Source organism: Anser anser, assembly GCF_964211835.1.
Source record: "Anser anser genome assembly, chromosome: 3".
NCBI lineage: Eukaryota > Metazoa > Chordata > Aves > Anseriformes > Anatidae > Anser > Anser anser.
In genome coordinates, this window is record NC_139722.1 from 6,533,611 (window position 1) to 6,604,285 (window position 70,675).

At 51.7% G+C, this 70,675-nt stretch overlaps 1 protein-coding gene across 3 annotated transcripts; it reads right to left on the reverse strand.

Annotated features, from left to right (window-relative positions):
* Positions 1 to 11,079: 11,079 nt before the first annotated feature.
* Positions 11,080 to 42,264, reverse strand: TNFRSF21 (TNF receptor superfamily member 21). 3 transcript variants are annotated; one of them, XM_083830404.1, is made up of 7 exons: positions 41,972 to 42,259; positions 37,150 to 37,804; positions 34,709 to 35,206; positions 22,024 to 22,289; positions 15,828 to 15,881; positions 13,413 to 13,632; positions 11,080 to 12,534 (listed from the first exon to the last, which is right to left on the reverse strand). In XM_083830404.1, the coding sequence occupies exons 1-7, from the start codon at positions 42,029 to 42,031 to the stop codon at positions 12,305 to 12,307; spliced, it is 1,983 nt and encodes a 660-aa protein (XP_083686530.1). In that variant the 5' UTR covers positions 42,032 to 42,259; the 3' UTR covers positions 11,080 to 12,304. The 3 variants fall into 3 exon arrangements, with proteins under 3 accessions (XP_083686530.1, XP_083686529.1, XP_083686528.1); XM_083830403.1 differs by lacking the exon at positions 41,972 to 42,259 and adding an exon at positions 41,373 to 41,393; XM_083830402.1 differs by lacking the exon at positions 15,828 to 15,881 and having other exon boundaries at positions 41,972 to 42,264.
* Positions 42,265 to 70,675: the final 28,411 nt, after the last annotated feature.

The window sequence follows — 70,675 nt, forward strand, 5'->3', positions numbered from 1 at the left end:
GAGAGCCTTGTGGGGCCTGAAGGTGTTTCTCCCCTGCTGAAAACAAACAGCAGTGTGGGGGACTTGAGCATCTTCATCCAGAGAAGAGATGCTGAAAGTCCTGCTGAGCCCGTCCAGGGTTGTTTGGATGTTTCATTCAGTGTCCATTTCATGGAAAAAAATCACCTGGGAGGCTGCTGCACTGGGGCATGAGGACTGGTCCTGAACTTTAATGGGGAATTTCCAGTGGTGCTGATCGTGGAGGGTGCCCAGAACTTGGAGTGTGAGGACCATAGGTCTTTGGGGCATTGCAGTGAGGGTTACGTTAAATGGGAAGAGCTTGCCTAACACTCCAAAAGCACAGGAAAATCAGTGGTTACTCTTGCCCAAATATATATTTCTTTTTATCTTCAGCAAATTTCTCCTCTGGAAGGAGATATCTGCATGTTTTGGGACAGGTGATAATAAGACACTGGCACCTCAGGGATGGAAATCACACCTGGTGTTCCCGTAATAGATGCAAGCCTCAGGGTCACACTCAGGCAGTTTTCTTCTCTCCTGGCGGAGCTGCAGCTGTCAGGGACAATTCCACTGCAGCCAGCGGGAAGCTCCTCGCCTTCCTCCCAAAACCACGTGCTCCAAAACTACAGGCTGGACTCTGCACCCAAGCAGCATCCCCGAAGCACCAGGATGTAAATCCGTGCAGGACTGCATTCCCCTGCCATCACGGGGCAGGTCCAGGTGGGCATTTTCAGCCTGGAGGACATCTGGGACATCCCTGCGCATCCCTCAGACCCGGTTTAAGCCCCCCGGAGCAGAGCAGCACACACATCTGAGAGCCTTGCCTAAGAAATGCTAACAGTGCGGCGCTTCCTTGAGCCCCGGCTCTATAATTAGCAGTGCTGTGTCAGCGAGCGTTCCTGCCGCAGCGCTAATTGTGCAACTTGTTTTCCAGGAGCTGCTCGGAGGGGTTATTTCGGGTGACTCGGCCATCGTGCAGAGTCCCCTTCGCCACTTGAATAAGACTTCCTTGATGGCCCCACAGCTGCGGGGAACGGGGCTGGGAGGACTTGGCACCGGGTGGGACACCAAGACCCCAGGAGTCCTTCCTTGGCCCCACACCTGTGGTTTCCCCACGTCCATCCATCTGCGTGCCAGGGATGAGGGTTTCCCCTCCGTGTGATGGCAGCGATGGATTTTTTCAAGGAGCAACCGATTAGTCTGATTGGGGAAGGCTCGGACTGGCCTCGTAGGGTGTAAACCATGGGGTGTGTGTTGTGTGCAGACTGTGGTGGGTGTCCCTCGGGAAGGGAGTGGGCACCTGGGGTGGCTGAGCCCAGAAGGGGACCCAGAACTGAGTACTGGGGTGGCATTGGAGCAGTCGGCACGAAGAAACTTAGAAAAAGAAAGCAAATGACTGAACGTGATGGGGAAGAAAGAGGCTTTTCCAGCTCCTGAAGAGGAACCTGGTGCATCTGGAGCACTCGAGCTGCATGCTGTTTTGGGATGCAAGCCACTTGCTGTGTTACTGCCTCTTCCACTGATAGACGTGCATTCATTGAAAACCTGGGGTTTGTGATGGGAAAGGTCTCAGATGGACCAGAGCTACTCTGGGCCAGGTGTCAGGCTCGGGCTGAGACCTGCACATGGCAGCAAAGCCCTGTTGGCGTTATTCCTTCACTGGGATGATATATGGGCATGCACTGCCTTTGGGGTGGAATAAGGAAAACACCCCACATCCTCACGCACAGAGGTTCTCTGGGGATGCAGCTGTGGGACACGGGGCAGGGGAAAGCAGGGCGAAACGGTGGGGTGGTTTCACAGTGATGGGAAGCTCAGCTCCACCACACTGCTCTCTGAATCACCCTCCTCAGAGGAACAGGGGGAGAAAATAAAATGAAAAAAAAAAATCTCAAGGGTTGAGATAAGGACAGGGAGATCACTCAACCATTACCGGCATGGCCAAAACAGACTCAGCACAGGGAGATTGATGTGATTTATTGCCTATTGCTAATAACAGAGTAGAGCAGTGAGAACTGAAAGCAAACGAAAACCCTCCCCGTGGGGTCCCTCCCACGGGATGCCGTCCTTCCCAAACCGATCCTGTGGGGGCTGCCCACAGGCAGCAGCTCTTCAAGAACTGCTCCCATACGGGTCCGTACCGCGGGCACGTCACCCCCAATTTATGTCACTGTAGGAGGGAGAAGGGCCAGGACGATTACGTGTTTATTGGATTAGTGGCCCTATTTCTAGCATAGCGGTAAGACCAAGAGGTGTTTTGCAGAAGCCTGCATGCTTTATCCCAGGCAGCAAATCCTGACTCAGCCTGTTACATAAATTATTTATTGCAGTCGCTGGGAGCCAGAGGAGCTAAAGGCTGAATTAGCCCAGAGAAGGAGGGCCACGCAAGTGAAATAAAAGCACAGGCAAGCATAGCTCAGCGATGGAGGCTCCTGAAGGCACAAGGACAAACCTCACCAAGTGAGCTTCACCTGCTATCGCTTCTTCCCTGGGGGAATTTGGATGGGGCCGCCTGGTACAAAAGGACGAGCGTTAATATTTTGGATGGGGGTCACACCATACCCACTGGTCCCAGCTCTGTTGAGTTTATTATGCTCTGATTTTATCCGTAGCCACCAGAAATGAGTGAATTTGCTGGAGTGAGTTGCTAGAGGAAGCCTGAAAGCTTTTCAAGTCGAATGCGTTGAAAGGATCAGGAATCTGCCAACAGCTAACATCTTGCAGGGAAGGCGTTTTGGATCACATGAGATGGCTCAGCAGCTCGAGGATTTTAGGAATAAACAACAAGTCTGCGAAGCACTGAAGTAATTCTCCCTTCCTCACAAAGGGAAGGGAAAGGGGAGCAGCCAGAAGTCAACTTCATTGAAATGGAGAGCAAAGAGCAACGAGGAGGAGTATCTTGTCTTCTGGAGGGGAGAGCAGGTGCTTGGGGGAGGGAACCTGTAAACAGCCACAGCTTGTGAGCCAAAGCACTGGGAAAACTTAGATTCCTGAGCCCAGCAATAGAAAGAAAAATTGGAAGGAATGGGATGAAGGCCTTTAAACACCTGCAGGAGGATGCTGAGGGTCAGACAAGGAAGAATAAATGTCAGGCAGGGAAAATATTTGATTTAGCTGAAGGACTGTACTGACACAAGAGCAAAACAGGGTTGTTATACATTCATGGATGCATTTAATTAGAGGAAACTTCCTGGCTATTAAAGCAGAAGCAAGCAAAGGGGACACAAAAGGAGGAAAAAGTGGCAAAACCTCTTGTGATAACAAAGGTGTTGGGGGCCCTGCGGCCCTGGCGGAGCTGGGTTTTCCTCCTGGGTGAGGTGGGTGAGAGCACGGCGAAGGGTCCCACCAGGGCTGCTCCTTGGGAGATAAGGTTGTTGCCAGCTCCACACCTGGTTTAATGAGCAAATTCATTAAGGGAAAGCAAGATTTGGGAACACCACTGGCCGGGCTCAGCAATTCAGAGCCCAGATCTCACCTAGAGGCTGCTCCAGGGTGGCTGGGCAGCGCCTCGCTGCTCCAACGGGCTGAGACGTTTCTCCAAATGTCACCCTGGGGTTCTCTGCTGCTGCTGTGGAGCATCCTCGTCTTGCTTCAGTTCCTCCAGCTGCAAAATGGCGATAGTGCTATCAGCCGCCTCTGTGCCATACAGGAGGCCCACTCACCAGAATAAACCAGTAATTATCACAACATTATTAATATTAGTAGTAAAAGAGAAGAATCGGTTGCTACACAAAGCTCTCCTCATCCCATGGAAGCACCCTGAGAGATCAGTAATTTAATCGATCTCCTCCTTGCGAAGCACTAGCCCGGAGAGACCCGAGCTGCCAGAACCAAACGCGGGCAGATTAATGCCCTGACCACGTGTTCCTGCTTTGCTGTGGAGTCTGACACCTCCTGGCAAAAGCACCTGTGCCCTGAGATTTATTTTGAGACGAGGGAGGATGCCTGTGGAGTGACTCCTTCCCTTTCAAGCTGAGTTAAAGGCGGGTTGAGCTTGTGTGGCAGAGCTGAAGCTGGTGTCCCAACAGGGGGGCTCTGCAAGCTTGGAGCAGAGCACAGAGACGTGCTGGTGCACTGAGGGGTCCGAAGAAAACCCAAAATAGGGCCAGGATCTGTCCCCGACTTCGAGGCCGACTGGCACTGTCTGCCCTTTGATCCTTTCTGTCACCCCAGCTGCTGTCGGGAATGGTCTCTGGCCAGAGAGAGCTCCAGCACCGTGGCTGGGACCGTTCCAACACCAAGTTTCATGCAGGGGACCCTTTCCTGAGACCATTTAATGTGCTGTGATACATAAGCTCGGTTCTCTCGTAGTAAAAAACAGGAAAGATGATATGCTGCACTTCCTGTGGACGGATGCCCAGGGCTGATGTGGGCTCTTCATCCCCAGAGATAGTCAGAACTCAACCCAACACAGCCCTGAGCAGCCTGATCTGAGAGCAGATTTAGTTTTGAAACTCGTCTTGCATCAAAAAGGGGACTGGATCCGGTGATTTTAAAAGGTCTCTCCCAGTTTAAGTTAATTCGATGGTTCTGAATTACCCAATGATCCTAAAATACAGGGAAATTTCTGGAAGTATCCCGAGATCCTACAGAGTTATTCTCCTGGTTATTTGTGCTGGTTCACCATCCCTTGGCCTCAGAGGTGGAGCTGTTTTATGGATTTAAACTAGCTCCATCCCCGGTGCCCATTCCTCCCACGACCCCGAGGACTAGCCCAGGTTGTCCCAGGGGACCCACCTGGCTTGTCCCACACCGTGGAGGTGAACCACGCCATGGGGGTGGAGAGGTGCACCCAGGAGCAGGATGGTTTTGCCACCCACATCAAGTTGTGAAACTATTGCTTAAGAAATTGCCTTCCAGAAACACCTCTCAGACACAGCCGCTCATCTCTTCCTAAGTCCCAAATTCCTAAATTGTACTGTTTTTATTTCACGTGAGATTTGTACCCATACTCTGCCCAAGGTGCACAGCCCTTTTGCAGCCCAGAGGCCCCAGACAGTGCTGGGGAAATCCAAAGGGCTGCACCTTTTGCACTGCTGGGTTCCCAGAAAAATACATCCCGAATTTTTAGCGGAGCACTCTGGATGACAATCCATCGTACCGTGAAGCCCTTCGAAAGAAACACAAGCCCACTGCTGATTCCCAAGCTGACAGGCGTCCACAGTAAGCTCCTGAAACAAGGCGCAAATGCTTTCTGCTGCCTTGTGGTAATAGATAAGAGTCAAACAATCTTAAATAAAAAAATAAAATAAAAAATAAATAAATAAAATAAAATAAAATAAAATAAAATAAAAGTAATAAAGCTTCACCAGTTTGCACTGAAATTTACAGGACCATAGATTGCAGGGACAGGAAAGTTAAGGGATCAGTCAAGGTGGCTCAGATGAAGTCTTTATCTGGTTGCATCTTGAAATCTTCCAAGGATGGAGATGGTTCAATCTCTCTGGGCAACCTGCTCTGTTGTACTCGAGGTGGAAACATTTTTCCTCATACCCACCAGGGACAACTCTTGTTCCAGCTTACGGCCTCTGTACGGTTGAATAAAGGCTTCAAGATCCCAAAGGACAACTTTGACACCTACAATATTGAAGAGAAAAGGAAAAAAAAAAAAAAACAAGAGGACACGGCTGATTTTTAGAGCAAAATAGAATCTTGGACGCAAGGTGTTTTGAGGTTAGGGATGAGGTGAGCTGAGGAATGATGATGATGTTTCCAACAATAAAAAGGGAATTTTCCCCTCCTGGCACTGCAGCCAGGTCTGCGGCCTTGCAAGGGTGGAAGATTTCCAGAGGAGAACAAGAAACAGGCTGGCTCCTGTCGAGTCACCCCCCTCGGGCTAAGGAGGACCTAAATGTACACTTCCCGCTTCCTCCAGCGTGGTTTAACAACCGCTTACCAGGCAAAAATTGGGCAGGAGCTCAGCTCCCCACCAGGCCTTGCTGCTGCCAATCGAGGAGCTCCTGCAGGGCAATTTATTCCCAACTTTAGGAGAGATATAAATGAAAAGAAAAATTAAAACTTGCAGGGTCACACAATTTTACTAACTCAGAGGTTGAGCTCTAACGGGGATAGCTTTATTCTTCACCCCAGCCCTATCTCCACCTCCGCCACCACCGTTTTGCCTCTGCCTGGATGCATTTTGTTCCTTTTACAACAAGACCCCCGTTAGGTATGCTTGGCAGCCTTGCGCTTTTCTGTTTTGGAGAAGATTTGGGAAGAGGGCTGCTGAGAACGTTTTTAAACAGATTATGTGATAACAGTCCCGGCAAATCTGCTGCATGGAGGAGGATCCAAATTTAGTTGCATCCGTCACTGCAGAGGACATTTTTGCAGGGCAAGAGCATGGGACGGAGTCAGCCCAGGTTGGCTTCACCTTCAGACAGCTCCTGGGATGTGCTGGCCTGGCTCCTGCAGCTGCAATTCCCTTCCAGTTGCCCATTTTTTGTGATGCCGATTGAGAAATTGGCCAAGAGGCAATGAAATTTCTCTGCGGGTTGCCAAAACCCACATCCAACCAGTTGGTGAACGCAGAGCTTGTCACAGGCTCAGTCTCAGCCTCGTGCTCCAGGAGGCTGAAGCCCCACAAATAGTAAAGCAACATCAAAAACATTTCCCCGTGGACATATCCATCCCTGTGGATATATATCCATCCCTGCGGCTGCTGCTCAGGCTGGAAGAAGCCAAGGCGTGTTGGGGTGGTTCAGCTGCTCCTCCCTGGGCGGGGATTGATGAGCATCCAGGGCCCCAAAAAAGCTGCTGTGGGTTGGGATGATCAGCTGGAGGAGGGGAAACCCAGGAGCAGTGATATTGGAGGTATGGCATCCACGGCAGGGGATCTTGGCTTGGCATTCCCGAGAGATGAGCCCTGGCTGAAGGCCACCGGGAGTCACTCCCCGTCCAGCCAGCCGGTGCGCTGAAACCTGGTGGTATTTAAAAGCCTCCCGAAATGCCAACACATAGGAGCTGGGATGACAAAACAAGGTCAGACGCTGAGGGCTGAGCCCTACAAAGCCTCCTTCACCCATGAGAAACCCAAACCAAGGGGAATCCAGGGCCACCAGATGCAAAATCATCTCCTGGTGAATGACCCACGGGTCTTAATTGAATGAAATTAATGAGGAGTAGATATTCCCAAAAGCTCAAACAGTAACTGTGAATAAGGGCTGAATTTTTGAAAAATAAGCCAGCAGCAGCTGTGGTGGGTTTTACACCAGGCTCTGGCTCCTCGTAGGACACTCGCAAATACCAGGTGAATATTTGCTGGCCCACGCTTGTGTTTTCACATGTGCATCCTGAGCAGATGCGAACAGAGGGGGTTTTCATGCAGGGGACACCAGGACAAGGCATAGCAGAGAAAGGGGCAGATCCTGATGCTAACTGTGAGCAAAACACAAAGCCAACATGACCCTGTGCCCCCCAAAAAAACCTTACACCTCTTCTCCCCACCAGATACACCTGGGCATAGACCCGCTGCAGGCTTGCATGTAGGGCTTCGCTCCTGCAAGCTTTTTCCAGCATTTTTGCTTGAAAAGTGCCACTGCCCTTGGTGCGGGCTCCCGTGACCAGGAGGAAACCCAGCCTGGGGTGACTCAGCCCCGGCTGCATTGCCACAGACCTCTCAGCTCGGTGTTTCCCAAGCCCCGGGAAGCATCTTGGTGGGGTCTGATGCAAAGCTGCTCCGTCGCAGTTCATTGGGCAAACACATGCAACATCAGTGGGGTGATGAAAGGATTGAGCAAAGGGCTGATTTCTCTGGAACAAACCTTGCAGAGCAGTTTATTTAGAGCTGATTAAAAAGAAAAAAAAAATCAGTTGCCTTGCAGGGCACACAAACATCTCCAGAAGCAGTTTCCCGAGTTTATTTTTTCCTGCTCAGATAACCTTGCCCCCCACCGCTCGTCCATGCTGTGAATCGGTGAAGGAAATAGTGATTAAAAACCATATTTTTACCCCCTCAACGTGACTGAAAGTGCTTGGGAAATCATTTCTGGTGGGGAGCACAGCATGTGCCCTTCTAGCTGGGGCTCTGCCCCCTGCAGCAAGCGCCCCACAGGAAGGACCGGCTCCTGATTCGGAGTTAGATCCTTGTTAGGGGTTCATTATGTGGCAAAAGCCAATCCAAAAAGCGCAGAGAGGGAGATTGCTCAAGTGGCTTTGGTGCCAGAGACTCGAAGAATATTTTTAGGCACCTCCTGAGCCCTGCCAGGGGTTGCCCAGGGAGGTGGTGGAGTCTCCTCCTTGGAGAGCTTCAAAGCCAACCTGGCTGCAACCTGCCGTAGGTGGCCTTGTGTGAGATGCTGGCGGTACCTGACGGACCCAGAGGTTCCTTCCCACCTCAGATCTTCTGTGATTCAGCGAAAGGCAGGCAGCGAGAACCGTGCCAGGCACCTAAAGCTGCAGAAAGCTTTGGGCAACCCTGTTGGGAAACCCCACGAAGTCCCTGCCCCAACTGCTAGCCAGCATCTTTATCATTAGCTCAGCTGGAGGCTTTTGGTTTCTTTTTTTTCCTCCTTCTTTCTCCTGGATTTTATAGATTAAGGAAATGCAGGAGGCCGGGCAGGCAAAACTAAATTACAGCAGTCAGAAGGAAACTGCAAACCTTAAATGATCGCGCAGAGAACGGGAAGCCTCATCCTAAAGGCTGGCCTGATAAAAGAGCCAGGATGTCGCCACCGCCACCCACCCCGGATGAAAACGCACACGGTGACTTATTTCTCCTTCGCTTTCCCGTTTCCAGTTGCCCTGGAAACTTCCTTCTCGTGCTATTCAGGGGAGCAAAGTCCATCAGAAATAAAACCCTGCCGTAAGGGCTCAGGGTGCCAGGGCCACCCAGTGGCACCCGTTCCCGTGCCCCCTCATCCTCTGCCCACCCTTGTGGCAGTGTCCTTGGGGTGGCGTCGCCCACCTCGGCTGTGCACACAAAGGCTGCACAGAGCCCTCCTCCTACACGCGGGCTGTGCTGCAAGTCCCTGGCAATGAGCTGACGCAGAGGGAGCCGCGGGGCGGAATAACCTCGCGCCAGACCCCGGCTGCGCCAATTTGTCCGTGTCGCAATTAATTCCCCGTCGGGCCGAGCTGGAGGCGGGCTGGGATAGGAGGAAGCTGCACCAGGTGCCTTGGTATTCTGCGGGGACCTCCTGCGAATCACAAAGAAAAAGGTGATTTAAAAAAATCTTCAGACTTCACTAGCAATGGAGGCATTGAGTATCCTGGGAAAAGCAGAGCCCTTCATTCCCAAGGATGCCGGAGGCACATCTGGTGGGTTTTGACCCTTGTTTTCTGTCCCCTCTGTCCATGGCTGCTGCTCCAGCACCCAAATTCCCCCTCCTGGCTATCCCCACGTTCAGGGTGGCGTGCAGGGACACAGACACTGTGACCACGACTGAGGTCCAAACCTTTCCAAACCCGCACCAAACCTGTCCAAACATCTCAAACCTGCACCCCTCGCCTACTGATGCAGTCTCAAGAGTGTGCTCTGAATGTACGTTCTGAAAAAAAAAATGCAAAATGGGGTTTATGCATATTATTTTTATATGTTTTTATAGTCACAGCTTCACCTCGCTAAGCCCTTGCTCTCAAGAGCTTCACCCTTTCCAGCTGCACCGTGCGCAGGTCTGAGCATCGCCCTTGGTGCCCCAAGCCACGCGCAAGGATGAGGGCATGATTTCTCTGGGTCACAAGCCCACAAGGACATGATTTCTCCGGGTCACAAGCACATCCATCCCACCCAGGGGATATTTTCTTAAGGCATGAGAGCCGGCACGGAGGAAGGGTGCGGGCACCGGGCTTGTGGCTCCTCGCACCTCCCACGCCCGAAGCGCCAGGAAATACCCTGCGTGCACCAGGGCTCAGCTGCTCTCAGACATTTCCCCCGCACACCCCCAGATATGTAAAGTATTTCTCATGCGTGTGCCTGCTTATATATTGCAGATAAATGCTTATGCACCCAGCAGAGGAAGTCGCAGCTAGGAAATGGGAAGGGATGGAGCCAGGGACAAGACCAAGGGCCAGGTGCAAGCAAAGGAGGGAGCGATGCTGGAAGCGTGCACAGACGGAGCCAAGGGTTGCCCAAAGCCTGTTTTTGCCACACAGTGCCCTGATTCTGGCATTTACAACCCATGGGACCATCACAAAAGGGACAAATCCCCACTTTCCCAGCTGGACCAGGCCCTCACTCCAGGAACCTGCTAAGGATTACCTACAGCAGGTGGCTCGTGCTTACACAAAGCTATCGATTGAGCACACCAGTGCGTGCCTTTCCATATGCTTGGCTGCTCCTCCCTCGTCGATTCTTGCCCAGGCAACCCAAAACCGCTCCCAACACAGAGATAAAAACAAAATAAACACACGCTTGCCAACAGGGTGGCACTTGGCTCCACCTCAAAATACCACTTTTAGCCATCCAGCATAGCCAGGCACGCGAGCCATGCTCAGTATTTCTTTGCAATGCCCTGAGCACACACCGCAGCCACCGAGAGAGCTCAGTGCCTCCTTCCCGGCACTGGGGAATCCTATCCCAACACTCCCATTAAAGGCTCTTGCTATTTTGCACTGTATTCCTTTCCATCGGAGGTGTTTCACCCAGCTTCGTGGTCAAAGGCTCATCCTTTCACCCTTAACAGCAATTTTTGATGCCAGGCAGAGGGAGCACAGAGCAGACAACACCCCGTGTGGCTAAGTATACAAAATGACAGTATTATAAAACAGAAGCTTGCGTCCCACTAAGGTTTCCATTTGTAGAGCAGAACGAGGGCTGTGTTATTTGGGGATGGGAAGGGTGTTGCTAACACAACAGGGCAACAGAAATGCCGCGGCTACAGGCCCTTCGCTTCGCAGGGCATCAGCTCAGCAGCTGCATCCCGGGAAACTGATACTTCGCACACCCCCGGCTGCCCTCGAGGCAGCATTTGCAGCAGAAAGCCGAGTGCATTTTGGCCTCAAGGCTTTGCACTGCCTGAAGAAGCCCCCCCCCGAACCCCCAAATCTCTCTCTTCACCCCCCCATCGCACCCTGCAGCCCCTGCTCCAAGCAAGGTGCCCCCGAGCAGGGTGTCAAGGAGGTTAACACAGAGGCAGATCAAGTAACAAACACCTAGTATTTATTAATAAATTAGTACACTGGAAGGCAATTTTTTCAGTTCATTCCCCTCTTCCCCCACTCCCACCCCTTCCCACAAGGCAGCACATGCCACCCTAGTATCATAATTTCTTCAAACTGAGCATATTACAGACTGTTCATTACGGGAGCATAATAGTTGCAAATATAATCAGACAGACTTCTTATAACGATGCAGCTTGGTTTTTTTTTTTTCCTCCCCCCCCCATCCCCTCCCCCCTTTTTCTTATTGATAAAAAGTGAAGTGTGATTTGAAGAGACTATTTTAAGGCCGGGTAGGATCTCGGGAGAACCTCCCCTTATCGGCCATGTCTGTATAAAAAACAAGAGACACAAGTGTAAAAGCGTAGCTCGGTAAGTCTTACACCGCAAGGAGAGCAGAACCAGCAGCCTTCGCCTCCCCGGCTCCAGCACCGGCGCCGCCGTGACCTGCTGTCCTCTTCAGCGGCCAGGCAGGATGCTCCTCGCTTGGGTTCCCTTCCACCGCAGGCTGGAAGGACTGGTTTAGGACTGTTTTTGTTTTTTTTTAAATCAGTAAAGTTGGTGGAACCGAACCTTTCCATTCAACCGCTTCTGCTTTAGCTTATAGGAGCACAATGCATTATTGTCCGGGTGAAAACCATACAATAAATAACCGTGCTAGTAAAACCGCAGCGATGGGCGTGAGCTATACGATAGTACATGAAAAAAGTCAGCTGGGGGGAGAAGCTTAAATGCATTAAGAGAAGGTAACCAGCAACAATCGGCTTTGCGTGTTTCACCGTTCACCACTCAGAGGCGGAAGGGAGGTAGCAGGAGACGTCGTTCAGAGGAACAGCTTTGAGAGGATTGAACCAGGCTACAGAGCAACCCCAGGCTCAACGCCTAAGCGACACCGGCTTCGTGGTCTTTTAGTTCATTAACTGCGTTTTAAAGTGCATCGACTGATTTGATTGGAATGAGAACAAGAAAAAAAAAAAAAAAAGACAGACTCCGAAGGGGGCAGAGGGTGTGGAGACTTTAACTGAGCGACAGAGTTAAGGTGGAGAGGCGCGACGCTGGCAAGCTGCCCCCCTCCAGAAACCAAGGACACCTCAAGGAAATACTGGCCATGTATTCTACAGCAAAACCCGCCTGCGCATCGTCGGTCGTCTTAACAAGTGCCAAGCTAGTTCTAGCAGATATTCGGAGAGTGCGCGGTGACCAGTGCCTACAGTAAATCGGGAAGGTGGCTATAGACGGAGTCCAGGAGGGTTTGGCTGGCTTCCTGGCTCTTGACGCCGGCGATCTCGAATAGCCTGTCCAGCTTGTCCTCCGCCTGCGGGATCTCCTCTATCACGTGGAGCTCCTCGGGGTTGAGGATGTGCAGCATGTCGTCGAAGATGGGCTGCAGGTCGCAAGGGTCCAAGCGCACCTGGCGCAAGACTGTGTCCTTCTTTTCTGCAGGAGGAAGGAGCAGGTGGTTAGGAAACCCCCCAAGAAGCCTCCACTCGGGTTCCTCCAAGGAGGAAAGCTCCTTGCAGACCCGGCCCATCCCCTGCTGCCCCCTCGGGGAAAAAAAAGGGATGAAGAAGGTGGCATTATGCATGGATGAAGGGAGAAGACAGAGGAAATGGGAGCTGCAGAAACGCTGCAGAGGCACCTAAGGCAGGATCCTGCTAGATCAAGCACAGCAGTTATAAATGCTGAATGGCCAGCACTGAGAAGCGAAGGTGGGAAGGGAGCCAGAGAAGCTGAATTCTGCTATTTTGAGTTGTTTTCACTGGGTCAGCTTCATTTCTGCACCCGAGTATAAATTTGTGAGATTGCCTGAGCTCAGTGCTTCACCTCCGTGAGAAGTTAAAGACGACTAAACGCAGCAAATTAAATGCAGCAAATTAAACCCCCTCAAAAAGTGGTGGGTGACTAATGGTGATTTACTTCTCAAGTCACACGCTGCAGCAAGCGGGACCAAATGTGAAAGAAGAACTGGAAAAGAAAAAAATCTATATTTTTTTTCATCTCACGCAATAATCCACCCCTAGGACCAAAAGCCCCCCCAGACAGCCAAGGATGCTACGCCTCTGACAGCACTACAAAGGAGTTAAAAACCTTTAAAGGCATTTTCCCTCCCAAATCTTCGCTAACAGGATATTCCTGGTCTTGAATTGGCAAGTGATGAACATATCCTGGAAAGCCAGCTTTCCCCAGTTAATTACTTTAATGACAACACATCCCCACGCCGATGGTGGGGGACATGCTTGGTCACCCTTTGGGTACCACACATGGCACTTTGGTCCTCCTGCTGCCCTCCCGCATCCCCGGGAGGACTTTGGTACCTTTGGTAATAAAAGAGCCCGTCCGGCTGAGCGCAGAGGAGCCGCTGGAGGTGGAGTCACACCGCAGGAGGGGCTCCGACTCATCCACAAAGAAGCATTTCTTCTCCGAAGGAGAAGGCTCCACGGTGAGGACGGTGGCGTCCAGGGGTTTCGGGCTGGGGCTGGGTGCGGGGCTGAGCGGGCTGGGGTTCACCGGCAGCGCCAGCTTGTCACCTTCCAGCTTCGAGGGAAAGGGAAGGAGGAAAAAAAAGAAACAAAACAAAAAACCAAATTGAGCCGTGAGGATGCTAGGTCATGAGCTTGTGGGCCAAACAACCACAGCACCGGGGTGGCACACGCAAAAAGCCTGCCCAGGAATTTACTTGCTGTAACTTGCTTTGCCTTTGCACACTCAAGGAAAGGGTTACTAACGCCCAAAGCACAGCTCCTGGGGGCTAAGTGCCATGATGCCCAAGCAGGTAATCCACCCCCATCCCAAAAAAATACTCCACAGCTCGCACTTCCTAAAAACGAGGCATAGCCTGGCTCCGCACTTCCAACCGAGAGCTGCTACACCCCTCGGTGAGGTCCATGAACCACGCACGCTTGACCAGGGTAGCAATGCTGAACCACTTCTGGTGGCCTCAGACGCCAGTTCCTCACGCATCGCCGGGATTTCAGCTTTTGGGGACACAATGTTCCCGATTTACATCCACCCTGCCTTGCAGTGGGGATGCTGAGCCACATTCCAAGTTAATCATTTGTATGCCCCGTCTGGCCCCTGCTCCCGTGAGCACCCCATTAACGTGTTATGGAGAAATCCATCTCCACCTGACTCAGGGTCACAAAAGGACACGCAGGGCCTCGTGTTGACCACGCCATCACCTCAGCACCTTCACTTTTGCCCCGTGACCCTGAAGCAAGCTGGCAGCCTGCGTTTGGCTCCACAATCGCAAAGGCACCGAGAGCCCAAAGCACCACAAGGACCCGCAGAGACGTGAACCCTCCAACTCAGCCTGCACCTCACATCCCTCTTCCCGTGCTTCAGCAGCCAACATTTGATGCTCTCAGCATCTCAGCATCCCCTTGGGGTGGGGAGCCTCAAGCACAGCATTTTTGGTTTCCAATCACTGCAAGCAGGAGAGCCTCGGGGCTGGGTCCCCACGTCCCCGGCCAGCAGCTCTGCCCCTGCTGCTCTGAGGACCCCGGATTATTTAACATCACCCCAGACCCCATTTCCTTGCTCGACCTGCCAAAGACCAGAATTCTGCTCCTGCAGAGGCCAGACCTGGCCATTCCTCCCTGCATCCCTTCACCTGCTGCCCAGAGATTTCAAAAAAGCAAAATTTGGACAAGAGGCAGGGCACTGCAGAGCAACCTCCGTGCTGGGGAGGGACAGATCCGGCAGCAGAGGCACGGATGTGCCCGCGCGTTCCTCATCTGTGTCGAGGAATTCGCCGCCCACAAATCACATGTCCACCGAGTCGCCCGTTAGCTCACATCAAATTAACATTTCAGCCTGTTTGTGGAGGAATAAAAAGGGTTGTGTGGTTGTTTTCTTTTTTTTTTTTTTTCTCCTTTCTTTCCCCTTTTCCCCCCCATTGAAAATAAACAGGGAGGAATTGTTCTGGCTCAGCGCGTTACGCAATGGGCGCGTTATAAATAAAAGTCAGCTTTAATTTTTAATTAAAAGAGCCTGCATTCTGCTCTCAGACTCCCTCCCCGAAGCAGCGCGCCGACGAGCTGCAGCCCGCTGCCACCAGCGGGGGAGAAGCAGCGCCTGGCTGCCCTCCAAGCTGTGGTGCGCTCCTGTTTCCCCTATAAAACCGAACAGGGTTTGTTTCTCCCCCATGCAACCCCATTTAGCATCCAGCTGCGAACCTGAGCCCTGATTTCCAAACCGGACCCAGCTGCCCAGGACCCCTGAAACGGAAGGCGCGGAGAAACCGCCCGCCCCAGCCCTGCCTTCCCAGCAGAGGGGAGAACACTTCCCAGAAGCGTGCGAGTTATTTGGAGTTTAATTAAACAGCTGCTAAAGCACGCTAGAAAAAAAAAAAAAAAATCACCCGGGGTTATTTGACTGTAGGCGTCCTCGGAGCCTGAACCCTTGCGAATAGCTGAGCGCTCGTCAGCTTATTAGGCAAAGCAAACAGGATGCTCGGATGAGCGTTAATATTTAAACCGCGGGAGGAAAGCAAGTGGGAATGAGGGCTTTGAAAGGGCAGGGAAAGTAAAAGGTTGCTCTGAGGTGAAGCCAGCGGAATAGGTGTAAAAAAAACCATTCACAGCCTGTGACTCATCTGCTTGAAACCAGCGCTGCAATTCCTATTTCAAGCGAAACCACAGCAGCCGTGCCCCTGCTCGGGCTGGAAAAAAGAAAAAATGAAAAAACCCTCTGCAGTACTTTTGCCCTTCCAGAGCGACTGTGTTTCTCACCTTTCCGCCACCGTTAGAGCAGTCCTGCATTTGCCACTGGGGCTGCATTTGCACCTGCACAGACAGACAGACAGACAGAGCCGTTAGATGCGCGGGCCCGCGAGGCGTGGCGAGAAGCTGATGGCTTTTAGCGAAAAACCAAGCGCGGCTTTGACGCATCAGCAACCTCCTGCAACCAAGCGCAGGTCCATCCTGCCGGGATGCTGAGCCAATGTTTTTTTTTTTTTTTTTTGAGCACTGCAGCAAAAAGTTTGCGACGCCAAAAAAAAAATAAAAATCCTGAAGGCTCCGGTATGCTCGGAGCTCTTTAGGATGCGGCTCAAACACGCTGCAGCATCCCCTTGGATCTCGAACTGGCTGGGAGGATGCTCTATGCAGGGGAGGATTTCTGCAGGCTGTTCCCGAATGCCTTTTGGGGAGGGGGGAGGACGACAGAAGCAGAAGGAAGGCGTAAGCCTGGCCTTGCATTCATTTTATGTAACATTTATGGAACTGCCCGGCGCTGGCACGGTGATCCCGCTGTTCCTGGTGGCTCTGCTTGAACTGCTCGGTCCCATTTTCTGGCTAAAAAACGTTTGCCTTCATTTTACTGCACCGCAACAAAAGGTCAGCTGGGAAAAAACGAACTGCAACCGCTCTGCTATTTTTATTTTAAAAATCAAATCAAATCAAAATCCCCCTGAGGTAATACCTCCTAGCGAGGCAGCAACCAGCCCGTTATGAAAGCCCTGGGGACACAAAAAGCAGCCCAGACCCCAAACCACCCAGCCCGAGCACCGGCAGGTCTCAAGCTGGGACTGCATCAGCTCAAAACAACCCTTGCAAGCTGGTTATCAAGCTGCCGATCCGATCTGTAGAAGAAACGCTGAGGAGGAGGAAGGCGTTTGTGTTTGCTCACTCCAGGCGGCTCCTCCAGGGCTCGCCATCGCCACCTCCGAGTGCCACCGGCCTCAGGAGCTCGGCAGCCTCAACCGTGGGAGGACCGAGCCTCAAACGCTGCCGGGAGCCGGGAACTGCTCCTTCTCGGCCAAACCCCAAGCCCCAAAAAAGCCGCGTTTGGGGTTGGGTCAGCCCGGCTCTGGGCACGGAGCCCGCAGCAGCTGCCGCCCGTGCTGGGGTCAGGTCGGGTTTTTCCTGCCTGACACAAACACGGATGAAACAGCCGCTGCTTTTAGAAAACAAGCACAACTCCCAAGGAGGGGAAACCTCCGCAGAGGGAGACGGTGGGGTGATCGGGTCAGGTGGCCACGTGTCATCCCGGAGGGGATAAATTTAGAGTTGAGGTCACGGCTTCCCGGCTTGCCAGCCGACAGATGACACCGGGCAGACGCTAGGCCCGGGCTGTAGGCCTCGCCGTGGAGGAAACAGGAGGAGAAATACCAGTTTGCAGAAGCCCTTAAAACCTAAACACTACAGGACACCCTCACGAGGCCACCATCTGGATAAAGAGCTTCCAAACTCAACTACGGGCCGAAGAAGCCACTGTCTCCTTTGTTTTCTTTCTCTGACCCCACCATCTTCCAGTTTCCCCTCACGCTCCAGAGCCCAACACACTGCAAACCAAAAGGAGATGGGGCTACAAAAGCCACGAAACCACAAATACAGCTGCATCTGCTACGAAGTTATATTTGTGCTTATCTCGAGTTCTCCAGCCTGGTTCAAACCCAGCCTTGGTTCACTGGGAACTGACCCAGGGTTTAGGGCAAACCCGCCAAGAACCGGCGATGCCCAGTCCTGCCACCACTGCGAACCCAACCAGCCCTACTCCCCCTGGCTTCTGGCCACTTCATACTGCAGCTTCGTGCCAACACAGTCAAATTACTGGCCCCAGTCCAGTTCTGCTTTGACAAAAGAGGAAACGAAGCAAATCCACAGGAGCCTGAAACCACCCGAAGCCGGGGCGGGATGCAAACGTTGTTGCGCCAGCCTCCTGACCCCGAGGTTTTGGCCTGCAAAAGAGGAAGAAAAGGCCCCCAAAAGTGCTGCCACTGCCTCACCCAGGGCTTTCACATCCTTCTGCCCTGCAGCCCCAAAAACTGCACGGCTTAACGTCGCACAGTGCCAACACCCGGCTTTTCCTCTGCCATATGTGCTGATTCACAGGATTATCTGCAAGGGGAAATTAGCAATGGACCTAAATCTCCCTGGGCTCAGGGCTGCAGTCCTCCTCTCTGTTTTCAAGCCCCTCCATGTCTCCCCTATTACCTTATTTTTTTAGGGCTGAACACCCCAAGCGAGGCTGCCTGCTTCCCCCTCCATCAGCTCCCCAAAAGGTCTGGCGAGCCAGCAAAGCCATAAACGCAAAGAGCTTGGAGCCATGCTCACGGTAGCAAACACAGCATGGCTTACGGTCGCCACTCAGCAGCCACCTGAAAATGCTCTTATCCCCCCAAATCCCGCTCGGCGTCCACGCCACATTCAACTTTTCCACTTCTAACCCCCAAACCGCAATCTGCAGGGGCCGCAGTGAATTCATCCTCTTCCCCGCCCTTCGCCTCCCTTTTTCTGCTCCGTCAGCATCGCTAACCTGGGGTGTGCCTGGGCTCGCACGCTGCCCTTGCAGCCACCCATCTGCCCCAGCAAGCATGCCTGGAAGGGCAGAGATTTTGCAAAGCCTTCCCTACGAGCTGGAAAAAGAAAGCACTCGTCGCCCGTACTAAACGGGAGCCGTACGAGCTCAACATGCCCCAAACACCTTCTTGCAGCCACCGTGCTCTTCCTTATTTTCTGGATCAGCGACTGCTGCAAAAACTTGTAAAGTGATTCAGGGGGCTAATCCAGTTTTAACCTAAATTCACGCAGCGTGGTGTAAAACCAGTATAATCTTTTGTTGCTAAAAAAGCCGCCAAGTGTTCAGCGGAGCTCTTCTTTACGCAAAGGAAAGTCTTCATGCCACATCCCACAATGCTCCAGAGGCTCGCATTAATTCCCTTTTCCTACGTTATCAGCAGTTGGAAATATTTATATTTTGGAGCCCCAGAGGCTCCTGTGGGCATGGGGCACTACGAGAGAGCAGCTCTGCTTCTGTAGGTTGCACAGGCTGAAGACGGAAGCTGGATACAGGATCTGGGACAAGGATGCAACAGAGAATGGGATGGCGAAGGAAGGCTGGATTTAGGGTACAGATTTGCTGTCTGAGAGCTATGTCATTTAAAAAAAAATCTCCCACTTTTTCTGCAGGAAAGGGGGATTTCCAAGCATTTCCCCATACCGGCACATGCTTGCTGCTCGCTCCTGCGTGCACACTGCTGGCACCGCATCGCCCCGTTAGCTGCTGTGTGCATTTATTTGCGTTGCTTGTGGGAGCCCTCGCTCCCTCCACAACATAAAAAGCTCTTTTTATTTTATTTTCATTTTCATTTTTTTGGCAAGGCTGCTCCTGCATGGCTTGTTGCTGGAGGGATATAACGCAGAACTGACTTCTGCCACAACTCCTTCGGATCAAACCAGTTGGGTGCAGAGAGAAACCGCCTCGACCCGGGCTGCGTTTGGACAGACAACTCGTTGAGAGCCAAACAGATTAGTGCTAATTAAAGGCTTTCATACCAGAGCAATTAAAAACAAACCCAAACAAAACCTCAGTGTCTGCTCCCAGCATTTAGCAACAGGCTGCCCCGGCCAGGACTGCTGCGATGCAGCTCAGCTGTGGGCTTGAGGCTCCAGGCCTTGGGGGCTCCCTTGCACAAGACGCTTCCCACAGCTTTCTGCCTCTCTCCCTGTGTCCCACGGGGATGGAGCAGCCCCTGGGGCTTTCAGCACGCCCAGCCTGCAGAATCTGACTCAAGAAAACGGGTTACAGCAGGTAATACCTTGCAGGATCCATGCCCCGGGGCGCTGCCAGGCTTCAGCATCCCACGCCCTGCTGCAGCACAACCACCAGCCTTCAGGAACAGCCACGGGTATGGTTGAACATTACAGACTCATCCGAAAAAAAAAACCCAAAGGATAGATGGGAGAAGAGAAAGTGCCAGCTTGGGTGAATTTGTTAAAATAGGCAGGAAAAAAAAACTCACTTTCTTTATAGGTGCTACAGGCAAAGCAGAAAACATGCGTGTTTTCCCCTCAGCAAGAAGCTGAAGGTTTTGTGTCTACTGGGATTCTTTAAAAAAGGAAATCGAGCACTTAAAGTATCTCAAACACAGTCAAATCCTAATAGACAAAGCTTTCAGCTGCTCACCAAAACACCCCCGAGTGGCCCTGCAGCATCTCCACGTGGTGAGCATCAACTCCCCAGTGCCTTCTACCTGCTCAGCCACCACAGCGGTTCTGTAGGGTTTCCTCCTGGGAGGCTGATTATTTTTTCAGCCCAAGTTTCCAAGCACCTGGCCTAACAGGCACAAGATCCAGAAAGCCTGTGTGCAAGTATCTACAAGATCAGGGTTTGCTTATTCTCCGAAACATCCGCTCACTGGATTTTCAGATGAATGGGCACACGTCTAAGCAAGTTCCTCAGTCATCAGAAGTCCAGGGTCTCTGTGGGTCACCCTATAAAGCCAGTTCCCAAAGTTAACACCCTCTTAATTTCGTTTTTGTTGTTTGAGAACAAGTACCTGATATTCCTGGCCGAAACAGAGCAATGTTCAAGAGCATTGAACGCTGCACAATCTAGGTCTGTTAATTAGATATTGTGCTGACAAACCAACCCCAGGTTTTATCTGATGTCCTAGCCCAGCACTTTACTGTAACACTCAAAACAGTAACCAGGAGAACAGAGTTTACTACCTGCTCGAGGAGACCAAAAGGACAACGTGTCCTCCTGGCACATTGCACAGGCTTTATCCACATGTACCAGAGACTTGTAAGACAACAAGTTGTGTTTTTTTTTTTTTTCCTCTGCCTGATTTCCTACCTACAATTTTGTCTCAAGCTTTCACTTTTATGTAAAAAACAAGCAAAAAAGCCCACCAAAAAACTTGGAGCATGGTAGGAAACGGAGAGTGCAACATACTGGAGTAAGAAGGAATAAAACAAATTATGAAGCACGTTGCTGATGAACTCAACACAAACCAAGGACTTCCACTAATGCATAGAATCTGGTTTCATGCTGTGGTTCTGAGAGGCCAAGACATTCAGAACATAGCTGTGCTACACGAAGTCATGCAGGGTACACAAAGGGACCAGAGTACCACTCAGAGGCGGAACCTGGGGATGGCCCTACCCCACCCAGCAAGGAGATTCAGGAACCCCCTGCCCCACAACCTTCGCTATGTACAACCACGAAGGTCCCTTGCCTGGTCCCCACAAGCTGCACGCAGAGGTTTGTAGGAAGCCACCCGCTTCCCTTTGGGTAGAAATCACTTCCAAGACCAGTGGGAGGTGTTTCACGAACTGGTTTGGGGTAAAGAGCCCTGCATTGACCTCCCCACCTCCATCTATGTACTGTCCCATTGGCTTCCACGTTCAGAAGTCCCATCTACCACCTCCAGGAACTTCTCCAAAAGACCACTGAATTACAGCCAAAACAAAACAAAACAAAAGGCACACCAAGAGCTAGGGCAGGAGGTAGCCAAAGCAACCTGAAAAGAACACCTACGCTCCCAAAACCACACACCCAGCCAAGACCCTGCTACAGGATATTCTACAGCCATTATTTATTCTCCAAAATTAAGGGGAAGGCTGTTTTAATGCCAGAGCTGCTGCAGAAAGGCAACAGTTCTGGAGGACAGCACATGTGGACCCTTCAACCCTACAGGCAACATGGCTGTCCCCATGCCACCAGTCACCACCGTGGAGGAAGCAACCCTGTGCTCCACAGTGGCAACATTTAGAGCTAGAGGATGCCTGGCTCTTCTCACAAAGTCCTGGGGATTCAGTAATGGCCTTTACGAGTGAGTCTAAAGGGGGATGCTGCCTCCCCAGCATGAGGACTCAAGTACCAGGTCCTCCAGGTGACCTTCAAAGATACACGCAAACCAACTCCTGGTGACCTTCAGAGACACACGCAAACCACAGCGCTTGTGACTCGAAAGCTGGTCAAAACTTTGAGAAAGCTTGCTCAAAAGCTTGACAAAGCTATGCTCAAAAGCAACACAGGGCTTAAACATAAGCCCTTGAGGAGCTCCAAGGAGAAGCAGAGGCCCAGCCACTTGGCTTTCAGCTAAGCTAGAGACCACAGCTGACTCCCAAGCACCCGCCGCGGCAAACCAAGGCACACAACGCACAGGAGAAGCCAGCGCAAAGCCCAGCCTGGCATTACCGGCGTGGTGTCCTCCATCAGGCCTCTGATCTTCTCCACCACGTCGTTGCGGCGGTGCTGGCGGAGGGCGCTGATGAGCTGGGCCAGGCTGGCCTCGGGCCCGCGGATGGTCCAGTGCTGCAAGGCGGCGTAGGCGCGCTCGTGGTCGGCCGCGTAGCCGTTGGAGAAGGCGGCCACCTCGCGCTCGCTGGCGTTGCACAGGAACTGGTAGATGTCCTTCCACTGGCTCCCCACCTGGGCTGCCACCAGCTTCAGGATGTCAATGCCTGCGGGGTACAAGAGCCACAGGTGAGGCATGGGGGGGGCTGGGAGGCTCAGAGACTTAAAATGTTGCACACCGAAGCTCTATCAAAGGTTTTCCTGTCCCTACCCTAAACAGGCACACTTTCCTTTTTGTTTAATAATAATTTAAAAAAAAATCCTCATTTTAAACAATAAATTAATATATATTTTTTTAAATAGTATTATTTTAAGACCTTAGCAAGAGGGAAGGCTCTTAAAGGCTTATGAGCCTGGGGTGCATGGAGCTTTGCAGACAAGCAGCACCCATAACGTGTTCAAACACATTTCACAGAATCATCAAATCATAGAATCATCAAATCACAGAATCACGAAGGTTGGAAAAGCCCTCCAGGATCACCTGCTCCAACCATCCCCCTACCACCACCGTCACCCACTGAACCATGTCCCTAAGCACCACGTCCGACCTCTCCTTGAACACCCCCAGGGACGGTGACTCCACCACCTCCCTGGGCAGTCTGTTCCAAGGCCTGAGCACCCTCTCCATGAAGACATTCTACCTAACATCCAATCTAAACCTCCCCTGGCACAACCTGAGGCCGTTTCCTCACATCCTATCACTTGTCACCTGAGAAAGGAGACCGACACCCTCCTCGCTGCAGCCTCCTCAGGTAGCTGCGTAGAGAGCCACGAGGTCTCCTCTCAGCCTCTTCCCCAGACTAAACCCCAATACCCTCAGTCGCTCCTCATAACTCTTGTTTTTCTAGTCCCTTTAAACAGCAGGAAGATTAGGATTTTCCCCAGAAAAGCTCCTGAGAAACATCAGTTGAAGATCGGGAGAATTTCCTCCCTTTAGCTTCGGGAGCGATGCCAACGGCACTCCTTGCCTCAGCAGTCAGGCGTTAAACCTTCAAATAAAGCCCTTCCTCCGCCCTAAGAGCTCGTGCGGTCTGCTTTCACCCGGCTGAACACCACCCTGTTCAGAACAGCCCCGTGAAGGGGCGGCTTCGAAGATCCGCAAGGAGCAGCTCACTTTTTCCACGAAGTTACCGCACCTCAGGAACCCCCACGAGCCAGCGCCCCTCCACGGCTACGCACACCACTTCCCCTTCCAGCTACAGACACATCTCTATCAGCACAAACAGCTGCCTTAGGGGAATACTAGAAGCTAGAGCTTCTAGGGGGAAGCTAGAGCCAGGGTCTTTCCTGCCAGAGTAAAAATTAGCAATTTTTAAAGCAGTTTAGCCCCAAACCTCCAAAGCTCACCCTCAGGTCTCAGCCCTGATATAGCTAAATATATGTTATATAGCTAAATATACATTATATAGCCTGATATAGATATTTTTGACCAAACCCCCTCTTCCCTCTGTTTAAGCAGGCTTATCAACACCTGCCATATCAAGATACCAGTTGTTACTTTTGAGCTAGATGAGCACGTGGCATTTTCCAGCAGCCACCACCCTGCTGCACTCAGAGAATCCGAAACCGGCATTCGACCCCCTCTGCAGCAAAAACCCCAAAAGCCAGACTTTTACAAATCTCTGCCCTCCTCCCACCACAATCCCGATCCCTTCCTTCCCCAGATTTACGAGCGAGAGCTGGTGATGGGACAGGGGCTGCAGCCCTGGCTCTGCTTTTCCTCTTCCTCCCCCTGGCAGGGTTTGCCCCAGCGTGCTGCTGGAAGGTGGTTTCCAAAATACGTGTGTAATTTTTTCATCGTAGCTGTGTGACTGCTGGGCTTTCTCCTCACACAAAACCTCAGCCCACCAGCCCAGCTGGGGTAGGTTTGGGGGAGAGGGAAGGAAAAAATAATAGAAAAAAAAAAAATAGAGGGGAAAGGGGAGAAAGTCTTCGTCGTTATTCAAAATAAACCCAAGACAAAAGCAATGTTCCCCAGCATTAAAGAACAAAAAAAAAGGGCTGCCAACGTGCTATTGTGCTTTATGATGGGGCTAATTATCCGAGGCACATAAAAAAATGTTATTACCCATAAAATCTCAGCACGCGGCCGCCAGCAGCAGTAGCAGGTGTTTGGTCTGGTCTTGTTGCGTGAGCAGCTGCGGGAGGCAAGGAGCCGGCCGCCCTCCGTTCAAGTCGACACAGGTCACCTGCGTGCTTCCCGGAAAATCCCAAATTCCTCGCCCTCGGTGCCTGTGCATGCCTGCAAGCCATCTGTATGGCACAACAGCCGCACGCACCCCGAATGGTGCCAGCAACCAAGCCCTGTGCCTTCGGGCGTTATGGAGCAGGGCTGGGAAGCAGCACGAAAGCAAAGTGGGGTTTGGGGTTGGATCCTTTAAATCAGCGAATGCAACAGCTTCGGGGATAAGAGCAGCAAGGCAACTCAATTTCGTCAGTGAACCCAAGGGAAAAAAAGAAGAGTTTAGCTGGAATAGGAGGGTAGGGAAAGCTCTGCAAAACTTGTGCACCAGGATACAGTTGGGAATGCAAAAAGGGACGAGCAGGGCTGGTGCTGCTCGTGTAGGGTCCCTGCCGCACGCTGCCCGACGGCAGGGAGCATTAAAATGCAATTGCTGTTTTACAACCCGTGCAGTGCACCGAGACTTCCCAGGAAAGGAAAGAACCCCGTATCACCTGCTCCCGCCTATGCACTCCTCGCTGATAAAACCCGGCCTTTACGGCCGCCGCGGCGGGGAGAAAAGTTTTCAGCCGGCCGAAACTTGATTTGCACCGGTTTTACGCGGCATCTCACCCGGACGTTCCCGAATGAGATTTACAGCACCAAGCAGAAACGCGCCTCCTGACATTTTCCAGTTTGGTGTATTTAATCTCCCGGTTCAATAAAGTGGCCCCACAAACATGTTTATATCTCCTGGCAGTGATATCCCAGGGCACCAGAACGTACCGCGCGGCGGCGAACTTAATGGCGTGTAATAATCTTTAGAGAACAAATGTTCCATTAAAAATGAATTTGGAAATTTCTACCTTAATACTGTAAGAACCTTAAACTCATTTTCTTGCAACTATTAAATGAATTTAAGCCCCATATGCTCACTACATCCACTAAAATATTGTGCAAACAAAACCCCGAAGAGATATGGAAGAGACAGACTTGAGCACAGACTTAGCTTGAGTCAGTTAGAAAACCATTTACTCCCTCTGTTATGAAAAATAAGATTAAATCCAGTACATGACAAGTTGCTGCCGCACGCTGCCAACTATTACTGCTCCAGCCATTTACAGTAACTTAATTCAGTTGTTCAAAACTAAAATAAAATGTTAATGCTTCTAATAAGCTTACAGTGCTACTATTTCCATATTTCCAGGACCCTTACAGAGTCATTCCGTGGAGCACTAATAGGGCCGGCGTATCCTGGTGGGATGGGATGGGATGGTGCCCACCCGGGTGCAGCACGTTCCTCATTTCACTTGCACGAAATCTCTTCTCTCCTATCCTACCAGGAGCATGGCCCAAGAAACCTCAGGTCTTCCCCACCTGCTGACCACGTGGACCTTCTCCCACCACGCTCATCCACGTGCTGAGGCTGGAGGCTGAGTAATCCCAAGTAAAACGGTTGAGCGTGGAAAGGACAGAGCTTTAACCCATCCGTTTCATGCTCCCTATGGTCATAACCACATGGAGACGATGCTAGAGCTGTTCTGACCTTGTGGATGACGGAGAACAGCCTGAGGAGCCCTCCCTCCTGCAGGAGGCCCTGTGGTCACATCTCAGGAAGCTTGGGGCCAGGACATCCAGACGCGTCCTGTTCACCCATCCCAACATCATGGTGGGCCTCTCCATGGAAATACCCAATATTTTAAGGTCACAACCACCCGGACTTGCTACCTAAGGCAAAGCTTTTCAAAGATAGCCCATCTTATTAGTTATTTTTTAGTATTAAGACAAAAGCAGATTTGCTGTAGCAAATCTGTAGCAGGATGCTAGCTCCGCATCCTGTCTCCAGCTCACCTCTACCCAGTCTTTCACAGAAATGAAAAAAAATATATATACTAAAAAATAAACCATAAAATAAAATAAACCATTAAAAAAAAAACAAAGAAAAAAAAAAAAACCAGGTTACCCAGAGAAGCTGTGGGTGCCCCATCCCTGGAGGTGTTCAAGGCCAGGTTGGATGGGGCCCTGGGCAACCTGATCCAGTGGGTGGCATCCCTGCCTATGGCAGGGGGTTGGAACTAGATGGCCTTTAAGGTCCCTTCCAACCCAAACCATTCTGCGATTCTATGATATATGCTGTTTCGCCCACATGACCTGACTTTCAGTTGCTTATTCTGAATCAGATTCAACGTTTTTCCCCCCGCGTTCCCATCTCCTCTGCACATCTCATGCCTCTCTGTGGTTTACAGTTCAGCTGCCGCCGTTCATGAAAGCCACCAAGATGGCCAAAAAAGCACACGGGACTTTCACATGCTTTCGTAGCAACCTTGAGCTTCTTTTGGACAGATATCACTCATCTCCTGTAGCCCAGCTCTTTCCAGGTTGGGAACAAACTGAGTTCTTCCACGACTGTTCAACCTCAGAGCACGCAAAAAGCCTTCAAGAGACCACGTTCCTGCCATCGCTGGCTGACATCTGCCAACAAACTCAAGTGGAGTTGAAGGGCTACCGTGCCAGAAGGCTGCACCCATCCACCCAACAGCACACTGAGAAGCCTAACCACAACCTAACCACAGCGAAACTTCTGTTCCTTCCCCTCCCCACCCTCTCATGAACAAAAAGCTGCCATCATTTTCATTTCCAGACCTCTAGGCAAGTGTGATTTGGTATTCTCCGGAAGAGTGTTAGCTGAGAAACTGCTGCCTGTAAGGGGAAATCTCATGCTCAGGTCTACAGAGCCCTCCCAAGCCCTTCTGATGTCCCTCTAATAATGAAGGAGAAGGGGTTAACGCATCAGCTGTGTTCTTACATGGCATGGGAGGGAAGGTAAGGAGATCCTCCACCACCTGCAGGGACGGAGCCCACCAGTCCTCCCCAACCCCTGTAGCATCCCTGTACCGACCTGAGCTGGGGTCCCCAGCACCTGGAGCTTCCAGCACCTGCCTACTGACGCAGCTCTGTGGGCAATATTAACGGCTCTACCCACCCAACACGCAGGCTAACAGCTTGGTCATCAACATAACTCAGCCCTTCTGTAAGGAAGCCCTTGAAAAATTCAACTCTTCTCTACCAGAAAGGCGACGGTGGCAAGAAAAAGAAAGCCCCGCATGGCAAGGACTGCCCTTGCGCCACCTTCTCCTTCTCCACCCGCCGGTTTTTTGAGCACACGGCGGCACGTGGAGCGATGAGTCCTGTGTCAGGCTGACAGATTTTGACATTTGCACAGATCTTGAGGACGGAGGAGCATCACGGGCAGGCAGCAGAGCCAAAACGTGCGTAAACCAGGCAGGAGAACGGCGGTGATGCAGCCCAACGCTCAGATAAAAGCTTCGCATCGCTGCTAGCCCGGCTCTGCTCCTGAGCTCATCCCACCTACCTCCTCCAAATATCTTCCTGACTCATGCGGAACACAGCCCCAGCAGCCTATTTTTACCTCCAAAAATACGCCGAGAGCCTACAACTCAGCCAGGAGGTAGCACATCCAAATCCCAGCTGTCCACAGCTCAGGCTTTGAAATCCCCGAACCCGGATTGATGCGAAGATCTTCCCAAAATGAGGAAATTTCACCACCCTCCCCGAAACAGGGGGAGTTACTGGAAGATCAATCCTCTCACCACAAATCCCAATCATAAATAAGTTCTGGAAAAAGTGCATGCGACCAAGACAGGAGGAAAGGACACTTTTATGTGGACTTCTGAGCAATGTGCTGGTTTTTCCCATGGTCGGTGCTGGTATCAGATCCTCCCAGGAGCCAGTGATTCACATCCTCAGCGAGCACCGTTTGGGCAACAAACCACTAACCCTATTCTATTTTTTATTCTTTTTTATTTTTTTTTCCCCAAACCAAAAATCTTGCAGGGCAGGAAACGGACTCCCGACAAACACTTCCCACACCCTCTCTGGAAAATAACTCCACCAAGACGGTCGAGGAAGGCTTGTGATCATCTGTGGGAGGTTACAGACGTGTTCAGACCTGGGACCTGAGGGTCAGAGCCGGGCAGGAGCATTACGGCTCTCTATCACACCTCTGGAACTAGCACCAGCCTTGGTCCTGAGCCCCTGGGACCTGCACAACCTGCCCACCTCCATGGCAAGGTCTCCCTGAATGTCCCCTCTCGACCTCCATCTGCTTGGGATGCTGCAGAGAAACCCGGCCAGGCAGAGCTGCTCTTCCTTTAGTTAAAAAGGGAACGGTCAGTGTAAGCATTCCACGCAATTATTACATTTTAAACAGCTTTTGCAGAGTTAATCATTGTAACTCCCTCGGACAGGCGGGTAACCCTGAGCAAGCACGCTGCTGCAGCCAGAGGCATAAATACCCAGACACCCAGATGCCAGCCTGAGGATTAAATTCACCTGCTGATTTTTTATTTTTTTTTTCCCCCTCTCGGATGAAGCCCTGGCAAGCAGGGAAAGTCTGCCTCGTTACTCAACAAGTTATGTGCTAGGGCCTTACGGAGGTGAGAAATCACAGCTCTCCCCGCACAGAAGCTGGTGCAAGGTTTTCTGAAAAAAAAAAAAAAATGTCTCAAATGTGGTTTTTCTGCAAGAAAAGCTGAATTTCTGTGCCATTAACACTCAGCCGTGCCTTAATGGGCAGGCACAAATCTTAATTCCCCATACTCCTTATTAAACTGTCCGGGAATTTTGACCCTTTTTTTCATGACTTTTTTTCAGCCGATTTTGAAGCAAATGGACCATCTTCCGGGGCAGCCCTGCGCACACTGCGGACAGATGCCTGGTGTAGCAGCGCGCATTAGGAGTGATCGAGCACCAGTCTCCTGGCCTGCTAATGCAATAAGGCTCAGGAGCAAGACATAATAAACCCGCCCCTGATTAGGTTTCCCTCTAAGCAGAACAGCGGTCGCTCTCTCTCAGTTGTGTTTTCCTCGGCTCCCTTCCACCACCAAGCTGTGGTCAGCCCCAAAAAGGTCAGTTTGGGGGCAAACCGGAGCGAAGTCGAAAAGCTGAGTGGTTTGAGGAACGTGGTGATTCTAACTCGTCGGATACCACCGCGAAGCTCCCATGGCAGAGCTCTGTGCTGATGGAGTTAAAGGGCTGCTTTATCCCACCCTGACCCTTTATCCCACCTTCCTAGGGGCGGGAGGTGCAGGGCTCCGAGCACCCCAACGAGCGAGCATCCCCACGGTGTTTTCATTTCATTTCATTTGTATTTCATAGAATCATTCAGGTTGGAAAAGCCCTCCAAGATCATCTGCTCCAACCATCCCCCTACCACCAATGTCACCCACTAAACCATGTCCCTAAGCACCACGTCCAACCTTTGAACACCCCCAGGGTGACTCCACCACCTCCCTGGGCAGCCCTTTCCAACGTTTTACAGCTCAGCAGTACCCACAACACCCGCCAGGTGCCTGGCTCATCCCTGCCCTACCCATTTCTCAAGCTCCCTTCTTCTGAGTCTCATTTTGAGGAGGACAGGATGACATTCGAGGGCCAGATACCTGCAGATACCAGAGGAAGGACAGCTTTACAAAACAAAAAACAAAAACCCTCCTGCCTCTTTGTTTTGGCAGGCAGGCAGACATTAATCCCTCAGCCCTGCCAGAGGCACGTTAGGGTTTGCACCCAGGCACAGAGCTGCTCCTCGATCAATACATTGTTGGCAGCGACGGGCGCATCGGCCCCTGGGAGATGCTGCTGGTCATCCCGCCCCTTGCTGTGGCCCTTGAGGTCGCCACAGCGTGAGACTGATTGAATTCTTCCACCTCTCCCCAGGCTCTGCAGGTGTGCAAAAGGAGAAGCGATGGGGTCCCCGGTCTGCTGGCAGCAGAGCATCCCGAAAGCCAAGACCTCAAATCCCAACGCTCCTCGCCTCCCCAGCATCACCTCTCTGCTCCCCGCTCTGCTTTCAGACGGGGCCTCGATACAGAGCCGTTTCCAGCAAGGGCTCTTCTACCTGCAGCCAAGCCCCAGCCCTGCTGCAAACAGCTCTGCAGCACGGCTTATTTCTCTTGATTATTTAACCAGAGGCTTCCTGGCTTTGGTCACGCCACCCACTGCAATAATGTGCAATTACCAGACTTGAAGAAGAAAGCAAAAAAAAAAAAAGTGGCATCTCCTGCCAGGCCAGCACTGCCAAGATCTGCTCTTCAGTCTTTCAGCTCCAAAAAAATCACCAAATCCTCTCCTTGCCTCTCAGCACAGCATTTCAGGCAGCTTCTTCTATACACAGGAGGGTTTACCCCAAAAGACCACTTTTTACGCAGCTCATTTCACTCCTTGCCTTTCACCCGCTGCTACTCAAGAGGTGGAAGTCAAAGGCAACACTACCATGAATTTCTGAAAGATTATTTCAAACCCATCCTCATGTTCAGTGCAGACTGCTGTAATTCTTGGAAACCCCAGAGATTGCAAGAGCCAGGCTTCAATTCTCTATTTTTTTTTTTTTTTTTTTACAAAAATTCAATTCTCTGTTTTTACTAAAAGGGCTCTGCTCATTCAGTTCCTCACCTTCGGAAGCAGCCGAAGAAAGGGAAGGGGGATGTGCTAAAACAGAGGGACTGTCTGGAAGAAAAGGTTTCCAGTAGGCAGGGCAGGGCTGCTCTCGGTCTTCCAAAAGAAAGTCACGCCAGGTTAAAACCACTTCCCTGTACCCGCGCTAACAATTAACCACCACATCCTTTGGAATTGGTGGGCAAAGTGCCCTTCCCCTTCCCATTCCCACCAGAAGAAATGAGCCAGGTGAAGCAGCCGGAGATCCAACTGCACCATCGGTACTGGTCCTCATTTAGATCCCATGAAGGGAGACCTGGGGGCTCTGGGGAGAGCCAAAAAAGCCCCCACGGTGGAGACAGGCGCGGGGACGTGCTGGCGGTGCTAGCTCAGGCCAGTAGGCACTGCAAGCTCTTCCCAGACCTCTGAGCCATTTAACCCGGTGAGAATCGCTGGCGTTTGCTGCCTTAGCTGGAACGTGTCCACGCTGAGGGCACGGCTCTCGTTTTAACACCAGCCTCCCAAGCCACCTCTAATTTTAGGTGTACGCTGTTATTTAAGGCACATATTATGACCGGGGGGAGCTTGGGCAGTAGACACCTGCTCATGGGAGGATAAAGACAAGCGAAATGCCCCCAGTAACAACCGCTGTCGAGGATCGCAAGCGCATCGCAAATATTTCAGCAATTCGGTATCGAGTGCCATCAGGAATGCGATTTAAGCCACTGCTTCCACTGGGGTCTGTCAAAGCAGCAACAACATGGGCAGAAATAATTTAACGCTGCAGATCCTGCGTGCGGACGAGTTAATTACAGTATTATTACAAAAAGACCCTTGAAAAAAAATATTAATAAAAATCACACTCCCACCCCCAAATCCTCTTCTCTCGGGAAGAAGCCCAGCCCAAGCGAGATGCCTCTGCTCCAACACTGAGCACTGCTAGCGCTGCCCTGACCATGCTACACCAAGCTGAAAGGGATCAACACTAAAATCTTCCAAAAAAAAAAAAAAAAAAAGGGCAAAACCCTTGAGGTTGGCCATCCTCTCCAGCACCACCGGGCTGCACCTCCACAAGCACGGCTCCTCCGTGCCAGGGCTGGGGCACCAACATCCGAGCACGTCTTCCCTTTCAAAGGTTAAAGCTGTTTACTGAAAGGATTACGAGGGAGGAGCTGGAAAACTAGGAGGAAGCAGGGGGGAGACCGTGCGCAACTCTTACGTAGGCAATAAATGCCCCGACACCCTGCTGGAGCAACCCCGCTCCTGTACAGGTGGGGAGGTCACCGGGATTTCCTCTCTGCTATGGTCTTAAGCTCATTTTGGGCTATGTTGACCCTTGTCTGAAATTTTGCTTAAGGAGGCAGCCTGCAAAGCATGGTTTGGGTACAAGGACTGCTTGAGCAGCAGAAAGATAAGCCATGGTGCTTCAGCTCTGCAGTGTACCTTGGCTGCACGGCCAGCTGTTTAAAAAAAAAATAAAATAAAAGGTCAATTCTGTTTTACTGTGATTCCTCTCATTTCAAGTAAATGAAGTCTTAAGAGCTAGATCTTTCAACACAAAAAAAAAAGAAAAAAGGGATTTCTACACCACCGTGGAAAAAAAAAATTACATATCTGGCACAGTGGAGCACCACCAAAGAGGAACTAATGAGCAGGGCAGATCCAGCTAAACAGAACGCGATTTAGGCAACGTCCAAGCTGCCCTTAAAGCAAGACAAAGCATTAATTGGTTTGTGCTCGTTCTGCCTTTGCAGCAAAAAGTTCAGCTGAGGACATGTGATGGCAGGAGCAAGCCACGAGGCCACCTGGACAAGCAGGCACCGGCGTGACCGCTGGGAGGGTTGTGCAAAACCCCACCAGGAGCCCTGAGGAATGGGGAATTCATCTCCAGATTGGAGGGGCCGATCAGATACCGGGCCAGTTCATTAACCAAGTGCTGTTTCTGCAGTTACATCACCTCGTTTCCCAAGACGGGGAGCGGACTTAGCAAACACGCTACGAATTTGATGCACTAGCTGAATTCAGCTGTTCAAGGATGACAGAGGAGACGTGTCCTGGGAAGCAAAGGGTGACCCAGGAATTACACCGTCCCCCAAAAGGATGACAGGATCTGCGAAGGTGGGGTTACACCCGAATGGTCTCACACAGCCTCATTGCTCACCACGTATCGCCTTATCTTATCTGCATGGCTTCTTTAGCCTGACTCATCCTGGGTGAACAAACACAGAGCCCTGCCCAAAGGGAGCAGATGTAGTGCAGGCACTGCAGGAGGCTTCTGAACCACCAGGTCAGGAGCCACAGCTGGTTCTGCCCAAAGCAGCTGGTTTGCTCCTGCATTGGATCTCTTCCCGAGCTGTACAAACTCAACCCCTGCTCCGGGATGACAGCGTTCACCACTCCAAGAAAAGGAAAGAAACAATGAGAAATTCAACCAACCCAAGGGAACTGGTAATAAAGATCTTGGGAGGGGAAAAAAACAGACTACAGGTTAGTAGCAACCAGCCCCTTTTGGCCAATGAACCACAGCTGAAGAGCTGAATTCCCTGAAGCACGCACAAATAAAGATATTTAGTAGGTTCTGCAACCCTGCTGCAGATCACTAACCACAGCCCAGGGTCCACGCTTTCGGTACCACCGATTTTACGGACAAAGAAGTGCGGGCCTTACTGGAAAAAAGATGTTGGAACTTATTGCAAAGGGGAAAAAAAGCTCAAGAAACGGCACCCCGGGAATTCAAAAGAGTTAAAAGGAAACTGATAAAAAGCACAAACAGAAGAGAAGGCACAAAGCTAATTCCATCACGGCCTTATTGGTTCTGCAAATGCATTAATGAAAGCAAACAAAGTGTAGGTCTGTTAATCAGCAGGAAGGAGAGCAGAGTACATAACAAGACGCCCTGCTCAAAGCCTTCTCTGCTTTGTACTTAAGCACCCAAGGATGACTGTCATCAAGCACTGATCTCTCTTAAAACCCTCAAATCTTTTCTTTCCAATCTGCTCTTCGCTTGGGTCCCCTTGTTAAAAGTGCTTTTCTAAAGGTTAACCCGTGAAGGGATGTTTAGTTATTCCTTAGTCCTGTCTTCAGCATAAGGGGGTCGGTTCTGCCACGGTGGCTGTGCGGAGGTAGGACCTGCTGGGGAGACCACAGCCACTCGATGCTCACGTTCATGCCACCATTCATTTATCATTGACTTTTACGAGCCCCCATTTAAGGCCCTAACAGTTCACCTTTAACTCTCATTGAAAAGCAGATAGCAAGTTTTTCCACCAAAAGAACAGAAAACCCCAAGAAGCAAAAGATTCCCCAGTATCCCCCAGCGCAGGGAGCTGCGCCCACCCGTGACACAGCCGCTAAGGATAACCTCCCTCGCTCCAGCAAAGGAAAAGGGCTGGGGAAGGAAGCCAGTGGTCAGGATTTCAGGCCAAGAACCTGAAATTGAGGTGCTGCCAACGGGCGGGGGATGACTCAGCCTTGCAGAAACAGAAGGGGTGAGGGAAAAAGGACAGAACAAAAGATAATCAGACACATGCCTGAGTCACTGGGAAGATAAGGAGGGAGAGAAAAAGAAAAGAGGTGGAAGGGCAGAGATTAAAAAAAAAAAGTCGTCTTTTGAGATTTTCCTAGCAAGGGGTAGGTGGGAAGCAGAAGGAGAGGAGCTGAGGAGAGCAGGTGATGCTCCCTCCATCAATCACTGCATCAGGAATGGGGAACGTGCCAAGGGAATGGGGATGGGGAGAAGCCAAGGATCAGCTGAGAGCTGGGACGTGTGCTTGCCCTTTTACCACCGGGCCCAACGTGCCAGGAAAGCGACCCAGCCACGGGGTGGCCCATCCAAAGCACCACGAGATCGGAAAGGGGAGAAGACGCCACTCCCCGAACCGGCCGCTCCAGCCCCCGGCCCGTACTGCTCACCGTGCCCATTGCAGTAATAGATCCACTTCTCCCTGTTCTGCGTGGGGGTGGTGGACTTCTTCATAATAGCTTTCTCCACAATGGCACTGGGATCTTGCCTCGGCCCCTTCTTCAGAGTCCGTGAGCTCTTCCTGACGCTGCAGACCACGATAACCACCAGGACCAGCAGCAGGAAGAGGACGATCATCCAGGGCAAGTGTTCGTTGATATCGAAGTGCTGGTGGACGTTCTGCTGCCCTCTCCGGGGCGGCCTGTAGGGCATGCTGGACTTCTCGCCCCCTGCCATCTCCAAGGCCGGCTGCTTCTCCAGAGCTTGGCTGGTGTGCTTGTGCCGGTAGCTCTGCGCCTGGCCGGCGGTGCCGGTGCCCACCAGGCTTCCTCGGGCACCCCCGGTCTCGTTGGCCAAGGTCTGGTTGTAGTCGCTCGTCGGCACCGTCGCGCCGTCGGCCGCGGGTGGAGAAGGAGAGGGAGCCAGGTCGGGAACTGAAGAGTTCAGACCTGCAGGAGGAGAGGAGAGCTCAGTGTCACGGTGCTGGGGAGGTGACACTGTGTCACAGCACGGCCCGAAACCCCTCTGAGTGTCCGCGCGGCCTGCAGGCCTAAGCCCAGCACCAGGCAGCGGGAGAGGGAAAGCCAGACCTTAATTTCACCTCTATATCAGACAGCTCCTGCTACTGAGTTAGGTTCGAGATAAAACTGACCCGGTTAATACCTAGCGGCAGCTCCTCAACAAAAAGGAGCGATTAAAAGCACATTGGCAGTCTGCGTTTGATCCAAATTCAGCATTTCTTAGAAAACCCACAACTTTGAGGCAGTTGGCTTTCTTTTCCTAGCTTCACACTGATATTATTTTTTTATTATATTTTTATTATATTATATTTTTATTATATTATTAGCTTCACACCAATAATGGAAAACTTGGTATATGGGCTGGGAACACACACGAACGTTAGCTTTACACCGACAATGTAAAACTTTTTCACATGTGTTTCTAGCCCAAATAGTACTAGCTTTACATCCATCATGGAAAACTCGGTATTTGGGCTAGAAACACACAAATTCAGAGGCTTAGTATCTCTCAACCAAGTCTTGTCAAAGGAGCATAAACATTTTATCAGCACTACAATCAGGCGTGGATGCATCAACTCCAAACCAGGTTTCTGAAGTGACTGAGATGACCCAACTTCCTCCTACGAGCCACTTTCCACTTTTATTGAGTTTTCTTATCAACAAGCAGCGCCTGGTGAGAAGAGGAAGGGCGCTGCAGCGCGAATTAGAGCCTGCTCTGGAAACTTGGATGTGAAGATGGTGTCTCATCCCAGCTGAGCCAGAGCACGGGTGTAACCATCTGCGATGCGAGAAGCCAAACCGCTCTGACGAGGATACAAACAGGGAAAACACTAACTTTTATCCGCTTGTCTATGGTCAATATCAAAGTTCAGGGAACACCCTCCTTTCCTCTCCCACCAACGTCACGCCGAACTTCTCATTTGTTAGGTCCCGCAGCCCTGAAGCCTACAACTGTCAGCACCTCCCTGCAACTGCATTTACTGGCTCAGGTGTAAAGGGCATCAAAAGTTGCCTTTTGTTGTTAAAATGCAACATTTTGGACACTACCAAGGAGTGCTGAGCAGCAGCTCACACAGAGCCCCATAGCACCCAGCCACGGCTGAAGCATCTTTGCTAAACACAGCGGCACCCTGCCCATGGGTTCTCTGCCTGGTCTCCTACCCCAGTACAGTCACCCAACAAAGAGCATGATATGTCATTTACAATTAAGTGACAGAATGGGGAATTCAAGCTAGTTTTCCCCACCAGTGATAATTAATGCAAGCCTTCCAGGTTAAAGAAAAAAATAATAGCACAGCCTAGGTGCAGTTTTGGCAACGGTCCCCATTCAAGCCAGTACAGTGATACAATTCAGGGCAAAACCTAGCAGGGAAAGCACAGGCAGAGAAGCAGCAAACCCATCAGGAGACCAAGCAAACCCATCAGGACACCCAACAAACCCATCCAGAGATCCAATAAACCCATCAGTGTGGTGGAGAGAAGCTCCCCTCTCCCCTCGGGGCTTTGCTGCTGCACCCACTCCCTGCTCAGGTTTGCCATAAACACACCAAGACTTGTGCCAGCACAACACGTGGATTGGAGAAACGGCTGGGGAACACGATGTCCTCTTAATCCAAACAGTAGGACAGCCAGAAGTCCAATCAGGAGTAAAGTCTCAGGGAAAACATTATTAAGTGTGGTTTATTAAGCATGGTTTAACACAAGCAATGGCAACCTGATGTACTCCAGAGCCGCGTCCTGGCCAAAAAAGCGAAAGCACCATCTGCACTTGAGACCATGTTGCCCTCCAACAGCCTAAAAACAACCATGACCGAGGCAGGAATGCGATCCCACGGCCGAAAACACAGCTGTGTCTCAGTGGTGTGCATTACCTTTGGGAAGATGAGCGGTCGGTGGAGCCTCGTAGGTCTCTCCACCTGCTTCTGCGTCCGACGAAGCCAAAGACGTGCTCGGCAGAGACGCCGGAGAACCGCAGACGTTGTCGCTTTCCTTCGTCCCTGGCTTGACCACCACCATGTTCTTCCCGAAGCAGTCCGTGTAGGTTTTGCACTTCATCACGCTAGAAGGCACATCAGAAAAAGTACCACGAGGGCACGGCTTGCACCTCACGTCTTCCGTCTCGGTTCCTTTCTTGCGGACGCCCCAGCCGACCGGGCACACCGTGTAAGGGACGCAGGTATCGTTCGTCTGAAACGTACCCGACAGGCAAGTGCACTCGCGGTCGGTCAAGGCAGTACAATGGGTTTTCTCAATCATTGGCAGTTCGCAGGGTTTTCTGCAAGGGTGGCATCGCTCTATGCCGTTCTCGTGCTTCGTAAAAGTCCCGTCCGGACACGGGCTGCACTCCCTTAAGGTGCTCTTCGTGCAGTGCTTGGACACGTAGGTTCCCGCGGGACACTTGTCGCAGATCAGCTCCTGGTTGGTGGCACGGTCGAGGTGGCGGTACTTGCCGGCGGAGAGGCTGATGGCATTCTGTTCGGAGGTCAGCTGGGGCTGAGCGCCGGCGCTGCCGAGGAACACGAGCAACTGAAAGACAGAGGCAAAGCGTTAGTGCATCCGGGGCCCCGGGGCCGAATTCCTTCTGGAGAGCCAGCCCAGGACAGGACCACCAGGGACATCCCAGGACCACGAGGGAGGTTTTGCCCTCTCGAGGCTGAGAGGTCCCAGCAGCACCCAGGCACTTGCCAAGAAGACAAAAACGACGCAGGTGGTGGCTCTGACCCGCGGGATTTCCTTCCTCTGCCTTAACTTGCGGTGGCTCAGTTATTTGCCTTTTAAAATAAGGCAAAACAGGATGAAATCTGGGCTGGCGTGCAGTGCCGGGTGTGTTCTCAGCCCCTCCGCCCTCCCACACCCCCGTGCAAGGGTAAGGTTTGCTTCAGGGGTTCTGCTTCGAGCCTCCCACATCCAAATCCACTTGAAACCAGATTTATTTGCAACAGGAGAGGGAAAAAGGACGCTATTCCTAAGCTCTTTTAGGGGCTCCGCTGTAACTTAGTTCCTCATTGCATCAGATACAGGTAAAAGGTCTCACGTTTTTACACACTGAACGCACCCAGCTGGGTTTGGCTACATGATGACTACGGATCTGTTCACCTCCACCTATTTCTAGCCCCATGATTTTATTCCCTCCGGTCCTTTGCGTCAGTCCCACGGGGCTGCTCCTTCCCCAGGAGAAGCCCTCTCTCCAGCAGGGCCTCCGCTTCCACCTGGGAGACCTCTGGACCACGGAGAAGCATCGGTTAGGCCAGCAGAAATAATGCAGGGAGAACAAAAGGCAGCTCGAGAAGAGCTGCCACAACCTCATCCGGCATGCAAAGCAGCTGGAAACGCATCTCCAAACAGCAGCAGGCTGAGTTCAGAGGGAAGAGGACCGAGCTAACGTTACAGCGGGTTTCCAAAGGTGATTTCTTACATTAAGGTGGGCAGACCACCAACCCTAACGCTTTTCAACCGAGCGGCCGGGGACATAAATCACTTTGCTAGGCTATACGGGACCTTGCTCTTGCTCTGCTACATATCCTGGGCTATCAGCCAGCAAGAATATATTATATATATATATATAAAAAAAAAAAAAAAGCCTCCAACAACATGACTCTGCAGAACACACATCGCAGCAGAGCTGCAAGCTGCGCCGCGTCATTTTTGGTGCAGTCTCTTGCTTCCTGGAAAACACATGCTCTGGCAGCGCAGTTCTGTTTCACCTGCTAAATAATTTATGGCCGAGGATTTGTACAAAACACTTCAAGTCCTTTTTTTTTTTTTTTTTTTTTCTTCCCCTCCCTCCTGAAGCGGCAATTACAGAGGCGGCGGCGGCAGCAGACAAGCCTGCAGGAGTTGACAAGGATCCTGTGGTGGCCAGGCCAATTACAGCACGTCAAATTAAAACAAAAACAACAACAAGAAAAAAAAAGCGAGAGGCTGCTCTGGCAGGCTCTAACGGCTCACCCGACGCATGTTCCACCCCCCTCCCGCAAGACACGATTTCACGAAGCGCTCGGCTCGCACTACAGAAACCTGCCACCCGTAATCTCCCTGACGCAACCGCGAATTAGCTAAACCAGATGCAACAGGATCCGGCCTCCCCGGGGCTCACCGGTGCCCTACGCGGGGCACACGAGCCCGTGCCGGATCCCGGGGGGGGGCACCGGGAGGTGCGGGACCAAGGGGGCTCTGGTGCATGCGCGGCTCGGCGCTTACGGACAGCAGCGAGTCGCGGCGGGGGGAAGGCTGAGCAGCCTCGAGCATCCAGGCGGGTGTCGTGAGGATTGGTGCTTCTGGTCCCTAAAAATAACCCGCTGCTGGGAGCGTGCGGCCGGCAGCGCTCGCAGCACCGCGAGCGCCAGCCGGGAGCGGGAGGATGTCTCCGCCTGGAAGGATGGCCGCCGCTTGGACCCCCCACAAGCGACAGAAGAATGGAGCAGGGTCTCCTTAGCCACTGGATTCCAGTTCTTTACTCCAGCACCAGAGCATACAGGGCAACAAAAAAAAAAACACAGAAAAAAGGAGCCGGTGCAAGACAACCCTGGTACGACCAGATACCAGCGCACTTGGGTTTGGTGCTGCTCCTTGTGCCCACAGAGCATCCCCAGCCCAGCGCCCACGTCCCTTCCCTGCTACCCAAACCCCTTCCAGCACGTGGAGGACTTCAGCTGGGGAATGGGTTTAGATGTGGGAGCCCCAGAGCCTGGCTACAAGCTCCAAGCCCTGGAGCTGGCGGCTGACGCAGGCGTGACCCATCTTACTGCCAGCAGCCCGGTGATGCGGGCGGCACCTACGCAGCATCGCCATCGCCACCCTCTTCAGCTGCAGCCACGCGTTGGACGGACCCGATGAGCAATTTGCACGGACAGTAGTTTGTAGGGGGCTACACGCCTCCCAAGCGCACGTACGTGGGACGCGGCAGGGAACAGGCCAGCTCGCGCAGGGGCAATATCTGCTCCTCGGCCCCGCGAGGCTGCCAGCAGAAAGACAGAAAGTTGGCGAGAAAAACGAGCGTTTGGGTCCGAAACGGGGTGAGTTTGGGTTGAACATGGTGCCACCCCCTGCTGCTGCTAGCCGGGGGGGGAGGGGGGGGAGCAGGGCAACGGTAAGCTTCACAGACATACAATGCATTCAGTAGAAAATGAAAAGAATAAAAGGGACTTAAAAAATTGGAAAAAAAATAATTAAAAAAGAAAAAGAATAAAGAAAAAGTAACTAAAGGCAGCTAAATGCAGCGTATGTGACACTGGTAGAGAGGAGCCGGAGTAGAGGCACAGAGCTGTAAGTGAGCAGGGACTGACAGCACCGAGCTGATAACCTGGGAACTGTTTCCGAGTGAAAATAACAGAATTTCCTGAATTGGTCGAAATCACAGCTGGCCCACACTCCCCACGGCAATGCCTCAGCCCAGGTCGGGCTGCACAGCTCCCCTTCCCGAAGGTCAGCTACGCTCTCTGCGCAGCACCTCCGGGAAGGCATTTGTGACACTGAAGGAAGAAAAACAAACAAACAACCCCACAAAACGCCAGTAAACAGATCCAGAAGTTTGATGGCAACTTCACAGGGATGAGCAACCCGTCTCCTGCCCTGCGCTCTGTGAGCAGGACCAAGTTACTGACTCCGAAAAAGCCACCTGGGACGAGGGTCTTGGGGAAGAAGGAAGCGAGTTTCGCTTCTTTAAGGGCGCCGAGTTATTTTCAGCCGGTTTGGGGTTTAACGAAACCGAGAGCCCGGGACTCGGTCAACTCAGCAGTCCCATTGCCACGGCTGAGGAGGGCAACAGTGACAGGGGAAAACGCCAAAACAGCAGCACAGGCGCCCGGTCCCTGCGAAGGGGAACTCGGTGGCTCTTCCCGCAGCACGCACCGGCCGAGCATCGCCAGCTGCCACAAGCCCGCTGTGGTCAAAGGAAGCCCCCCCGCAGCCCCCTGACCACCTGGGATGCACGAGCAAACGCCGATCCGGGCGGCAGCCACAGGAGCATCCCACCCACGACCTTGCCGGCAAACGGGAATTTCGCCCCACGGCTCATCGGGTCGCACACCCACACGCGTCCAGGTCGAGGACGCGCGTGCACGAGCAACGCTTGCCTGCGTACTTGGATCCTCACCTTCATTCCGGGAGTACGCTCCGCTTTTATCTACCCATGTACTTGGACCAATTCGATTTTTCCCCAGGGAAAAAGCAAATGGGGGGGCGGGGGACCCCGACACCGCCAAAGTTTTGCTTCTCGTTCCAAGGGGCGATGCCGCTCCCTGGGCAAGTCTCGCCCCGCTGCGGCTGCCTGGCGTTTCCCCAGTCCCCGCAGCCCCGCAGCAGCTCGCTAGGACCCACCTGGAGCCCGGCAGGAGCGGCCGCGGCGCCGCTTACACAACCGAGCCGCAGCGCGGACCCGCCGCCCCCAAAATCCCCCCCGTCTCTCTCTCTCTCTCCCCCCAAAATGACAGCGTTTCGCCCCAAAGCGCCGCTTTGCCAGGGTCCTACGTGGGATGGCAAAACGGGGCAGCCGGGGGGAGCTCGGCCTCTCTGCCAAAGCAAGGGGGCAATAAAAAAATAAATAAATAAAGGGATGATGGAGGAGGGGTGGAGGATAAACACCCCAATAAACACCCCCCGCACCTCTCACGACCCCCGGGAGGCGCAGGCATCCCCTCACCTTACCACCCCCCCCCACCCCCTTCCGATCTCCGTATCCCCCCCAAAACTCACCGAGAGCAAACCGGCGAGCACTGAGCACGCCGCGGCGGGGCGGGGGGCGGCCGCCCCCATAGTGGCCGGGGTAAGGGGAGGGGGGTGGCCGCAGCGAGCGGGGGTGGGGGGGGGGGAGCGCGGGCGCTGCCCGGCTAACGGCGCTGCTTCATGGGGCGGCGCGGGGCCGGCAGCGGCGGCTGCTGCCCGCGGCGGGGGGCGCCCATGGTGGCGGGGCCGGGGCCGAGGCCGGAGCCGGGGCCGGGGCCGGGGGGGAGCCGAGGCGGGGGCGCTGCCGCCCGCCGCGCTCCCACCTGCCTGCGGGGGCTGCCGCTGCCGCGGGGCGGCGCGCACGTGGGGGCGGCGCGCCGGCGGGAGAAAGAGGCGCGCGCGCGCGCCCGGGGAGGGTGGGCGGCACCGCCCTTTGTGGCGTCACCGGGCGCGCGGGGAGAGGGCGCGCCAAGGGCGCCCCCTCCCCGCGCGGCGCGGGAAGAGGAGCGCGGCGGCGGGGAGAGGGGGGGCGAGTGGGAATTTGGGGAGCAGGGGGCTTCCGGTAGGGTTTTTATTTTATTTTATTTTATTTTATTTTATTTTATTTTATTTTATTTTATTTTATTTTATTTTATTTTATTTTACTTTATTTTATTTTATTTTACTTTATTTTACTTTATTTTATTTTATTTTACTTTATTTTATTTTATTTTATTTTATTATTTTATTTTATTTTATTTTATTTTATTTTATTTTATATTTTATTATTTAATTTTATTATTTAATTTAATTATTTTTTATCATTTTTTATTATTTTATTTTTTTAATCTTATTTTATTTTATCTTATTTTATTTTTTTTTTTTTCTCCTGTTCTCTGACGTGGAGCACGGAAGGAGTAAGAGGAGTGAGAGGGAGCAGCAAGAATCGTATAGAGACGCGGAATGGTTTGGGTTGGAAGGGGCCTCAAATCTCATCCAGTTCCAGCCCAGCCCCATCCAGCCTGGCCTTGGGCACTGCCGGGGATGGGGCACCCACAGCTCCTCGGGGCAGCCTGCGCCAGGGCCTCGCTGCTCTCTGAATAAAAAATAATTCTTCCTAATATCTAATCTAAATCTACCCCGAGAGCGGAGCTGCCCACCGAAAGAGGGTGAGCTGGAAGCAGGGGGTGACCGCAGCGCGGGCAGTGCCCTCCCAGACCGGGGCCAGATCCTGCAGCGTGCAAACAGGACAGGCGGGGTGCTGGGCACAGCTTCCAGACCCAGCAAGCAGTGGGAAAAGGCCTGGATCTACCCAAGGAGTCAGGAGCAGCAGGAGATGGGGCCAGAGGTGAGGCTCCGTGGGTCCAAGGTCACACCAGAGCAGGGGTGGGGTGGCCCAGGCAGGGCTGGGCAGGGCCAGTAGGGTTTATTTGTGCCCTCAGGGCACTCGGCACCCATGGGTGCGTCAGATCCAGGCCTTCCATGATTATCGACGTTGCTGGTTGCCCACGGAGGAAAATGTCACACACCTGATTTCCAGCGCCTGCAGAAATCCTGCCAGCCGTCACCTTCTGGGGACATCCTGAAGGCAACTGAAACAAGGCAGGGTTTTGGTGCCGCACCAAAAGCAACAGCACATGTCCCTCGTGAATGACAGAAAATCTCAAAAAAAGATAAAAAGAGCTGTTCTCGCTCTGCAGGAGCATGGGCTTCACCCAAAACCCTTCTGAAGTCTGCGCAAAGCCTCCTTCTAACTTCAGGGAGGTTTGAATGCAGCTAAAGGCTCCTCTCCCAGCCGAAGCAGACCTTTTCTCCCTGCACTTTCCCCATTCCCAACCCTGGAAAGGAGCAACGACCTCAGGGAGCCTGGGAACGAGCCCGGAGCAGAGCTTCTCTCCCCAGCCGGGGTGGCAGCGGCAGGACAGCCGTTCCCAGGAGAAGACCGAGTCACGTCTGCAGGGAGAGGACCTTCCTCCGCAGCTGGCCGTGCTGCAGAGCCCGGCTTCGAGCTCCTCCATCCCCTGGGACCACCAGGGCCAGGAGCAACGTGCTCGTCCCAGGAGGGGAAACCAGCTCTGCCCCCCCACCCCAGGAGCCCCCATGCAAAGCCCACTGGGGCTGCCCAGCAGGAAACCTGGGATGCCCACGGCTGCTCGCAAATCCAAATATTTAGGGCGAATAATTGGCCATAACCCAGCTGGACTCGTGGAAGGGGGTTTTAAGTTTAAAAATGTTCGGCTTTCTGGTGAAATTTGGGGGGCGTCTGGGCTGGTGGTGGCTCTGAAACCACAACGGGTCCGCTGGCAGCACGGAAGACCTCAAATTGGGTTAGGAAAAAGCAGAAAAATAATCATCAGGAGGATGGGGAGACTTAGGGGACTGGCAATAAGACGGATCATGTTACTGCCGTGGACTGGATTCTAATTAGTCATATCCGCTTTTAATTATTGGTATTTATAGAGAACCTAAAGGCAGTCCAGAGATTATCCAAAAACGCATGGACTGCTCTGGAAATCTCCCCCCAACACCCCTCGCAGCCTGATTTGTGACAAACGCCGGTCACGCCGCCTACACGGGGTCACGAAGTGCTGCAGGAATTGCTTACTGGTGCTCTTCTTGCTGCCTCCCCGCTTTTCTGGGTCTTCGGAAGGAAAATGGGGAAGCGGGCGGCCGAGCTCGGAGCCTCGTGTGAAGGGTTTCTGGCGGCGGCAGCAGCTCGGGGGGTTCCTCCTCGTCTCCTACATTCGGTTCCTTTTTCCCCCTTGTGCCACCCCGTGAGTCATGCAAACGCTCCCGGTCACGGGCGGCGGGATCAAGCGGGGCAGTGACCTGGTAACTCTTAAAAAAAATACGAAACAGGGGGGGATTTTGAGTCGCAGTTGGGGAACCTCGCTGCTCACGTTCATCGCAGACCCGTGAGCCTTCGCTAAGGTGGTGGCAGGAGCGACGGAGCGATGCCCACCCACCCGCTTTGCCACCAAAAGCCATCTTCCGAAGCTGCAGGCTGCCTCCTCATGCTAGGAAAGGCCAGCAATACTTGGCCATTGGATGCTGTTTGAAGCCCTTCCCAGAATTTCATGAAATGGGAGGTATTTTTTCTTGGGAAATGTTAGATTTTTTCTTGGGAAATGAGGATACGCTGCACAGCCACCACTTGCTGAGGAAACCAGAAGCTTGTGGGCAGTGATTTTGCAATAGAAGAAGCCAGGCTAACGAGGCAGATATTATTTACTTAGAGACCTTCTCATGGACCATCGCTTTCACATCTCCCGTACAAAATGTATTTCTGTATTTCTGGTCGCTGTTATAGGAAAACAGCCCCTGCATGGGAAAAAAAAATCGGCTCCAATTCATATGGAAACCACATCTGCTGCTTGCACAAGCATAAATCAGGAAGTTAAAGTGACACAGCCTGAGGACTTACCCTGGGTGAGAGGAAGAAGCCTCTGGGTGGGGGTTCTCACCCTTGTGGTCCTCCCTGGGATCTCCAGGGAACGGGGAAGGGAAACATCTACCAAGAGCAGCTGTTCCCAGCAGGACCATTTGTATACAAAACACACGTGTGTGTATGTATATGTATACGGAGGGATTTTCAGCAGGATCCGTGGCAAACGTAGGACGACCTGCGGGAAAAGTCTTTGGGGTGGTCGAGGCTTTTCGACGTGGGTTTGGTGGCCATCACCTCCGAGCTCTCCTTCCTCTGCAGCAGGCCGAGCAGCGTGTTTTCCCGTGGGACCCGAAGGAAGGAGAAGCCGGGCAGCGGGCAGCAGCACCAAGCGCATAAATGGGAATTTAACCTGGGGTAACATCCGTGAGATGCCCGGCGGGCGCTGTGGGGAGATGCTGCCGCAAACAGAGCGCAGCTGGGGCTGCTGCTCCCCACCCCGGGGAGAAGGGTGCAGGGAAATCCAGTCTCTTCCAGGTCAGCGGGCAGCCGTAAAGAAGCTTCCCTCCTGCCCGCAGAGCAGCACGGCGATGCGAGTGCTGTGAAGCGGAGAGGTTCGTCTCTCTTTCACTGGGCTGCCTGCACGCCCAAATCGGCACGGGTGGAACAAGCCCGGCAGCCGCCTCTGCGCCTTTCGGAGAGAGAATAGCGAAGGTGTGAAAAGTAATGCTTCGTTCAGGGTGTTGCAGCCCTTTGATAGACACGGAATATTGTTTTGCTGGAGGTCCTGCAGTGCCTGCTTTGTCCCTGCTGGCCAGGAGCGAGGCTCATCTCGCCCTCGCCCAAACTGCCGTGACTCCGGGAGCATCACCCAGTGCCCTCGGTCACCCTCCTGCCGCTCCCTGGGTGCTCAGGGACCTGAGGCTGCCCAGCCATGCTCTCCGCTGGGGCATCCTGGCAGTTGTGATGTTAGAAATGAAAAATTACGTGTTTAGACAAACATCTTGCTATACCCCTGAGCTTACACTAGGGAAATCGAGCGCTTTTCTGGGAGGGCTGCGTGCGCTTCGTGGTTCGGCATCAGAAAAAGATGAGCCCTCCTGGTACAGAGATGAAGCAGCAAATGACCCTCACCACCTTGAACCCAGCAGGGTTCGTTTAGCTCAGCTCAGCACTTATTTATTCATTTATTTATTTATTTATTTATTTTGTCTAGAGCGAGAGCTCAAAGCCAGATGTACAGCCCTGGGGTTATTTTTGGAGCCCCAGGAGGATGTCACTTCCTGAGTGACCTTGCTTGGCTGCACCCAGAGGGGCAGACCTCATTGCAGAGGGATCGCAAATGATCTCAGTTGCAGATGAAGGTCTGTGGTATGGCTCTATTACCAGTGTGGAGGATCAGATATCCACAGAGGCTTTATCACAAACACAGGAAAAGCATCACTAGTTAAGAGATTTGGGGTCTTGGCACCACCGACAGCCCTCATGCACCCAAGGGTTTGTCACCAGCCTTCAAGAAAAGTGTCATTCTCCTTGCTCTTACAGCAATGGGATCAACATAGGTGGGATAGATCTCCTTTTTGATGTGATAGGTCTACTTTTTGATGTGATAGCTCTAAAAAGACTGTTAGGGGAATGGGTCTGTCACCGGGTAGGGGTGACTGGTCTGTGACAGCACAGGGGAGGAATCGGGCAGCGGTTTTGCAGTACGAGTAACTCATGAAGGCTCTGCTGCTTCAGTGAAGACAATGCTGGGCATGGAGAACCCCCTGGATGGGGAGGACTCATCTGTGGGGAGAAATGAGGCCGGGCAGGCCATACAGTCATGGGTGACACAGAGAAAGTGAGCAGGCAATCGGTAATGTGTAATTCACACCGAACAGTGGGGAGGGAGCCTGGGATCATGCCGGCTCCCTGAATCACCAGGGGTTGTGCACCCTTGGTCCCAGGTGCTCCCCGACACGTGGGTTGGGCGCTGCAAGGTGGCAGCAGCACAGAGGGGTCAAAGCCTGGTGTTGGCTGTCCTTGTCACCGCAGGGAACCAGACAAAGCAGCTGGGGGCAGCGTGCTCTTTGCCTTTAGTGAGCTCCTGCACTCTAGCACACGTGCAGAGCATTGAGAAACCTCGCCCAGGTTTGGCTGTTGTGCAGTTCTGGCCGTGAGGTGTCTATGGAACAGGCTGTCCGTGAAAATGAGCCAGGAAACCGTCCTAGAGAGCCAAGATGCTGTGCTGTCTGTGGGTAAGGCTGTAATAAAGGCAACCTTCCTGGCAGCAACAACAGGGCAATTAAGGAACCCTTAATTTCCAAGGGTCCTTACAACCACATCACTAATCTTCAGCCAGATACAGGGGAAAATTAAGTCAGCCTGGGTACTCAGGGACTGTGCTGCCCTGTGAGCCTTTCCCCACTGCCACCCCGCAGCCGTCCTTGCCCTGCTTCCCATCCCAGCTGGCCTTCTCCATTTGTGAACAAAGAAACTTAACACAAGGGTCCTTCACGGAAAAGAGGAGAGGCAAGGGAAACAGGAAAGCAGATAATGTAACAATAAACAAGCACCCCATCCAAAGTATACAGAGAAATGTTCAGCTCTCCCTTTCTCTTTGCTTTTCCGGGGCCCCCTAGGAAAGCTGGCCACTTCCTCCATCCCGCAGCCTCCCGCTGTGCTCAGGTCACTGGAGTCATGCCTCAGGCTATGCATTTCTCCCAGGCAGATGTCCACCCGTCCATTTGTCTATCCATCTGTCCATCCATCTGTCCGTCCGTCCATCCATCCATCCATCCATCCAACCATCCATCCATCCATCCATCCATCCATCCATCCATCCATCCAACCATCCATCCAACCATCCATCCATCCGTCCATCCATCCATCTGTCCATCCATCCATCTGTCCATCCAACCATCCATCCATCCAATCATCCATCCACCCACCTACCCATCTATCCATCCATCCATCCAACCATCCATCCACCCATCCATCCATCCATCCATCCACCCATCCATCCATCCATCCATCCATCCATCCATCCATCCATCCCCTTATCCACTGCTCATCATTAGCTGTTCGTTGATTCCTCTTCCATTGCAGGAACCCTATACTGACCTCTGTCAGAAGAAGACCTACTGAATAATGACAAATCCCAAAGGCAGCCTGTTTTTTATGCATGATTTCTGACAGTGATCATGTGGAGTTGAGGTCTCAAGGTTACAGAGCGAGAGGGATTTGACTCTGGGACAGCAGTGCGCGTGGAGCTCTGCTTTTCATCGATGGGTTCGACTTGTGTTTGAGCAGGAGAGGAAGGGCAGAGCCTCAGAACAGGAGCACAGGACGTGCATTTCTGTCCAGATCGTCTGATGAATGATGAATCCCAAGAAAGGGATGAGCTGTTCCTTGCTTGTTATTGCTACCAGATGAGCTGGGGACTTTTACGATCACTGTTTTGGATCATCTCATGCTGACTGCGACAGAGGAAGGAGGCCTGTGCTCCCGTCCCCCCTGAGCCCCGTGCTTGGTGGTGAGCCCCCCCTCTCCTGCAAGGCTTTGTTGTAGGGCTGGTGTGCATCATCCCGGACATCCCACTCCCCTCCACGACGCCCAAAAGCTCCATCTGGGGTTGTTGTGCGATGCCCGGAACAATGTGTTGTGGTCGGAGTCACAAGCCTGGGATGCCTGGGAGAGCGCTAAGAGGCTCCTGCTCCCCCTCTCTGTTGGTGCTGGGGGGGCAGGCAGCTTTGGGCCACCTGGTGGCTGTGGGGTTCATGGTGGTCCTGCAGCAAGGGGGAATAAGCAGCCCCCAGAGCCCCGTTCCCAGCCAGGAAGGCTGGCGTTTGGCACTGACTCTGCCACAGATACTTGGGCACAGGATGCCCTTAGGTGCAAGAGGGAAGTGATTGTGCCTCTGTACCTGGCACTGGGGGCATTTTGAACCTAAATAATTATGTGAGGATCAGAGGGTAACTCATATGGGAAAGGACTGTGTGAGGTCTCCAGCCCAACCCCCTGCTCAAGCAGGGCCAGCTCTGGTCAAACCAGGTTGCTCAGGGCTTTACCCAATTAGGTCTTTAAATCCTCCATGGATGGAGGTGGCACAACCTCTCGGGGTGTTCCGTATCAGTGCTGAGCCTGCCTTGGCTTTTCCAAGTTTTTCCTCATATCCATTTCAAACCTCCCTTGCTTCTGCTTAGGACCGGTGTCTCTTGTCCTCCTGCCATATGCACCGCTGTGTAGAGCCTGCCTTCATCACCTCAACACCCTCCTTGCAGGTGGTGCAGGATACTACCAAACATCCCCTAAGCCTTCTCCAGACTGAACCCTGCACCCTCAGCCTCCCCTTCTGAGCTCCTTGGAGGCCCTTCACTGGACTCGTCCTCTTGTACTGGGGGCTCAAAACAGGATGATACAGTCTCTAGAGGGGGTCTCACTGGGTCTGAGCAGAGGGGAGGGACCCCCTCTCTCAACCTGCCGGCAAGGCTCTGCTTGGCGCAGCCCAGCATGCTGTTGGCCTTGTTTGCTGTTACAACACATCGCTGGCTCATGGTCAACCTGGTGTCCACTGAGACCCTCAGCTCCTTTTCTGCAGAGCTGCTCCCCAGCTGGTCAGCACCAGCCTGTGTTGTAGCAGGGGGTTGTTCTTTCCCAAAGACTTGGCCTTTGTCCTCAGTGAAGTTCATTAAGTATCTCTGATCTGTCTAGTCAAAGAGAAAGATCTCTTCTCCCAAGCACCAAGAGAGAAGTACAAGAGGAAATGGCCTCAAGTTGCACCAGGGGAGGTGTAGGTTGGATATTAGGAAAAATTTCTTCACTGGAAGGGTTGTGACACATTGAGAAAGCTGCCCAGGGAGGTGGCTGAGTCACCATCCCTGGAGGCATTCAAGGAATGTGTAGGTGTAGAGCTTAGGGACAGGGCTTAGTGGTGGACTTGGCAGTTGGGTTAAGCTAGGTTAAAGGTTGGACAAGATGATCCTAGAAGTCTTCCCAACCTGAATGGTTCTATGATTCTGTGATCAGCCTACAGGTGCCTTCTGGGCTTGTCCTATTCACATGGATTTTTGCTTTGGAATGATTTGGAAATTCCCTCCGAGGACCTACCTGCATCTTAGGAGTGAAAAATGTCTTCTCTGCTTATTTAGGATGTTGTGAGGACTGGAAGCTTGGGCAGTCGTGCAACGTGTGTGGCAAGGAGCTAGGCTTTGGGTGGCCTGGACGTCTGTGTCCTTTCTTGTTGGTTGATTCCCCTCATTTCACAGGTCACCCGGGGCTGAGCCAGCCCTCAGAGCCAGCTTGGAGCAGGGGACGTTTGGCCCAGGAGCTGTAAGTCATCTTTCTTTGGTGTGTGCAATCCCTTGGCCAACAAGGGTGTTTGAAGATGGTCATCACCTCTGGTGATGGAAGGCAGAATAACGCTCTTCTCCGAGGAGTGACAGTGCACAGAGGCAAGCTGCCATGCTCCTGGTCTCAGTATCTTTAAGGCCACATTAAGCCAGACGTGTAAGAAGACACCAGTCCATTTACGAGGCTGAAGACAAAGACCCCCTTGGCTCCTTTGACAAGGAGCTCCCATTCTTCCCCAGCTCACCACAGCAGCGGTTCAGGGTCTCACCCTTGTGACAGAAAGGTCCCTTCCCCTGACCAGAGTATTTATTGTGATGCTGACACGGAGGAAGCATTCCCAGGACTTCCCCGCTCCGGGGCTGCTCATTCATCTCTGGCAGACAGAATGGAGCCTGTCACAAGAGCAGATGCAGAGCAGGCAGAGCTCCCCATGAGATCCTTCACCACCAGAGATGATAAACAGATGGGGAAATCTGCTGGGAAATGCATTGACGTAAGAAGTAGGTGAGAGGCTGAGGCATTGTCCCCAGGGATGTGGAAACACGCTGAGAAAGCCGGAGGCAGAGGCCCAAACGCCAAGGCACAATGGCTCTTTGATTCCCCCAGACAGGGAGCTGCTAATGGACCATTTCCTCTCCCACCCCTCCCAGTTGTCCCTGAGATCTCTTTTGCCCTCGTGTTCCCTCTCACCCCGACTCCTCTCTGGGATTTCCTACGACCTGCTGATCTTGCTGCTCTGTCCCTGGCCCTCCAACATCCCTCTGTCACCAGAGCTGCCCTTGGAGGACGATGTATTGGGGCAGCTGCATCACAGCCCTACAAAGCACAGCCCCGTGGGACAGCCTCGGCCTTTCGGGTTGCCCAGAGGGGTTGTGGGGTCTTCTCCTCGGAGACCTCCCCCAAAGCCACCTGGACGTGGTGCTGGGCGCCCTGCTCGGGGTGGTCCTGCTGGGGCAGCGGGGTTGGACCCGATGGACCCTGAGGTCCCTGTCCTGTGGTTCCCATCCAGAGAGAGAGCTGGGGTCAGGCTCTTCGGGGCCTCAGGAAAGTTCAAGCCTGGCCCAACAGCTCTCCTTCAAGGAGGTCTGCTCCTTCTGGCAATACACTGGGGCCGTGCCACAGCGAATAAATCCTTCTTGGAAGGAGGCTGTTATCCCAAGCAATAACCACTACTCACACGTGGCGTAGGTGCTGCTGCACCCACCAGGGACCAGACCCACAGGAGGCTTTGGTTGCCTCTGGGCTGCAGTGGAAAGGGTGATGTACCGCAAAAGAGGGATGCAAAAAAATACCCTTATGTTGAGCGGAGCCACCCCAAAACCAGCAGGAAGCGCTGACCCCAGGGGTGCATCCGAATTGGACCCATCGGGGCCGTGATGGAGCTGGGGAGCCAGCAGATTTTCTTGGAAAGTCTGGAGTGTGGCTCCCCTCCCAGGCTCTCTGCCTTTGTCTGGCCCTTCATGCACATCCCAGGGGAGCAGGAGAGCCGCCTCAAAGCCTAGAAATGCAATTATTTGTATATTTGGCATGATGCAGCTCTCCCTTTCCCTCCAAAAATTAAATGGGGAACAGAGACCCAAACGCTGCCCACCCTGTCCCAGCCTTGTGCCACGGCACCGGGCACACACGGGATGGGAGCGCGCTTGGGAGATTCATCCCTTCAGCATCTGCCTGCTGAGCTGGACTTTAACATTAAATTTTAATCACCAGGGTTGAATTGTAATAGAGAAACCGTATAATTGCACTTCACATCCTGGCCCCAAGGCCAGGTTGCAAGCATCAAAGAGTCCCTAATGATGAGGTGAAGGTTTTTTTTTTATTATTATTATTATTTTTGTGTGTGTGTAACGCAACAAAAATTCTGATTGCATTTGGAAATCCAGGAACCAAGATGCCCTGGGGGGAGGCAGTTTCCAGGGCTGCTTTCTTCATGCCTGGGATGCAGAGCCGCCAGGAGGCTCTGACAGCCAGACCTATATATTGCTTTTGTAATGCTTAATGGTGAGCAGCGCTGCACAGACCTTTCTTTATTCATTCCTCTCCACAGCACTTCACAGCGTGCAATAACTCAGATTTGTAAATCGAACACGCACCTTGTTTTAATGTATCATCTACTCCTGTAATGGGTTTTTTAATTGCCTGTCCTAGAGTCGTGTGTTCTCCGCTCGGGCTGGGGGCGTGAGCGCAGCCATCGGCCCGTGCCAGCAGTAAGTGGTGCATTTAAATCTTCACATTAACAACCGAGAGCAACATGAGCAGGAACACGGAACAGTCATCATTAGGAATTGTTTTCTGTGGCAAAAAAAAAAAAAGTCTGGAAAACCAGGCCAAAAATACAAACAGATTTTTTTTTTCCCCCCCAAAGGGAAAGGCATTGCACAGTGTTTTAATTACTGCTGGTTTTCTTTTCAGCTGACGCATATCCAACATCTTGCACTCGGACTAGAGTCCAAAGGGTTGGACAGAGGGCTAGGAGACCCTCTCCATGTGTGGCCACAATCTCCTGTCCCAGGAGATTTTGCTTAAGCTGGACCATCCAGCTCCCCTGCCCTGGTTTGCTGCAGGGACGTTGCCTTGTTCCCTGCTCCGGTGGGGCCAAGTGCACTGCTGTGGTCTGTGCACCCCAAAATGGGTGTGCTGGGATGGAGAAGGGACAGAGAAAGGCAATTTTTTGTTGGGGCTTGTTTTGATGGTTGTGGGGATGGGGCAGCTGCTCTGCTGAGATTTAATGCCATTTGCTCTTGTCTCAGTTGAATATCTGCTCTTCGGAAGAGTTGGCTGTATCACAGGGCTTTTATCATGGCTTTTCTTTCCTGGCAAAACAAAGATAAGTCCTTCCACCTTTCTACTTTTCCGTATCTTAATCTTTTTAATTAAGTAACATCCTTTTGAAAGCGTACCCTAAACAGGAGACCTGCTCCGGCTGAGACCTCATCAGCACAGAGCAAAGCTGAATAATTGCCTCCTCTGGCTTACACACAAAGTCTCATTATTACATCCTGCAAAGAGATTTGCTCTTTTTGTTGATGTTTTCCCAACAGCGAGTTTCTCATTCCCATCCTTTAGCGACTTGCCCTACCTCCCCTTTCCTGCCCTGCCGTCCCCTGGTGAGAGCTCCCCGCTGGGTTTGATTTCTCTCCTCCTGTTCCTCGTTGGATCTCGTCTTGCTCATTTCAGACTTTTTCTCCATTTTTTTCAAGGTCATTTCGAATTCCCATCCTGGCCTCTGGGGTGCTCACGCTCCGGTACTACCCGTGTATTTTACAAGTGAGCTCCCTGGGCCGTTGTTCGAGTCAGTAAAGGGAAATGTTGAATAGCCCAAGCTGGGAGGACGCTGCTCAAAGTGTCCCTCTCGTCTGGCTGAAAACCATCAGCAGTGTCTTTTATTCATTTGCTCATAAATTCCCTTTGTGGTGGTTTCACCTAACCCATATTTATTTCCTAAACTAACAAGAATTTGAGAGGCAGCCATATGGGACCACTTTAACAGCCTCACCTACACCAAGGCACGCTGCAAAGAGGGAACCCAAGCTGAACATTACTCTAGTTTTGGCAATTTATTTTCAACAAATTCATTTTCTTTCCTTATTAGCATGTTTCCCTCTGGCTTTTTATCAACTTTTTTTTTTTTTTTTTTTAATATAATTTCCTCCAGGACCTTTCCAAAGCTCGCCATCAGTCTCCCAGTGTGTAAACCCCTCTTTTCAAAGAGAGATTCCTCCTGCCCCATGCGACATCTCCTCACCCCCAGGAACTCGTGGGGTGACTGGAGCAGGGCAGCGATTGCACCCCGTGGCACCATCCTCTGTCCCACCTAACCCACCCTCAGCGGAGCTCTTTCTGCCCTGCGGTTTGATGAATGTGTAATTAAAATGAATTAGCTGGTCACAAGGAACCTTTTTTTTTGTGAACACAGCACTGACTCACCCCTTTCCTCTTTCTTTTCCCTCTGACGTATTTATAGATCCTCCTGTTGCCGTCCCACGCTCTTCAACTGAAACTCATTCATCCTTCCCTCGCGGTTTCGCAACGGGGTGGTTTTGGCTGGAAATGTGTGACCAGCTCCCACGGTCCCCACCTCCTTCAGCCCCGTGGGTTGCACCAGGACCGCTGGGGTGGGGGTCCCTGCTTCCCACCTTCCTCCAGCCAGCACAAACCCCCCCGGTGCAGCCCCAGGAGCTACCAACAGCGTTTCTGTGTGTGTCAAACTCGGCCGTCTTGAGCCCAGCATCCCACATCTCCCCGTTTAAAATAAAAGAAAAAAGAATTTTGTCATTTTGTGAACCGTCTGCTGGAAATCAGCCTCCCCCCTGGTCCTCAGCCAGCTCATCGCGGTCACAGTCCGATCTGGGATCTGGAAGATCTCCACCTGAGCTGAAACCTTGTCACCAGCAGCACGAGGAACCGGTGGACTGTGACCCTGCCTGTCACCTGCCCAGCAGTGTGTAATTACAGCTCTTCGTTAAAACACTCTGTGCTGTGGCTCTTCTTGATAACTGGACGCAAAAACCTCTCCCTCCTCCTTTGAAGGATGCTCATGTCTCCTCTCGTGGCTGCATGCCCTCGCAGCGCTGCCTCCTTACCTCTGCAAGGACAGAAGTGGGCTCGTGTGCTGAGGTTGTGATGCACGGTGTCCCTGTGGTGGTGGCGTCTTAAGAAATCACGTTATACTTTTATTTATTTCCTAGATTCCTGGGGGTTGCATGGGCGTAGCAGATAATCCCCGTGCTGCCCTTTCTCCTTTGCCAGCCGGAGCTAGGCGATGTGTCATCTTCCTGGGACCTCGTCCTGTGACTGTGCAGGCTGAGTTCTGTATTTGCTTTGTTCAGGGTGGGGACCACACACCTCCCAGCTTTGCAGATGCTCTTTTTCCCTTCTCTCCCCCACCCAGGTTATTTGTTGTAACACAGAAACCCTATGCGAGAATGAGAACCAACCCTATGAGAACCCAGTGCTCTCCCTCCCTCCTCCCATATCCACCTCAGTCTATCCCAGCACCAGTCTCTGGGCTTCAGAGACACAATAAATCCAGGATATAGGTGATATAACAAGAGCAAATCACCCAAAGGGCGTCTCACGGGCAGCCAAGCCCAAGAATGGAGCCCTTTTGGTTTCCTTTGTCACAGGGAGGGTCTGGACCCTTCCAAATCCCATGGGCACGAGGGGCTGGGACTCACAGATTTCATTTGCCACCCAAGCTTGCAGGTCAAACCAACTTGCATCATCACCAGCAAGACACCCAGGATGTAGGAGAAGAGTACTTAAAATGGACTTGGAGTAAAATGTTGGCCATGAACAATTCAGGAAAATGTTATAATCAGTTGTGAGGTGCTGGTGCAAATAGTGCTATCTGTAGCAAGAGATTTGAGCATCCTTTCTCGGGTCTTACTCTTCAGTCCAAGAGTTTATTTTCTGTATGTAGCAAAACAGAGCCCTTCCTCCCTCCCCATTTTGTGTTGAACAAACAATACTATGTCTCTCCTGCCGCTGCAGTATTAGGGAAAACTGGGTCATGCATATAATTCTGCAGAGGGAAACAAAAGGCCATTCTGCCCCTGTTGGAGCTCTTATTTATGGATGCTGTGGCACATTATGGTAATTTTCATTTGAATCCAGCATATAAATTAATAGCTAATAATTCAGTAGCAGCATTTTTTACATGCAGATTTGGGAGAGATTCATGTCACAGTGGCTATCCTGTAAAATATGACTTGCACATAAAACCCCTTGCAGACCTTCCAAGGCAACAAATTCCCATCTCCAGTTTGCATTCTGGCTCTTCATGCCTTCCCCCGTCCTGAAGGATGTTGTTAATAGTGAATTTTTTCCTCGGTTTGTATTCTACCCCATTTTTTAGATATTACGAGCGTGTCTGCATGCAAAATGGTATGCTCGATGGATTTATTGGAAGTGTAACGTAGACATCTGTTCCGTGCTCGCAGAGGGGCAATTCGAGGAAGGTGGTAAATTGTGGAGGCACGGGGATATGTCACATACACTTGCACGTAGGCTGTACGTGTTGGGTTTGTAGTTGCTCGTGTACAAAGAGGAAAAACTCAACTCGGGCTTGGTGAACAGGCTGATATCAGCAGGGCTGAGTGTTGGTGTAAATCTCCTGCTTTCTGGCACACTTCACTGTTCCTTTGTGCTCCCTGTGTATTTAGCCATGCACTACCTCTAATCACGTGTGCTCCCGGTGACTCATCGCAGTAAGAGCGATCTCAGGCCAAAGAGATGAAAATGAAATGAAAATCCGCAGAAATGTTTCCATGGCTGTGACTGAGAGCAGAAGAATTGCTGCTTTGCCGTGGCCAGGATGTAACACGACCACCCCCCCCTGCCCGAGCAGGGCTGAAGCAAAGATGAGGAAGCAAAAAATCACAGCCATTATCACCCTGGGGTTATTGGGCCTGATCCTGTGGGGTGACACGAGGTCTCAGGGCATAGATGCTTTTGCCCAGATGTGTCCATTCCTACATTTCTCTAGCAAATCATGGATAACATGGTCTGGGGAAGCAATGCTGCAGACCCCCCTCTATTTTTCCCAGGCATACATTCCCTCTCCATCATTGCACATCACCCAAACACGACATACCTGCTGCACCTTCTCGTTTCTGTATTTTTCACCATTCCAGCATCTCCTGGCACCGCAGTGCCTGTATGTGCTTTAATCCCCAAAACAGCCTTACTAAAGAAAGCCCTGTGAGTGTTATTTCTCCTCCCTGATACACCAAATAAGTTGTGCAACTCGAGGTACTGGTGGCACTTGTGGATTAAGAAGAGTACCCACATGAAAGCTGCTTTTACCCTCCAGCATCAGGGTAACTCAGGGGGATTTTCAGTAGTCCAAGTCCTGGTACACAATCTCCATGGCCTCGGATGACCTGGAAAGCAAAAGGGCAGCACTGGGAGAGATGGCTGCAGCCTTCCTGCTCCTGAGGGAAGCTGGCATTGAAATAAGCTTTTGGCCACTCTCAGCATCTTTGGGCTTAGGTTAGATTGGTGTAAAAGAGTTGGCATGCCCTTCTCCCAGCCTGTTCTCTGCTCAGCTCCTTCTTTGCTCATTTTGCTCCTACCATAGCTCTTCTGCTTGATGCAAGGAAAGCAAAATGCTACTAAAAAAAAAAAAAAAGATGGTGAAGCATATGCACATTTCATTTTTATGGGCCTTTCACTGCATTTCATTTATCTTTCCTTTAATACACCGGTGACATTTGCGTGTTCCCCGAAATGCCACCCGTGAAAGAAATCACGTTAAGAAATAGCTGGGCATAAAGGCGTCCTCCAGCGGGGGATGCAGCTCGCACCCCTAGGGTTTGCATCGTGCAGCTTGCAAGCAAAGACAATGCCTGGAAAGCAGCAAGCATCGTTGCACGGGCATGCTCCCCCACCATCTCCCCTGCTGCTCCAACACTTTAATGACTTGCCTTTTCTAGGAAATTGCAGGCAGACATAAAGGAAGACGTAGCAGTACTGCTGGAGGCGGATAGTTCTGGGGTGTGGATACCTCCCAGCTCTGGGAAGCTCTGTGCCAGGCACCCAAGTCAACGGGAGCATCTCCAGGCTGGTGAATGAGTCCACCCTGCGGACACTGGGGATTTAATATCACACATCCTTCACCAAGCAACTGCGGCTTGTACCCTTAAACTGGGAGACTGAAGGGAACAAAACATCCCTGCAATGGTAGCTGACAAGTCTGTAGACAGAGAGAACGACACTTCTCATCCACAATGTTGTACATGGCTGTGGGCTTGGGTGTGAAACCATAGAGGCAGTAAGCCCAGAAGCATATGCAGCACATTTTACTTAACTCTGGCTGGAGATCTTACCCAGCACATGTGCGTGCCCGTGTCCTTCCCAGGAGGATGGGGGTGAGATGCTGCAGAGGTCCACATCTGGCCTGGGCACAGCCCTGGGGCTCCCTGGCTCTGGGCTCAGGTCCAGCCCTGGAGCTGCCCAGGTTCGTGCTCCTGGGCAAATCCCTGCCACGGGGATAACCGTGCCTGATGCCAGTCTCCGAGGGGAGCACTGAGGCTTCATTAGCAGGTGTTTAGGAAAGGCTTTGAGCAGGGAAAAGGTACTCAGCGTGAAAAATGAATGAGCATCAGCAGTGCCAAAAATGCGTGTGATGGAGAGGGAGAGAAAGACGATGCTGGAGGACAAAACGCTCCGGGAGCAAAGAGCTGGCCCAGGCAGAGCAAAAGCTTTGACGGAGAGCATGGCCATGGTCTTGGCACTCACCCAGTGTTTTCTGGGGACCGGTGGCCTGACCAGCTTGTTCCTCCTTGCCCTGGCACATGGAGCAGTGGCAATCTCTCAGCATCCTCCTGGGAACGGGCAAGCAGGAGCTCTGCCGGTAGCACTGTCCTTCCATCATCCACTCGTCCCAGTCCTGGGACTCCCTGGGCTGAAGACCCCAAGAAATGAGGGATCCAGGAAGCATCTCATGTTTCCAGCCCCACCACTGCCCAGCCTTGCACCTCTGGGCTTGCAGAGCTCCTGTCCTGAGGCTGAGCCTCTGCCAAAGCACGGGAGGTGCCGAAGTAGAAGAGAGAGTTGGGTGACGTTTGTGTCCCCACTGTCATGGACCTGAGCTTGGCCTTGGCTCCATAACAGCCTCAAGGGTCTGAATGAGTGTGAGGGAGCCTTTGCCAGATTACCTGGTCCCCCCAGGGCTCACCCCCACCCCATGGCACTGGATTTCCCTCAGGAAGAGGTGACCTGCACCTCATCACCTGTTTGATGAGGACTGTGTCCTTGTACCTAGAAACATCTGATGGGAACTTGCAGAGCATGAGATGTGCCTTATCACCCTTGGCTACCCAACCCCACCTGCTGTCCCTCAAACACTGCCCATCAGTAGCTTCTCCTGACATTTTCTTCTGTTTCATGCTCAGGAGCTTTACAGTCTGCCCTGCACAGTCTTCTCTTCTCTCTCTCCTGTCCTCTTGGTTGTCCTGAGGTAGCTTTTCTGACCCCATGCCATGTCTTGCTGGTTTGTCAGTTTGGCCAAGCACTGCTCACCATATGTCATTGCTGAGATTTTTTTTTTGTTTATTTAGGGTCTGCCAGGTTTTCACTTGTGGTCAACCTGACTTGGTGATGTGGGGGCATGGTTTCAGCTGCAGCCATCAGTTGCTCTTTCTACATTGGCGTCAGAAGGGAAGGATCCCAAAGATGTCCATGTTGGTAGATGGCCACAGCAGTGTCTATGTGGGCTTGAAGAGCATTTATATTCTTCTCCTGCCCACAGCATTGCTTTTCCTTGCCCACAGGCTCTGTGTTGGGTTCTTCTCTGGCTAAAGTCAGCATTGTCACTCTACACAACATTTCTTTATCATTTTTCTTAAAATACACCACTTGAAGCCTTAAAATAAGCCATATATGCAGCCTGAGGAACAACTCCACTGCCCAGGGGAAACCTCAAACCATGCTAAACCTCCACTCTGAGTTTTCCATCCCAGTACTCCATGAGACTTGAGCCATTCAAGCCATCACGCTTGGGCTGGAGCAGCTCTCCAAGTGCAGAGGAGCCCTCAGCTCACTGATGGACCAGCTTCCTGATGACCACGGGCAGACACAAGCAAGAGGATGGATATGGGACTGGGGGAAAGAGGGGGACGGGATGAGCCTGGACCTCTCAGTGGCTGCCCATTGAAGCCATACAACCATCCACACGTGTCCACTGTCTGGCTCATCAGAACAGCGACAGCCAGCGAAGCCTAAGGAAATCAGCAGGTTTGAGGCATCTGAATGTCTGGGAAAATCACTGTGGAGGAGGTCTTGGAAAATGGGGGGTCTTCCCAGGTGGGGCTTAGTAATGCAACAGTTAGGATGTCCTTCCAGTCTGGGAGCAAAGATGGGGGGTGGCTGAGGCCACACTGAGGAGCGACCATCATACAGCAACAGCAGCTAGCTTGGGGTAGGTCTACAAGCCTCTGATGGGTTCATCAAGCAGATACAAGGGCTGTACCAAAATCACTGAGCAGTCGGCACGTACCTATACAAGGAACAGCCCCAGGAACCCTGCCACGCTCCTCCTTCCATTTCTCCTAAGGCTGAACATCCTCCTGGGTCCGAACCAGGGGGATGCACCTTCCTTGGCTACCAGGGCAGGCCACTGAGGAGATCTCTCCAGGAGCCACAGCACTCAGGGCTTTCGTTGCACTCGTGGTGATGTAAACCCGGGAAAAATGTTGGTGAAAAATGTGAAAATACGTAGAAAGAGGCTCTTTCCTTCAGCTGAGAGCCTGCACACAGCCATGCCCCAGGAGGTGAACCCTGTCCGGAGCACCCCTCCGTGGAGCTCCTCCTGTCCCGCAGCTCTTGGCCAGCTGGGACACGGAGCCTCTCTGTGCACCTCCAGCAGCGTTCCCAAAGGCTTGGATGGGAAAGGACCTTTTAACCCTTGTCCTCCCAGGCCTCTAGCAAAAAAAGTCTTTGATCTCTGGTGTGTTGCGACTGGATCTCCCTTGTGGTGTGGTTCATGAGAGGGAAGGAAGCTGTCCTTTGCCCTCAGGACCCAGGTGAAAGTGTGGCCCTCACGTACATGTGCTGAAAGTGCCCCACGTGTCACACTCCCAGGGAAACGAGGACGCTTCCTCACCCTGTCCCCGAGGAGCACAGCTGAGCAGCTCCCAGTTAAAGCACAGCCAGGCTCTCCAGATGAACCTCATGTCACTTCCCACGTCTCTGGAGCAGCAGCTCTGACATCAGATTACAAAGTGCTGCCAGCACACCACGAGCAGTCGCTCTTTCGGGTGTTTTTCCAGACCGAATCCTAGCTCCGAGCCCCTTTGAATTGGTGGCCCACCATTAATGTAGAGCAGTGAGGTGGAGCAAACTGTCTGAGAGACAGGACAACCATACCAGGGAACAGGGAAACTTCTGGAACCAGTCTTTGGACTCACATTTGACACCCCAAGGGCTGCCCACAGCGGTGGGGTCTGCAGAAGGTCGGTTCTGTTGGATCCATGTAGGACTGAGCATGACGTGCAGCAGGGCAACAAGGTTGCAGTCAGAAGTATTTGCTGTGTACTGCTTGTCCTCTGATACATTCAGCTTTTTTCAAATAAGAGATGTCTTCAGAGAATGGTAGCCTGTGTTGGAAGGGACTTTGGAGGTTGTCTGGTCCACCCCTGCTCAAAGCAGAGCCAATGTAGATCAAGATGCTCAAGGTTTTGACCAGACAAGCCCTGAATATCTCTGGGGATGGAGATAGTCACAGACAAGGACAGAAACCAGTTGGATTTCAGCTGTTCTCTATCCAGATAAGTTCCCATCACTTACAGATGATGGATCTTTATATTAAGGACCCATCTATGATCCAGGAGTCTAGAGGGAACACATAAATCGCTGTGTTTGAAACACATAGGAAAAAAATTGTCTGAATTGCTCTTTAATGATTCTTCAAGCTCTGGTCTGGAGAGACACTTCCAGCTGGGTGGAAAATACTGAACTTTGGACCTGTTCAGTACGGGGTCCTGTTCTCTGGCTCTGCAGCCAAGTGTGACAGTCTGACCACATCGATACTACACATGAGCACCCAAACAGGGCAGCTGCATCCCCAAACTGGACTGGGATATTCCCAAATTGTGCCCAAGAACTCTTTGGGGATAGTCATGCCAGTGACTATTCAACCAATTTGATAGTAGGGACAGCTTTGGGCACATTCTCTGCCACGTTTTAATTTGTCAGGATAGAGCTGCCCTTAATTTCTCCTCCTAAGCAGCTTTCCACTAACAGCTCTCAGTGTAGCCTTCTGCAGTGAGGGCTTTCCCAGTCAGCCCACTCTTTATCAGAGGGTAGGGAAAGGAAGGGAAAGGGAATGAAAACTTATATTTCTCATACAGGGGAGGGAGATTCAGAGGAATCATGGAATCATGGAATCACGGAATCATCAAGGTCGTAAAGGACCTTCAAGATCATCAAGTCCAACCATTAAATATTGGCCATGGGACTCGAAATACATGTCTTCATGCTGCTTCTTTACCATAAACATCTTGTGTGACTCTTGGCAAATCACAAACCTACATCCTGCTGGATCATCTCATTTGATTTCTTGTGTGACACTGAGTTATAACGTGTAACCAGCTCCTCCTGTTGAGTTCAGCAGCTTGTGTTTGACTACAGCACAGATTTCCCATCTGTTCTTCATTCTCAGTCCTTTTTGCTGCAACATTGCACTGTGATCTGGTACAGATGATCCCCCTAAATCCCCTAAATCCTTTTCTAGACACACTTCCTATCCTATAGGCACTGCCTCTGGTCCTTATTCCCCTGTGAGTCCCACTGCTCCGAGTGACATTCATCCTACGCTGTTGGAAGGATTACAAGCCACAGCGCAACCGCTCTGCCACTGCTGGTACTGATTATCCCACCAATCTTTCTGCAATTTCAGCTTTCACCAGCAACGATATTTATTTTTGCTCTCAAACCAGTGGTAAAATCGGTCGGTGCTGGAGTTAGCAGCTCTGCCCCCAGCGCCCTCCTAGGGACCCTGTGAAGTGGTGACCTCCATCTGCTCTCTGCTGACCTGGATCCGTGTCTTCTGCTGCTGTAGGGTGAGCATCTCCCTGCCGCAGAGAGAAATGCCCTACAGAAAACATCAGCTCACAGCCCCAAGGTAGTCACCTCTGTCAGGGAAACTGCCCTCTCAAAGGATGCCATGATGTTTCACAAAACCCACAAAAGCTTTTTGACTGTCATCAGTTATACCCCTGGCACTTAAGGAAAGGGGATGTTTGTTTGCCTGGAGCTATTTGCACCATTTCAAGCTAAGCGGGTGTTGCACGGGACATTCCTTTTGGCAGCCTGGGTTACCCTATACCCCATGAGGCTCAGATGCTGTGTGCTGCTCCCCTGTTTGGTTCCTCCACGGGAAGACCTTAAAAAGATCCCATTTTTTCTTTTATAGAAGGTGCTGGGAGCAATGCACCAGAAGTATATGAAAAGTCTTGAGCTCTGGCTTAGCATGAGGCCTTGCTGTCCTCAACTACAACCTTGCTTCTTCTGGAAAACGGGCATAATGTTTCCTAAAGCTGGCACAGAGGTTCCTCCATGTCTCAGCAACCAGAGACGCGACAGACAGGAGGTGAGAGGGCTGACAATGCCAGAGCAGCCCAATTTTCTTCATATTAGGCTGGCATCTGCAGAGTTATTTTCATGCAGATCTGGAAGGAAATCTCAAACACCACTAATGGAACCAAAATCTTTCACGGTTTTGTTTTGGAAACACGGCAGCTTTTTGAAGACAAATCTGGTTTCCAAGATACCTGGCAGCATTTGGATTAAAAGTAACTGGATTCTCAATGATTTCAGGGCTCTGCAGGGGAGGGGGAGCTGCCGGGACGGAGCATTGCAGACGTCTCTGCTCAGTACAATAGGTAAGTGCAGACCGCTGCTGGGTTTTGTTATTTATTATAGTGACAGGTTCGAGCCTCTGAATTTGACATCAAATTTTGAAGGAGGTCAATTATGGAGGTCACAGGGAGGGGAAAAGGGGAAGGAATAACTGATGTCATACCGTCCAGGGGGATGGTATGAATTGGATGGACGGATGAAGCCCAGGATGCATGAAGCCCACCTCAAATTGCCAGGAGCCTGGCAGGGCACATAGGTATAAATAAGGCTGGGAATGAGACTGCCAATGGCTGAACAAACATTTCTTTCAGATGCAGCTTTTCCCTTTCATTCCTACACTCATGGACAGGCAGCCTGTACCACCCGGCAGCCAGAAACCTCACACCCGCATTGTTCCCCTTCTTGCTGCGGGTCCCACCTCATTCCCACCATCCAACACGTGTGCACAGACCCAAATCCCAGCTCCACCCCAGCAGCAGCCCTTCCAGCCCCGAGCCCTTGTTGTTGCATCCTGATGCTAATCTGAGGCTGCCGGGGCTACCCCCAGCAGTAAACGTGGCTGTGTGGTCCCTGTTTAACCAGTTACTGGGAGCAAAACCCCTTCTTTTTGCCAAGAGTGACCAGGGCGTCCTTCGGAGATTCCTCCTCCAAAGCTTTTAGCCCCCCAGAGCTGGCCCTGTGCTGACAGCCCTGGGCAGCCCTGCAGCAGGAAGCTGGACGTTGCCTGGGGGGCCCTTTCAGAGCTCCTCAAGAGGGACCCTAAAGGCCTGAAGGTGTTGCTATTGCTTGGTAAAACCTAGAAATCTGAGTAGCCACAGAGTCTCCTGGTGGTCGGTGCTGTGGGCGATACCCAAATGACACGGACCGTGGTGAGGAGCTGGATCTCATGAGATGTCCCCCTGCAAGCTGGGCTCCTGTGGCACACGAGCCGTGGGATCTCAGGCTTGCTGTTGTTTTAGGGGCAGTGAGATGGGACTGCAGGCACTCCCTAGCTGCACCTGGCCCTCCTGCATGCCAACACCGTGCCATCTGGGAGGTGCTGGAGCTGTATGGGTGGCGGGCAACGCAAGAATCACCAGCCTGAATTATGGCCAGGATGGAAAACTACTGATCTAAAGCCAATCATCTCACGGTCCTATAAATACCAGTCCTAAGTGAGTGCAGAAATCCCCAGTACCTTTCTGTGTAGAAATCCCCAACACCTTGCAGTAAATCCTTGCCGTTTACAAATTTTTAATGAATTTGCTGTTCTGATTGTAGAAAACACTATTGAATTATTGTGTTAAGTAGGCTAATGATTAACTGATGATTAAGTGCTGCTGAGGAAAAAAAACACCCAATTTAATTTGTGATTTACCATAAAGGTATTACTAAATCTTAACTTGCTGCTAAATCAAACCCGTGTTAAAATTTCATCCGTGACACGCTCTGTGCCCAATCCAGCCATGGTGCCTCCTGCAAAAGCAGAGCAGAAAGGGCAGATGGAAAGGCACGTGGTGTCCTTCTTGCTCCAGTTCACAGCCTAATATTTCAACCGAACTTGCCCACGAAGGCAGGTTGGCACTGAGATGCCCGTCCCGCAGTCTGGCCAAGGTGTGGATGGCCAGATCCATCCGAGGAGCTGCACCCTCCACCGAGAGCGTGGGGCTGAGTTGTAAAACAAGGCAGGGACCCTGTAGATTGATGCAGCTATTTATTTATTTATTTATTTATTTATTTATTTATTTTCCAGGTAGGTAGGCTGCAGCCCTTTACATTCCCCTCCTGGATGGTGCTACACAGGGACCGCTGAGCCCGGCACTGCCCTGGTGCATACGGGTTCCCCCCCCACAGCACCGGGCACCCTGCCACCAAGTGTCTGTGAGGGCAGCTCAAGGGCGAGGGGGTATCTGTGTGGGGAAATTCAAGCAGGAAAAATCTCTTGATTCAATTCTTGACGGCTTTATTTTCATAAACGCAAGCACTCAGTCATACGGAAAATAAATAGGAGGGTGGAACTAGTGGGAGCAAAGACAGCAGCATTTCAAGAAATTCAGCAAAACATGACAGTGGCGGTGTTGTAGCACCATTTCAGGTGTGGAAATGCCCACACAGGCAGAGCTATGTGTGTCCTGTGGGGAGGGAAGGGCTCCGAAGGGGCTGGGTATGGGATGGGGAGAGCTTTTAGCCCAGGTCTGCTGCTGTGGCCGAGCTCCCCACTCAGGGGCTGTGCAAAGGGCAGCTCCCTGCAGGTCAGGCCAGTAAGAAATATTTTTTCCGGGTCTCTTCAGGACAAGACGGTGAAGGAATGGTGCCATCCCACACAACTACACAAATCATTTTAATGATACCCTGAGCTGTAAGGGAGAGGACATGAAGCACTGTTACAGGCAAAGTACCAGGATATTAGAGAACAAGGCCATTTTTCTAGATATCAGGTAAAGCTGCAACCCCTCATGTCCAGCCTGGATGTTCCTGTGTAGGTAACGAACCGTTTACGTGATTTAAACTCCCCAGGTCCCCAGGCTTGCCACCCATGACAGATTTCCCCGATATCTCCATAGCAATCTGCTGCAGAAGGCAGTAGCTGGAAAGGATGCTCCTTTTTCCATATAGCCCTGGTGATTCCAAGTTCAGATTTCCATAAGCGTGCCTTTTAGATCGACGTGCATCCTCAAGCTAAATGTATCGTCTACAAAATGAGATGCTCTTTTCGACCGTGCGCGGGCACAAGAGAGACAAACGCCGGCTGTGAGATTAGGGGGAAAAAAAAATAATAATCAAACAGATTGGACCTCTAGAGGCTTCCGGCATCAGCCGTGGAGAAGAGATGATAAAACACTCTTTTCTGTGCTGTATTTTCTGCAGCATGTTAGAGGGCAGCCGCTGCCTTAACCCGTGCGGTGCCCGGCGGTGCGGGGTCCCCGCTGCGGTGCGGCCGGAGCCGGAGGGCATGGGGTGGGCAGGAGGGGAGGGCTGCAGGGCTGCTGAGTTAGTGGTGCCCTGCTGGTGCCATCGGCAGTCGGATGAAGGCATCTGAGCGCTGAGGAGGTGGGATATGGCGGGGCGACGCCATGCTGGTTGCATGCTGCATGGCCAGGGAGGAGTGGCTGGGTAGGATGTCTGCGAAGAACCAAGGTCGCGGTGGGAAAGATGTCGGGAAGAACAAGGCTTAGGCAAAACCTGGGGTATTTTGTGCGTTCGGAGCACCCTAAACTTCCCCAAGCAGAAGGAGACACAAGCAGGCTCCCACCATCTCCACCCTAGCTCTCCCCACGATGCAATGGTTAACCAGGCAACACCTTGGCTTGCAGAGCCATCTACTGACAGAGAGATGCAGGACAAGGGATTCTTTTTTTTTTCCTTTTTTTTTTTTTTTTTTTCCCCCTAAAGTGGAGTTTTTCCCAACCTTGTCCATGCAACGGCGAGGTTTCTTGGAGCAAAGTTTCCTTCTGTGCAGGTGATACTGTTCCGGGTCAGACCCTGCACAGGCAGCTGGAAACACGTCCAAGCCCCAACACTTCGGTTTTAAACTAGAGTTTGTGGGGATGTGAACACACAGCTTCTGCCTGACATGAACCTGCAAAACGGGCTGTGCTTATTCTACAGCAGCACCCACTTGTTTGTTTGGGCACACATGTGAGTGGTGGGCTTAGGTTAGGTACAATTCCTGTTTTCAAAGCGCTCCATGCCTTTGGGGTGGAAACACACCTTTTCTTTGAAAATATTAACAGATGCTCTTAGGTCTGCAGAGCTGAAGTTTTGTGGAAAGCAGAGTTTTCAGCAAAAATAAATTCCTACCACACCTCACTAGTGGTAGAGAAAACTGTATTTCCCCAAAACATTTGATTTGGTTTTCTGTCTCAGAGCAAGGCAAAAGCAGAATGACCTGCATGGCTTGGCAGTACCTGAAAGCAGGGAATTTTTTCTCCCTGCAGGAATACCGGAGATAGTGAACAAGGCCAAACCTCAGGATGCAAAGACCTTCAGAAAATGGAGCTTCTGACCACAGCTGAGTTTCATTATCTATTTCCTTGGCCTGCTTTGGTGGCAAAATGTGGCTGCCCTCATTAGCCGATGGTTTGAGAGGCGATGGCTGCCACCCTGGTGACTGCCCCAGCCCTGCCCCGGCAGGACTGTCTGCGGGCCGCCCGTCTCATCCCTGCTCCTGCTGCTCCCAGCTGCCTCCTGCTGCCCCCCCCCGTGTCCACCTGCACCTAAAAGCCTCCTTCCTGGCAGGGCCTGGGCTTCGCAGCATGGAGAACCGCTGGGGATTTGGGTTGTGATGCTCTGGCAGAGGTGAAATGATGTCAGAAATGAAGATGGAACAAAGAGCAACCGGGCCCAAGAAGTTAATGGCCGTGATGGGCATTCCCTGAGGATCGGGGGAGAAGAGGAAAGCTTTTAGAAGGGAGGCAGCTGAGAGAGCTGGATCCTCGTGCTGCTTTCGGCTTTCAGAGTGGGGCAGGGCGGCAGAGCGCTGCGTGCTTGCTAGCTCATGGGATCGTGGCATCCCTGCCTCAAAGGCTGCCCGAGGCACAGAGCACACATCTGACCTCTTCTCCTGGGCTTGCTTGGAAGAAATCTGAGGTTAAGGGCAGGGAGGGAAAAAACAGGAACTCTAACGTGGGCAGCACTGCTTCTTAGGGTTTCCTTCACTATCGGTATTGATATTCAGCTGCCTTTAGCACTGTAGGGAGAATCTCTCTGTCCAGAGGCCAGCCAGTTAACTTCAGAGCAGAAGGGATGCTGGAAATAATCTAATCTGGCCCTGTTGATAGTTCATGGAAACTGGCGTTCATATTAGCATGCATGGGCAGGGGCCGACTCATATAAAGCAAATAAATATTTCAGTTCTGTGTTAGTACAGTGCAAACACAGGAGCCCCGATAGGAACAACCAGGTCTTATACATTACATAAACAATAAGCATGCAAATTCTCTCTCTCTCCAAAAACAGCATCCTCAAAAGAGCCTCAGCTCTGCCCATCAGATAGAAATGCACCTTCTCACCAAATTGTATAAGAATTACAAGAATATATTCTTATCTATGTATGCTTAGGTAATAACTTTTGATTTGCTTGTTTTCAGAGCTTTATTTTATAGTTCCATAACAAACCTGGGCCGAAATGTGGTATCTCTAGGATATTTTAGTTAAGGCCTGGAGTGCCTTATTTGCCTGACTGATGTAAGTGACCCCTCTGTTTCTCTCGCACCACCTGCCCACCAAGAGCTTTTTATCTATCTGGTGTTATGTTAAAGCCCAGTTACAATTCGCAGACATCCGCCAGCACCACCTAACAACTGTCCCACTGCAACAGTGCTGTTCTCTGCCTGCTCCCAGCAGGAGGCACCCAAAGGAAGGTGATGCTGCAGACAGGGAGGAGGTACCTTGTTTTGCTGGGTGATAACGCTCGATAGTCCCCTTCTGGGAGGACCTGAATAGCTCAGGAGAAGATGGAGCTGGTAAAGAGCTAGCATGAGAAAAACACTGGAGCAAGCCAGGCAGCAGATCCCTCTGAGCTGAGCCAGCCCTCTCAACCTGCTTTTCATCAGTTTGGTTTGAACTGCAAATTATTTTCAATTTTTATTTTGATTTTTTTTTTTTGCTAAATGCTTCCCTCCTTAAGGATGTCCTTTTGAGGTCTTGTTTGTTTTTTGTTTTTTTTTTTTTGGATGTGTTTTTGAAATGATGTTGCATAATCTTGGGTAATGACCTGGCCAGTCTTTGTGGACCAACCCTCCTGCTGGGTCTGATGGATGTGAAAAAATCATTAAAGCATCTTTGTCATAAGGGCTTTGATCACATGAAGAAGATTTGGCATAAGGCTAACTCAGTGCATCCAGTTTTGCTTGGAGAGTTTTCCCAATATTTACATGTAGGAAAGAAAGCACAGAGAAAAACACGTCTCTGTAGAGAACCACGCTGGAAGGTGAATTGTTCATGTATTTCCTTAATAAAGCTGTTTCCTTCATGATCTTTCATATATCAGAGTAAATTAAATATTCCCACTAGAAATGTCCCATGGAAAACATCAGTATCTGAAAAATGTTGCAGTTTGCTAGGAGTTGTGCATGTCAGTGTTAGTTATACTTTGCTGGATGGTAGCTAAAAAGGTTTAATTTCACAAATAAATGTTCTCTGTGAACTTTAATCTTTGGTATGAGCTTATTAAATGGTTCTGAGTGGTAAAAATTTTGTAATAAATTTGATTAAAAGAAAAAAAAAAGTTTTTCATGCTCTTTTGGGATTCAGTCTTCAATTTTGATTGACTAAAATTATACCAGAAGATATATATTAGAAAAAAGATTTCAAAATGACACGGACTTGTTATATTGGATTTCTAGTAGTGCATTTGTACACGTCAGCAATTACACTAAAAACATATTTGATGCAAACTTTACCATCAGCTGTCAGCATTGCTCAAATCTCTCCACAACAGTGGCATATGTAGACGTATGATATGAATAATAGAAGTTTATTTTTCATATCACCTGATCCCTAAATCAGAGATTTTACTAGTGTGTCATCCCCTATGACAGAAATGTCAAATATTTGGCTGTAGAACAAATTTGCGCAGACTTTTTCCGAAATATTACACAGATATTTTTTTAATTTTTTTTTCAAATGATGAATCTCGTGAAATTACTTAGTGGGGGGAAAACAAGGCCAAGATTTGGTACGGTGTATTGTTT

What these genes read in the sequence shown, in the direction of transcription:
- TNFRSF21 (XM_083830404.1), bottom strand. Translation starts at nt 42,031, where the DNA reads ATGGGGGCGGCCGCCCCCCGCCCCGCCGCGGCGTGCTCAGTGCTCGCC. An exon ending in GACCGCTCATCTTCCCAAAG is followed by an intron (nt 35,207 to 37,149) that starts GTAATGCACACC and finishes CTCCTCCTGCAG; the next exon opens with GTCTGAACTCTTCAGTTCCC. An exon ending in CTATTACTGCAATGGGCACG is followed by an intron (nt 22,290 to 34,708) that starts GTGAGCAGTACG and finishes TGTACCCCGCAG; the next exon opens with GCATTGACATCCTGAAGCTG.